This window comes from Melospiza georgiana, chromosome 3, assembly GCF_028018845.1.
Source record: "Melospiza georgiana isolate bMelGeo1 chromosome 3, bMelGeo1.pri, whole genome shotgun sequence".
In the NCBI taxonomy this organism is placed as follows: domain Eukaryota; kingdom Metazoa; phylum Chordata; class Aves; order Passeriformes; family Passerellidae; genus Melospiza; species Melospiza georgiana.
This window is the reverse complement of record NC_080432.1, coordinates 44,063,125-44,124,072: the sequence shown is the minus strand read 5'-3', so window position 1 is coordinate 44,124,072 and position 60,948 is coordinate 44,063,125. Positions and strand designations below refer to the sequence as shown.

The 60,948-nt window shown below is 45.2% G+C and overlaps 2 protein-coding genes across 4 annotated transcripts; one reads left to right on the top strand and one right to left on the bottom strand.

Annotated features, from left to right (window-relative positions):
* Positions 1-941: 941 nt before the first annotated feature.
* Positions 942-27,559, top strand: CMTR1 (cap methyltransferase 1). 3 transcript variants are annotated; one of them, XM_058020306.1, is made up of 24 exons: positions 942-1,046; positions 2,944-3,087; positions 6,334-6,476; positions 7,208-7,366; positions 7,805-7,897; positions 8,644-8,715; positions 9,997-10,091; positions 10,195-10,267; positions 10,465-10,663; positions 13,151-13,269; positions 13,526-13,622; positions 14,746-14,878; positions 15,815-15,994; positions 16,402-16,458; positions 17,417-17,474; positions 18,129-18,197; positions 18,358-18,489; positions 18,987-19,109; positions 19,812-19,903; positions 20,509-20,577; positions 22,002-22,049; positions 22,622-22,734; positions 23,272-23,380; positions 25,099-27,559. In XM_058020306.1, the coding sequence occupies exons 2-24, from the start codon at positions 2,958-2,960 to the stop codon at positions 25,229-25,231; spliced, it is 2,496 nt and encodes an 831-aa protein (XP_057876289.1). In that variant the 5' UTR covers positions 942-1,046; positions 2,944-2,957; the 3' UTR covers positions 25,232-27,559. The 3 variants fall into 3 exon arrangements, with proteins under 3 accessions (XP_057876289.1, XP_057876291.1, XP_057876290.1); XM_058020308.1 differs by lacking the exon at positions 942-1,046 and adding an exon at positions 1,082-1,100; XM_058020307.1 differs by lacking the exon at positions 942-1,046 and adding an exon at positions 1,201-1,264.
* A 96-nt stretch (positions 27,560-27,655) lies between these two features.
* Positions 27,656-40,869, bottom strand: CCDC167 (coiled-coil domain containing 167). Its single transcript, XM_058020309.1, is given in 5 exon segments — positions 27,656-28,809; positions 30,931-30,983; positions 33,369-33,463; positions 40,739-40,809; positions 40,812-40,869. Coding segments are annotated over 5 exon segments (381 nt in total). The 3' UTR covers positions 27,656-28,705.
* Positions 40,870-60,948: the final 20,079 nt, after the last annotated feature.

Below are 60,948 nucleotides of genomic sequence, written 5' to 3'. Positions count from 1 at the left end.
AGAGCCTTAGCAACAACTGTCAAATTTAACTGCAGAACATGTAACAGGTAATTCAATAATCCAGCTGTGCCCCCCTTCCCCCAAGTGAAGTGCAGGTTTTCTTTAACAAAGGCTCTGACTAGTCAATGTTTTACTTTCTCCTCTTCATCATCCCATCCTGCCATAACTCAACCTATTTAGACACACAGTTTACAGCAACTACATAACCATGAGCCACACTTCCCAAGTAGGATCCTCCTGTCTCTTGATTCTTCTGTGTTTGCTTTGGTTTTGTGAGACTAAGCATTCCAGCTTGTGTGCTGAGCTCTGTGTCCTCAGGGTTCGAGCTTAACGCAAACTACAAGACGGCTCCCAGGATCAGGTTGGAAAAGACCTGAGGTCATCGAGTCCAACCCATGACTTAACGCCACCATGGGAACTAGACAATGGCACTGAGTGCCACATCCAGTCTTTCCTTGAGCACCTCCAGGGATGGTGACTCCACCACCTCCCTGGGTAGCGCATTCCAGTGTTGAATCACCCTTTCTGTAGAGGAATTCCTCCAGCTGTCCAACCTGAACCTCCCCTGGGCAGCCTGAGGTTGTGTCCTCTTGGCCTGGCACTGGTGGCCGGGGAGAAGAGGCCGATCCGCACTTGGCTGTGACCTCCTGGGAGCTGTAGAGTGATGAAGTGCTCCCTGAGCCTTCTCTGCTCCAGCCTAAAACACTCCCACATTCCGCTACGCTACACGATCGATGAACATTTTTATATCCATACAGTCACAAATTATTCAGTCTCTGCAGCGTGTTCCACGGAATCCCGGGGTTCCAGCGGGGCCCGGGGCTGCCCGGGCCCGCCCGTGGTCGCGGCCCTTGGGGCGGTGCGTCACTGTCGCGCGCCGGCGGCCGCCGAGGCCCCGCGCCGGGGGCGGGCCGGGGGCGGGGACGGCGCCGCGTCAGAGCGGGGAAACGAAAGCGGCGGCAGCGGCCTCGCGTCCTGCCTCACCGCGCCTCGGGAGCCCGAGCCCTTCGCAGCCGGAGCCCTTCGGAGCCTGCCGCGCTTTCGCCGTGAGTGCCGCCCGCTCCAGCGCGGCGCTGTCCGCCGACCCCGGTCGTGTGCGGGTCAGCGCGGGGCGCGGCCGCGGCGGCTCCCGCGGTCTCCCCGCTGCCCGCGCTCCGCCGGCGGGGGGGTCTCGGCTCGGCCTGTGGGACCGGGGCTGCACGGCGGGCGGGGTGACGGCCCTGAGGGGCAGGGAAGGCAGTGGAGCTGGTGAAGGGTTCGGAGGGTAAGGACTGTGCGGATCGGCTGAGGGAGCTGGGGGTGTTTAGCCTGGAGAAAATGAGGCTCAGGAGAGACCTTATCGCTCTTTGCAACCCCCGGAAGGAGAGTGTGGCCGGGGGGGTTCGCCCCTTCTCCAGGCAACCAGGACAAGAGGACACAGCCTCAGGCTGCACCAGGGGAGGTTTAGGCTGGACATCAGGAGGGATTTCTCCACAGAAGATGTGATTAGACCTTGGAGTGGGCAGCCCAGGGAGGTGGTGGAGTCACCATCCCTCGAGATGTTCAAGGAAAAACTGGACGTGGCACTTACGGCCATTGTCTGGTTCCCACTCGTGGGTTGGGGTCCATGACCTCAGAGGTCTTTTCCAACCTAAACGATTCTGTGGAGGCCGGTGGGGCGGTGCAAGGGGGCTGTGGGGCATGGCTGGGGATGTGGAGGGGCTTTCTCTCGCACCTGCGGGGCTCCTGAGGGACCGGGTGTCCCTAACTTGTGCCTAATTTTGCATGGTTTGAAATTTGTCGGGAAGACAGGTGTGCTGAGGGACCCTTAGTGGGGTTTGGAGGGTGGGGGTCTCGATAGGGAGCTGGCAGAAGTGAGCTGAGAGTGTTGGCCTCTCATTTGGCTCTCTCAGAAGAAATATAAAATGGCTGGTTTGTTAGAGATAAACAAGGGTAAAAAACAAAACCTTCAATTGAGGCAAGAGCAGATAATGGTGAGCTGTCATTAAAAGAACTTCTGGTGGAAGGGAGAAGATTTCTTAGCCATAGTGCAGTGAGGTTGTGGGATCATTTTGTAGTCAGAGTTGTGGGGGTAAAAAAAGGATTTGGCCTTAAGCTGTTTGTGGAAATAAGTTTGATAACTAAAGGTTTGAATTGGTGACCTGGGGCATCTTTTATAGCCCAACAATCCTATGTACAATAATAAACACTAATCAAGGTACAGTTTAATTTTTTTTTCAGTTGCAAGGAGGTTTTAGCATTTTTGCCTTTACACTTTTCCCTTTTCTTGCTTGTTGTCTTCTGCAAACCTGCCAAGCTGGCTTCTATTAACCCCATCTTAAGCATTAGACCTTTCTCTGAGTTCACACAAAATTTATCAGCCACATCCAGAAGCTGGATATTTTGCCAGTGATTCCTGGTGAAAAACACAACTTCACACACAACTTGAGCATGCATATTTAATCAAGTTCTTTTATAAAAGTTGTGCAGAAAAGTTCCTTTATTAATTAAGATTTGCAGAGGTGAGGTCAGAGTTGTTTGGAGTCTTGTGAGAAATTGGTTCCACCTTGCATAATCTCTGTTAGATGGATCTGACATTTTTTCAGTGTGTTTGGATAAAATGACTCTTTGATTCAGTAATGAGCTGCCATATATTTAAGTTTATAACTTTAATAACTGTCTACATCTGGGTTGACTTCATCTACGTGCATTTGGGGATACGTAGGTTGTAGAAGTGATTTAAAATTCATCAGTTATAGGGGAATTTCCATATCAGTTTCCCATTTGATTAGTTAGACTAGATGTTTACAAAGGTGAGTTCAAAAGAAGCTAACACTTTTACCTGAAGACATTTAAGTTGAAAAGCCTAATACTGAAGAGCATAAAATGATCTATGCCACCATGCTGCTGTGCATTACAGAAAGTTATGCTTAATGTTTGCCAAGTGTGATCTTCTTCTTTTAGCATTTCAGGAAAACATGAAGAGAAGGACAGAACCCGAATTTAGCAGCCCCCAAAATAAGCAGAAGAAGAGGATAGAAGACTTGGGATTAACCCTCAGTTCTACTTCAGATGATGAAAATCAATTCAGTAATCATACCACTCAAGGTAAGGTTGGAGATCGGGAATGTGCTGCTTCAGGGGATGTAAATAATAACCAGGAATTGAACCTACATCTCCTCAATCCTAAATCCTGATTGATAGCCTGAACTTCAAGGGTATACTCTCTCTTTAGGAAAAAGGCTACATTATTTCTTTTCACAACCTTGGATTGGTGTGAATTCTCTTAGGCTTTTTAAAAATCTTATGTAAACCTTTTAATCTGGGAATTGTGTGAATTCAGACGTAGAAAACTGGATTTGGATCATGACGTGCATGATCCAAGGCTCTAAACATTCTTGTCATATTGATCTTTTCAGTCTCAGCAGTTATTTCTGGTTTGGAAACTCAGTACTCAGGCATTGTGGGTGTTACACCATAAAGAAGCATCATGATTTTGTTTAAAAAGGAAGAAAGAAACCAGTAGTCTTACCACATTTCTGCAGATGGGAGAAAGTGAGATGAATACAATGGAGCCAGTTGGTTGGGGCTTCTACTTTGTAGGACCATCTCTTATGCTGGCTCAGTGTGATTTTCCCAGGGGACAGAGTTGTGAGAGCTCACAGGTATTTCTTTTCAGAAAGATCTCTTGCAGAGTTAACTCATTGCCTACTTTTTCTTGGAGTGTGCTGTCTCACCTGGAGCTGGGATGTGACCCCCACAATTGGTGTCGCTGTTGTGGGACACTAAGCTCTCCCAAGGTGGTACTTCAGGTTGCCTCACTGTGTGCCTGCTATGTCAGAGCCTTGGGATTTCTCATGGTCATGAAGTGTTCAAGTGCCTGAACACATAAAGAAGCCTTCCCTTGTGAGAATGGAAGGGGTGTGTGTGGAAGATGAGGGGGTTGGTGTGGGAGTAGCTGTAGTTGCAGGATATATATAGTGTGTGCACCTGTCTGAGGAGGCCAGAGGTGCAGCATGTAAGAGCTGGGGTAGGGAATGTTCTGTGCACTCAGGCCTGAGCTAAAAAATTCAAACTGATGTTGTTTTCATTTTTTCCCCCCCTTTTGATTATTGAGTTCATACATGAATCAAAATAGGCTTTAAGCCTTAGTGTTTAAGAAACAAATTATACAGTTCAGCAACAATATTATGGGTTCAGTTAATTGTTTACTATTCTATTACACCCATTGTGGTTTCTAATGAAAGAAGGGAGCTTGGGGAAAGAAGTGATTTAAGATATGCTAAGCCATGCTCAGCTGAGCATGGCTTAGCATATCTTAAAAACAGAAAGAGTTGTAAAGTGACTCCATTGTAACTTATGCAGTAGGTAATTGTGTTTAAGGCACTTTGAGTGTCTAGCAAATAAGACAGGTAGCAGTTAGCAAAAAGTTAAAAAGCAGGTAGCAAAGTTAACTGAAGCTGTGTACTGAAGAAGCAGAAAGCAGTAACTGACCCTAAAGCAAAAATCCTTTGTGAGTGTGTTCTTAGGTAAAAGCTCTGTGAAAGAAACAGGAATATATCTTGTGATAGATATTTGAAAATTGAGATGGGTACAGAATGTTGCAAACACAGGTTGAATCAGAGCCTTCCTTTTTGGAGCTGGAAGCCTCAAATGTTCATACTGTAAAACTCTAATGTAGTAGTTATGTGGGGACACAAGTCCTGAATCTTAAAAACTGATTGCTCAGCAACAAGCACTGCGGACACATCGAAAGGGTTTTAACTACAGTTATATATTTTACAGTAGTGTCTTTCATTTTTGCTTCACTTTCTTGTAATGGCCTTTTTTTGCTCATTTTCAGTTGTGTCCTGTTACTTCACTGATGCTCAGTTTTCCAGAACAGGAAAATACAGAGATCTGTGAGTTGAGAGAGAAATAGCCTGTGCTTTGTCTTAAATTAGACAAATCTAAGAAAATTTCAATCCTTCTTTTTAAGTATTTTAATATCTTTTGGGGTTTTTCAACACTTCTGTGGAACTAAATTATTCCTTCTTAAGAGAAAAACAGAAAAAGATCAACTCTGCTAACAATCTTCTGTGTTTTATGTCAGGAGAACTTTTGTAGTTCAACTTCCCCTATTTGTACAAACCAGCACAAAATTATTTCTAGCACTTGGCAAACAAGGGAGCTCAAGAGGCTGAGGGCTAACACAGAGCAAGGCTTTGCCTGCTGTGAATTGCTGCTCCTGTAGTCTGTATGAATTAGCTGTAGTAAGAAACTTGTGCCACTGCTTCATCCTCATAGTGATATTACCCCAGGAAAACCAGAAGGACTCATTGGATTGTAGGGCCTCCCTGGGCACCCAGCTGGTACAGAGCAGGCTGAGACAAATGAGACTGCCGGGATTCCTGCCCAGATCCCATTTACATCCTGCCTGGAGCGAGTACATTTGGGCATTTCCCAGCTGGAGAGTAGCAGTCAGGACTTTACAGCTCATACAGGCCTAGGTTCTTGTCAGTAGATCCCAAGGTGGAACTGGGCACAGACAGAGCTTCTTTATTTGTGCCCATGAAGGTTCTGGTGCATCAGTTTCTGGTGAGGAAGGTTTATTTTGAGTGCTTGCTATGTGTGTTGATATTACCTTGACTGAACCATTGACTTAAGTTCTTCCTCAAACCTCTCTCATGGTATTTTAAAAAAGATTGGTGTCCTCTGACCTCATCTTTCTTTTAAGTTTGTATGTATCTGTAAAGTCTAGAGGTGAAAAACTCTCTCACTTGCTGTAGTGAACTTGGGAATCCTTACTAGTTAACTGAAGTATCATAAATGTAGCTTTCTCTTCTTTCTGCAGTATTGGCCATTTGGTAGATGCCTGTGTACTTGATATGAGTTTCTGGCTGAGTTAGGGATGAATTTGCACTTGTAGTTATGGATATGTAAGAAAATTCAAAATGTTTCATCAGGATGTCATTGTCACTATTCTCACGAGAGAATCCCTGTGGCCCTTCTCAGCTCCTCAGGATCATAGCAAAGGTCAGGCACACCACAGTACTATTGTGGTCGTGCTGTGGCTGCTCTGCTGTGTGATGGGGCTTGCCCAGCCCTCTGTGGGGCCTGGAATCCATGGGGTCAGAGAAGCTGTGTGCTTCCCTGAGGCAACAGGAAAGATAACCAAGTGTTGGTTGCACAGGGTGTGTTATATTGCACCTGTAATTCATTATATTAATTCCTGTAATACATTTGAGATACTGAAGTGTCCTCTGTATGTGTTCAGAGGATTTAATGAGTCTCACTATATTCTAATGTGATTACTGAGATATCTTTCTTCCATTTTATTTTTATTTTCATTCTCACTTTTTTGTTTGTTTTCAGAATCTTCCAGTAGCACCAGTGGCTCTGACAGTGAGGGTGATGAAAAAAGACCAGTCTTCAGCAATGAGTTCAAACAAGACTCTCTTGTGGAGGGTACTTCATCTCGCTACTCAATGTATAACAGTGTCTCCCAAAAGCTGATGGTAGGTCAAAATAGTTTTGGACCAAACTATTAAGAGCTGATGAGAGCAAAGTGAAAAGATCAGTTTGTTATAAAAAATACTTTGATTCTGATCCATTTTGTAGCAGGGTTCTCTGTCTTTTATTTCCTTACTGTTTTGTACATACATGAAATTGACTGCATCCCCATGTTTTGTTATTGTTCTCTTATTGCTAAAATTTACTGAGAGAAAACCTGAAAAACTAGCAGATAATGAACATAGTTCTTTTAACCTAAGAGATGTGTATGTGTTTCAGGTGCAATGTCTTGCACTCCTCCTCTGAGTTTTATGTGAAGTTTTAACTGGTATTTGAAATGCATCTGAATGCATGTTCACAACAAAGAATATCATCACAACATGAATTTCTTTCTATACCAATGTCTTTTTTTATGAACCATTCATGCTTACTGAAGCCTGTGATGAATGGCTCCAGGCTCCTCACTACTTTTCTCTCTGAGCAAGCTCTTCCCGCATTACTGAGCCTTTTGCTGTCATTTCAAACATCATTCTTCAGATCTAGTTTTTTTGTATCCTGCCTCAGTGAAGTGAACTCACTCAAAAGTCCTGAAAGCTGCAATTGAGATTAAAAATGCTCAGTGCCTTCGAGTCACTTCAGGGCGATGTGCCATTTTCTGCACTACTCTTTGACCTCAGCAGCAGCACAGAAACTCGAGTCCACTTTTCTCAGAGTGCTCCCTTTGCTCCCTTTTTAGGCCAAGATGGGCTTCCGGGAAGGAGAAGGTCTGGGAAAATATGGCCAAGGCAGGAAAGATATTGTTGAGGCCTCCAATCAGAAGGGAAGGAGAGGCTTTGGCCTGACCCTCAAAGGATTTGATGGGGAGCTCAATGTTGATTGGCAGGATGAGCCAGAGGTAAGTACTTTCTGTTTTAAGCCATTTCTCATGTTGTGTTCAGCAAAAACTGGGTGAAAGAATGTGTAAACTGTGGTTTTTCTTGGCAGCTGTCTCTTTTCCAGTGTCTCTAAACTGTACTTTGAGTACTAGACTTCTGTTCTGCCTTGAGTAACGGACTCTAATAAAGGGGAATGTGGTGAGGGGTTTGTTTTTTTTTTTTTTTTTTTTTTTTTTTGTGGTGGAGGTGTTTGAGGTTGTTTTTTATTTTAAAAATAAATAAGACATGTTTTAGTCCAGGAGGAAAAAACTCTACAGTTTTCTACACCATGACTTGGTGCTGAAGTCATGGCATAACCCCTTATGCTAGCATTGGGAGGCAAACTTTTGGGGAGCAATTAGTTTTTATATTTTTCTCGTAAAAACATCTTTGGCTCTTCCCATGACTTGTGTTTGCAGCCTAGTGCCTATGAGAAGGTGGACTGGTGCCCTGAATGTACCACAGAGATCCCAGATGCTCAGGAGCTGAAGGAGTGGATGACTGTGGGGAAGGTAATTTTGTATGTCTTGGTACTTACCAGCCTAAGATAAAGCAGGATACTCAGCCTGGGCCAGTTGCCCTGTCAAATAGCTGTAGAATAGCATGAACTCTGAACAACCTCTTGAGGTTGCTAGTTTAGCTTCCTACCTAAAGCAGATCCAGCTAGATCTGATCAGGTTGCTCAAGGCCTTGTTTAATGGAATTTTGAGTATTTTCAGGGATGGAAGCTTTACAGCCTGTTTGGGCATCTATTCAGTGTTTGACAACCCGATGGACAAAAGAAAATTTACATATGGCTAATTAGCATTTTTTTAATGTGGCTTTTGTCCATTGTTTCTTGTCTTGTCACTGTACATCTCTAGGAGCCTAGGTCAATCTTTTCTGCCTCCTGTTAGGGACTTGTCCCATTGTTGGGTACAGCAATAGGATCTCCCTTTCTGCGTTCTGAACAAACTGTTCTCAGCTTTTTCTCATATACCAGGTGTTTTTTGACCCTTGTCATTTTGCTGGCCCTTTTGCTGCTTTTGTTCCAGTGTGTCCATTCTTATACTGGGGAGTGCTTAAACTGGATATAGTATTTCATATGTGATCTCAAGATGCCTAACATGGGAGAAAATTCCTCAGCCTAATTGCCACACTGCTGCTGATACAGCCTAGTGTGTGATTGGCAGCCTTCATGCATTATTGGTACATGCTGCATTCTGAAATGACAATAGCATGCTTGCTAATTGCTCCCTGTGCTCTTGTCCTGTTGCAGAGGAAGTTGATGATTGAAGATGAAACAGAGTTCTGTAATGAAGAGCTTTTACATAGTGTCCTGCAGTGCAAGGTGAGCCCCCTTTTTAGAGAGGAACTGAAGTTTTGGGGAAGCAAGTGAAATAAATAATTAAAGAGGATTGAGTAGTTAGGTAATTGACAAGAGCTCAGAATGCCCTCTGTCACTTCGATGTCACTGGGATGACCTAGCATCCTTTTTTATTTTACTATCTGTTCAGCAGCCTGTTTTGAATCTCAGCCTTCTGAGAGATTTTCTTGCTATAACTCCAGCTGGCAGCTAAGTCCCCTGCAGCTGCTCACCCATTCTCCCACCAGCAGGACTGGGGAGAGCATGGGAAGGGTAAAAGTGAAGAAAAGTCATAGGTTTAGACAAAGGCAATTTAATAAGTAAAGCAAAAGCCACTCAATGGAAGGAAAGCAAAACAAGGAATTAATTCAAGGAATTAATTCACTGCTTGCCATGGGCAAGGTGATCAGCCGTCTATCTTCAGGAGAGCAGGGCTCCATCAGATGCAAGGCTTACTTGGGAAGACAAAACCCTAACTCTCAATGTCCTTGGCTTCCTCCTTCTTCCCCCAGCCTTATATAGTGAGCATTATAGGGTATGGTATGGAATATCTGTTTGGGCAGTTGGGGTCACCTGTTCCAGCTATGTCCCCTCCAAACTCCAGAAGAATGCATTCCCCACCTACTTGCTGGCAGGGTGGTATGAGGATCAGAAAAGGACTTAATGATGTTCAAACGCTGCTCAGAAGTAACAAAAACATCTCTATGTTATCAACACTGTTACCATCACAAATCCAAAATGTATCTCAATACTAGCTAATATGAAACTACTACTATGAAACAAATTAACTCTACCCCAGGCAAAACCAGCTCGGAGAGGACAGAAAGCAGTCACCCGCCCTTAGGCCGACGGAAGGGCTAAAGTCTTGACTAAACTAAGGAAATGAGTTCCCCTTCTTTTCTTGTCTGTTCAGTCTTTCCTCCTAGATTTTATCATGCCCTTGTATACAGCAATAGAGTGTGTGTTTATATATGTGGAAGAAATACTTGAGGCTGGGACTGCTTTTGAGGTGGCTAACCATGTTATCAGGCTCTGGAGCTATCAGTACAGAATTTGTCAGTGTTATTAAATTTGCTTAAGAGCTGAGGTGGCTTAGAAGAAGAGCAAATATCATCATGAGACAGAAAACCATTTTGTATTGGTGAACCAAATCCTACATGGAGTTTGCTGTCTAAGGAGAGAGAAGCAAGAAATAAGACATGCTGATGCCTACCTATCCCTCCAGCCAGTGCCAGGTCCAGATGAGCTTTGTTTCTGTTTGTGCAGAGTGTATTTGATGAGCTGGATGGAGAAGAAATGCGTCGAGCCCGAACAAGGTCTAACCCCTATGAGATGATCCGTGGAGCTTTCTTCCTGAACAGGTTTGTAGAATGTGTGGTACTGCAGTCCCTTCCCATGTAGGTCCATTTGCAGCTGAGGGAGCCAAGGATGAAACTTATCAAGGCCCTATTTATGTGTTCACAGGGCTGCGATGAAGATGGCAAATATGGACCATGTTTTTGACTACATGTTTACAAACCCTAAGGACAGCCAAGGGGTGAGTTCCTCTAACTTTCAAACAGCAGTGCTTTCTCAGAAAATGTGGAAGGTGGGAAGAAAGGAGAATCTTTAGGATACTAGCTGGGAAAACAGGTCCTTGAAAGATTCCTCTGAGCAGTGTAGTTTATGATGTATGTGGTTTGACTGATGGGAGCTGTTACAGGTCAGAAGAATTTCCTCAGTTTCCTTTTGCAGGTGCCTTTGATAAAGGAGTATGATGCAGAGCTGCTCTACTTTGCTGATGTGTGTGCTGGTCCCGGAGGCTTCTCTGAATATGTCTTGTGGAGGCGCAAGTGGCATGCGAAAGGATTTGGCATGACCTTGAAAGGACCAAATGATTTTAAACTGGAGGATTTCTATTCTGCTTCCAGTGAGCTCTTTGAGCCTTATTATGGTATGTAGTGCACCCATGAGTGTTACCTGATGTTTTTGCTCATGCTGCAGCCTCTGTATTAGTGGCAGGACTGGTATCGATACCAGCAGGGGGATCTAGGAGAAGCCTAGGGAACCATTTTGCAAGGTAGAAGGGGGCTGTCATGGGAGAAAAGGCTTGAGGTTGGTGAGCTTGCATGTCAAGAAATTTTTCTGAGAAGTAATTTTCATTTTTTCAAAATCATTTGCATTTCTTACCAGTCTGACCTGGGAATATGTTTCATTGTAGCAATTGATATTTGAGTTCTTTGCTTATCTGAACATTATAGAGTGCTTAAAGATTGCTTGACAATGTTCATCTCACATCACTGATCTCAGCCTGAAACAGTGAATGAGATGACTTGTCATAGAATCATAGAATTGTGTGGGTTGAAAGGGACCTAAAATCATCTAGCACCAACCCCCCTGCTGTGAACAGGGACACCTTCCAAGGGACCAGATTGCTCAAATCATGGTCCAAGCTGGCCATGAACAGAGACTGGGCATCCACAGCTTTTCTGGGCAATGTGTCCCAGTGACTCATCACTCTGAGTAAAGAATTTCTTGTTAATGTCTATTTTAAACGTGCCCTATTTCAGTTTGAAGCCATTATGCATTATTCTATCACTATATGCCCTGATAAAAAGTCCCTTCCCATCTTTACTGTAGCCCACTTTAGATACTGAAGGATGCTTGGACTTCCTAGAGCCTTCTTTTCTCTTCTCTAGGCTAAACTGCCTCAGTGTTCTCCATCTATCCTTATGGGAGAGGTGCTCCAGCCTCCTGATGTGCCCAAAGATCTATTAGCAGAGCCAGTTAGACACCTCATTTACCCAACTGTCAGCATGTTTCTGTATCAGACCTTCCTAGCTGTGCTCTCATAATTGATTGTGGGCTCTTAGTAAAGATAAATAAAACAGATTTGGGCTAGCGGCTGTATCTGAATCACTGTGACTAAATGAGCTGCTTAACCCAAGGAGGTTTGTTATTTTAACATGTTTTACCTAGCATTGAGAAAGACTGAACAGGTGTACACAGACAATTGCTGCATCTCATCTCATGCATTGTAACTAGTTAATATTGATGATGTGTTTGAGCCCTCTGTCTGCCTTGCCTTTAGGACTAGAAGGGGAAATCCAAGGATTGCTAGTATTTGTGCTTCTTATTTCAGACTATTAAAGAAACTGGAAGGTGACTGTCATGTAGAGCAGGGAGTTTGCTTTTCTGTTGTTGTGCCTTGTGTGGATTTTTTTTTCTCTCCACCACTTACTCATGTTGGCTGCCACTCTTACACCTGACTATGAGCTCTTAGTGAATGGTTAGTAGCACTTAAGGATTAGATCTTAGTTGAAGTGAAGGTTCATGGCAAGGGCAGCAAAGCAGATAAACACCTTGGCTGCAGTGTTTGGATCTTCATAGTTCACAGCAAACTGGTGTTATGGAGAGGAGGACATACCTGGAGAAATTAATAGCCCAATGATTTTGATTAATTTTCTTGATCCCTTTCTGTTATGCTATAAAGTCCAGTGAGGTGTGTACAGACTAATGGGAAGGAAGTAGCCTGGCATGCTATTTCTGTTGTGAAGAATGGTAAAAAAATTCCAGTGTCACTTCAGTTACTGACAGGATGGTTGTGAGGAGTTTGGTTATCAAAACCATATCATGCATCCTGATCTCTTCTCCTTTCTAGTCCTCCAGCTGAGGTAATAGAATCTGTAGTTGTAGAAGATTTACAGGGTCTAATACTAAATAGAAGTTCAGAGTTACTTGAGGCACAACTGGTAAGCTCTGGAATGCACCTTAGCTCAGCTTTCTAAAACAGCAGCTGGGGGACAATGTAGCTCTTTTAAAAGAGCCACAGAGGAAAACTGTATGAGTATTTGTGCACAAATCCTACGTCTCTTTCCCTACTCCCTTTGTAAACTTGTTCACAGTTTTTTGGGGGGCGTTTGCTTTTTTAAAGCTCAAATTACACTGTGCTTGAAAATAGGCTATTATGTTTCTTTGGAATGATTAGAATTCTTAGTAGAAGGTTGCAAATGCACAAATGCACAATATAAAGAATTTTGCCTTGTCTGTAATAACATGTTTTTAACAGGTGAACTGTGCAGTGCAGTTGGACCTTATCTTTTCATTAGGTTCAGCTATGTGCCACTCCTGCTTGGATGAGAATATTATGTTGTCATATAGTCTTCATTTGTCTTGTGCTGAGGCTAACGTACAACTCATCATTTGAGCATGGTTATTGTATGGTCTTGTTTCAGCCCCCCAGCCACTCAATCTGAATAATTTTTCTGAATTAAAAAGCATCTTTGGTGGTGAACAAGGGACTTTGTAATGTTTATTCCACCTATCAAGGTCTATTCAATTTCTGACTAAATGTTGATTGAATACAATAGATCATCTGCACATACTGATCTTTTATTTGTTCTTGCAAATGTATTATTGATTGTCTCCTTTTTTTCTTTAGGAGAGGGTGGGATTGATGGAGACGGAGACATCACTCGATCAGAGAACATTACTGCTTTCCAGAATTTTGTTTTGGACAATACTGATCACAAGGGAGTGCATTTCTTAATGGCTGATGGGGTTGGTTTATTTCTTTTTCTTCTTGCACTAAAAAAAGCCTGACAAAACCGACACCTTTGTCTGCATGCAATAGGGTGTTTGACATGTGTAGCTACAATTATGAAATTGTACAAGCCTTGCCATTAAAATTTCTAGTGCTGATTCTTCTACTTTAAACAAACAGAAATGATCATGATTCTATTATTTAGTTCCTCAGAATCCTTTGCTTGACCAACAGATTTGTGGAGATACTAATCATATGCCATGCACTTTGCAGGGTTTCTCAGTGGAGGGCCAGGAGAATCTGCAAGAAATCCTGAGCAAGCAGCTCATGCTTTGCCAGTTCCTCACAGCACTGTCCATTGTCCGGACAGGTATGTTCTGTCCATTAACCTTCCTCCTTCTCTGAGGTGTCTATGGCACTGGGGAACGTTGCTGTACAATTTTTATTAGTGCCTTGAAGTCTGCTCTGCCATGAGTTGCACAGAATTGAATGTGTATGCATAAGTCCTGAGATGGTTGTCACAAAGCTAAGAGATGTGGCGAGAAAAATAAGCTAATCTGTTGTGATAACTGGGCAGTCTACCTGAGATTTATGGCACTAGCTGGACCAACTTCCTCAATATCCCAGCTGATTGGAGCTGAGTGGTGTTTATCCAGTTCTTTCTTTCCTCTATCTTTTCTCCTTTAAATCTGTCATCTGTGGGATAAGAACTAATGATGCCTTACCCTGTCTTAGTGCACCTCATTGTTAGTAAATGATGGACTTTACACTGTGTCTCCTTCCGATGGGTCCTGTCTTCCACTGAGTTTAGTTAGCCTTTGGCACTGATATAGAAGACAATTTGTAACAAAATGATAATTTGTATCTTATGCCCTATGTTTTGAGGAACCCGAGGCAATGATCTACTAAGGAGTAGTCTCAAATGTGATGTGATAAAAGGGGCAGCTTTCTTTAAGTCTTTCCTACATGGGTAGATGATAGTTCTGTAAAAATGATTATAGTGCTGCCTGCTTTTTGCTTGGGGAAATTGGGAATCTTGTTTGAAGGAGAGGGGCAACACAGACTCTTTTCTCTCTAGATGGCAAGTTGTTCTGTTCAGGTAACATCTATTAGTCTTTTCCTCTAGTCAGAGGTTCCTTGTTGCATATATCAGGGCTCCTCTTCCCTGGAGGCTTTGGCATGGCATACTGCCAGGCTGTAGGGCACAGTCTGGGCCTGGAAGGGAAGGATGGGGGGCAGATAGGAGGTTTGCTTGTGAGACAGCCTGCGTACCAATTAGATTCTTGCCAAGGGAATGCTTTTCTCTCTTTGCTGCAGACACATAGGGAAGATGTTTCATGAAGTCTTGCTGGCCCACTTCATAACTGTGTTCTGGATGCTGTTTAATTGCACAAAAAATCTGTTTCTAGTTCTGCAGAAGGATTGAGGTGCTCAGTATCTCCTTATTTCCTTATTATCTCCTGGCATCAATGTACTTCCTCTTTTTTTTACAGGAGGACATTTTGTCTGCAAAACCTTTGACCTGTTTACTCCATTCAGTGTGGGTCTTGTTTATCTGCTGTATTGCTGCTTTGAGAGAATTTGCATCTTTAAACCTGTGACAAGCCGCCCTGCTAACTCGGAGAGGTGAGATGCTTGAGCATGAGGGCCTACTAAAGAGAGCAATCCTCTAAATACAGTGATAGATGGATTTGGGTAAGCTTAGTGGAGGCTTTGTGACCTGCCTCAATTAGCAGGTGTCTTGGAGGAGGAAACATTTTAGCTGTTTGGTAAATTATAGACAAGGTAGAGATGATGTTTGCCAAATTACTGTTATGGGAAGGAAGCTATGGAACTGGGTATGTAACAGATCTTGTTTTGCATGAAACAACTATGGTTTCATGAAGCCAGAGGATATATGAGAGGTTGGACATGAGCTGGCACTGCGTGCTCACAGCCCAGAAAGCCAGTTGTATCCTGGGTTGCTTCCAAAGCAGCATGGCCAGCAGGATTAGGAAAGGGACTGTGTCCTGCTACTCTGCTCTGGTGAGACCCATCCTGCAGTGCTGCATCCAGCTCTGGGGTCCCCAGCACAAGGAAGGGTATGGACCTGTTGGAGCAAGTCCAGAGGAGGAAAACCAACATGATTTCAACAATGGAGCGCATTTCCTATGAGGAAAGACTGAGAATTGGGATTGTTCAGCCTGGAAAAGAGAAGGCTTAGGGGTGGCCTAACTGGGGCCTTCCAGTACTTGAAGGTATTGGATGATCTTTAAGATCCCTTCCAACCCAAACCATTCTATGATTCTGTGATATTATCTGTGTTTTCATTGTATCTGTCAATTTTAGCAGAATTGATTTACTACTTGGGGGAGATATGTGGGGGGTTTTCATAGGGTTGCATTTCCTTGTCTTTCCAGAGCTTAGAAAATGTACGATGACTCAGTGATAGGTCAGTTTGCATCTTCCTAAGGATATTCAGGAGGAAAGAGTTCCTGGGGTTTGGGAAGCTCCCCTTTAAATGAGAGTGTGGCAGAAAAGTTGGCTGTGTGAAGGAACTGATGTCTGTGCCTTGCTGTGCAGGTACGTGGTGTGCAAAGGCCTGAAGTCAGGCATTGAGGATGTGCGGGATTACCTGTTCACAGTAAACATCAGACTCAACCAGCTGCGCAATTCCGACGTGGATGTGAATCTTATCGTCCCGCTGAACGTGATCAAAGACAACCAGGACTTCTACAATTACGTTGTCCAATCCAATGAAAAGTGAGTTACTGTGGGTGATGAAGGCTGCTGGCTGTAGGCAGATTAATTTAGCGTGGCTTTCCTGTGTAACTTCCTACACTCATGGAAGTACTTGTTGATGCTGCCACACTGCTCTGCTTTTGTTCCCTGAGAGGCTGAGCAGAGCAGGGGTCCCTGTGCAGACAGAAATTCTGTATTGCTGTTAGTGACTGTTTGGCCTCAGAGAACTGTGTAGAAAAGAAAATACTGCCTAATTTGTTCCACTGATCTTCCTGTCAGTTTGAATCATGTTGGCTAAGATCCCTCATTGCTCTGTGAATCAGACTGGCTTCCCCCTGTTGTCCCAGCACTCTTTCTTGTTTTGAACAGTAGAACAATGTTGGTGGTGATTAATTTGCTCCCTGACTAAAACTTTTATTCTCTTTTAGCCACTGCAAAGTTCAGATAAAGGCACTAGCCAAAATCCGTGCCTTTGTTCAAGACACGTGAGTATATTCCTCTGCCTTTTGGTGAAGATTGAATTAACCTACTATTAATGAATTGTTTTGCCCTTATTAAATAAGTTATTGATTTGAGTTGATACTTGTCTTGGCCTTTGGAGCCAGGAAAGTGAAAAGTGCTTTTAGGTAGCTCAGTTTGTGTCTCCACCTGAGTTATTTGCAGAGATGTGTGGGTGGCTGGAGGAGTCCTGAAAACTGATGGTCTATTATCACCCTTGTCGAGAAGGCTTCCATGCATTGGATGATTTCCAGTTACCATAAGTGAGCTTGCTTCTTACCAGGAATGTAAGCAGAAGAGTAACTTGCAGCTGGTATTTTCAATTCAACAGTGACCATCCAAGTTGAGTGTGGGTCATAGCTGTTCATCTTTCCAGGGGCAATTCAAAACATCTATGTTACAGACCTGGAATTACCTAAAGTTTGATGTTAATTGCTTGCATAAAAATAAAGCCATTGCAATGTTTCCCTGCTATGGCTTTTCTGCTCAGGTGTTTCCAGACATAATATGGGGTAGAAAGTTGAGAGAATATGGTAGTTAGAAATTGTCTTAGAGCTGATTCTACCTTGAAACTGTAATTTGTATGGCCTTCAGCAGGTTTGCACTGTTATTCTTAAGCAGGTCTGTGTACCCAGCTCTTGGAGATTAGCATAAGTTTGTACAAATACATAACTTAGTGAAAATATTTATACCCAGTGGTACTTTCATGGAATGAAGGGATGGCTGATAGTCAGTAGTGCAAACCATGAAACAAAGCTAAACACAGGAACTGGAGGGTGGGGAGGGAAGGCAGCAGCCTCTTTCATACAACCCTTTGTGGAGCAGTTCATGTTTGTTGTTGTCAAGCCAGATGCTGAAAGTTCCAGATTTTATAAGGCTGGGATATAAAATGCTGCAAGATGAAGGAGGCTTCACCATCTTTAACAGTTTGCTGTCTTTCTTTAGAACGCTGGTTGAGCCACGGCAGGCTGAAATCCGAAAGGAGTGTCTCCAGCTATGGGGGGTAAGTAAGGGGTCAAGCATGCAAATTATGAAGGTGTCCTTGCTACAGTGAAACAAGAGTGGAGCTGCAGTAAAGATAGGACTTTCTAGACAGAGGTTCAATATCTTGTCTTGTGGGAAAGTCAGAAAGCGTTTCAAGCTGTTGTGTAATCAAACAGGATGTCCCTGATTTATTGTGTATGGCTTAACTGAGCAGGCTTCTTTGCAGTTGAGAATATTTCATTGTACACAGGGTGAACTTAGCACCTAGATCCCAAGCAGCAGAGCTTTCTAAAAGGTCTCATTTTATGAGTCTGCAGTTTCTGTTTCCTAAGCTTTTGACTGCAGTGAGGCCATAGATATGGCAGTTAGTTTCACAGGCTGATGGTGTGTCTTTGATGAAAGGATATTTCATCAAAACATGCATGACATCAAAGGTTTAGACGAAATCTTTCTGGAGCTGCTGGTTGGTTTCTGTGAGATGTGGCATGCCTACATTAAATTTGCAAAACATGTGAGACATTTTATTTGCCACATGACATCTCTTCTTCATCTTGAATCCCAAGAGCAGGAGTTTCAGGGGCAGACTGTCCTGTCATATATTGAAACCAGAAATGTTCCTTTCAATGTGCCAGAGAATTAGCACCCAGTATCAATTGTTTGAATTTGTTTTCAGATTCCTGATCAGGCTCGTGTTGCTCCTTCATCTTCAGATCCCAAGTCCAAGTTCTTTGAGCTGATTCAGGTGAGAGCTTGCCTAGAATCCTTTCATACAAATATAACTTTTTTTTCATATTGGAATTAAGAGATGAAGAAGCTAGTCCTGGATTATTGCTTCATGTAGAAGTTATGTTTACCTGCGTGTTGATGTGTCTATCTTGCCTTTTCCATATTTTGCTCTTTAGGGCACAGACATTGATACCTTCAGTTACAAACCCACTCCTCTGAATTCCAGCACACTGGAAAAAATTCGCCAAGTGTTAGATTACCGGTGTATGGTGTCTGGAAGTGAGCAGAAGTTCCTCTTGGGGTTAGGGGTAAGTGCTAAGAACAGTCTGGGAGTCTTGCTGATTAATTTCAATGCTACTATTCTGCCTTGCAGTTTCATCCCATCTTTTTCTGCCCCTAAAGGCCTAAAAGAATCTCATCAGCAGTACCCGAGACTGCTAGTTATTTATGTTTCTTTCTCCTGATGTCACTGCCTTTCACACTAATTAACCCTTTTTCTATAATCTCAGCCTACACAGAGACCTGCACTCCTGCTAGTGTCTCTAATTATCTTCACTGTCCTTTTAAAGGTGTTCTATTTCTGGTTCTTTGTGTGGGTGTGAAAAGTCACTGGTAGATTAGAATTGGTGTTTTTGTTCCTTTGCTGTAGAGGTTAAGATTCTTCCTTAAAACTTATGACAAAGAAACTGCCTGTGACAGCTTAGGACAAAAAGATTCTCTGAGGGTTGCTCTGCAGTTAGAGGTCTCTTCTCCACCCCTGCCCTCGGGAAGCCTTGGCTGAATCTGACTCAGTCTTTATGTACAGAAATCACAGATCTACACCTGGGGTGGTCGCCAGTCAGACCGCTGGACAAAGCTGGATTTGAAAACTGAGCTGCCACGAGATACTCTTCTCTCTGTGGAGATTGTTCATGAGCTGAAAGGAGAGGTAGGAACCTACTCTCTCTTACCATTTTGCTACAAAGAGCAGTTTCACTTAATCTCTGTACGATGCTGCAGAATAAATGTTCCATCTGTGCCGGGTACAAGGTGGGCTTTTTTTGTATAAGATCTTTAGAGTAACTATTTTGGATTAAGTTCTTTCTGTCCAGTCCTAGAAATATGAGCCTTCAACATTGTTTTGAAAACACTCTGGACCTACCTGATGTGTTGCTGTTCTAAGTGGAGCTGCACATGACACTGCCACCATGACTTCATGTATCTGTGGGTCTGTGGGTACATAACCGCTCAGTAGTGACTGCAGGCTACGGGGAGAAGATCCTCGGGGTATATTTACAGTGTAAAGTGAAAAATCCCAGGTGCCTGGGAAGTTTCCCTGTCCTCTTGCACCTCAGGCAAGGATACTGTAGAGTACTGGGCTTTGTGATACCTGATAAGGCACAGATAGCTGGTGATGGCAGCTGTGGTCCTGCCCTCTCTCCCTCCCCTAAGACAGAACTGGGTATTTGAGATGCACCAGTTCTTGGAGGATGCCATGTTCCTGTATAACGGGCAGCAGGGAATTTGTGTGCTTCTAATACCTGGAAAGGTGCCTTCTTGCTAGAAGAGATGTCCTGTCAAAAAACAGGCTATAAATCAAAGCTGAAATATCAACAGTGTGAATAATCAATCTCTGTATTGCTGTCCTTAGGGGAAAGCCCAGAGAAAAATCAGTGCCATCCACATCCTTGATGTCTTGGTGCTGAATGGCAATGATGTTCGAACGCAGCATTTCAACCAGAGGTATGTAGGTTCTGGAGAAGCTTTTTTCTATACATGTGTAGGAGTGACTGGGAAACAGTGTTCAGACAAAAAGCAGAATGCTGAGCATGGGGAGACAAGTGCATTCAGCTGAAACACTGCTATAAAGATGAACTGGGAATGAAGCTGCTCTGAACTGAAGTACATACAGGCTTTTCCAACTGTATCTTCTCTGTGTATGAGGGCAGCTCTAGTTCTTTCTTAGCTTAGGGTAAGCCAGGCATGGCTAGGGTAAACTGACCATTCTGGGAATATGAATGACCCGAGAGAGAAGGAGCAAACCACTCTGTTTCCTTCCTCAGGGACATAATGTCTCTGCTAATCCTGCTAGCCTGATAAATATACCAGTGTTCAACAGCATGAGGACTAAGAGAGTAAGCTATGGAGACTCATTTGTAATGGATAATAGGCAGTATCACTGGGCACTGAATTGGGAGGGTGGAGTGAAAAGAAATCTTACCAGACCCATTTGCCTAGCAGTATGCATGTCCTGAGTTGTCAAATCACTTACTCTGTTGAAGCTGTTCCCTCCCTGCTGTGCCAAAGGCCCCATTAACTTGCTGGGTTCTGTTTCCATGTTCATTCAGGATTCGGCTGGCAGAGAAGTTTGTCAAAGCTGTTTCCAAACCCAGCCGGCCGGACATGAACCCCATCCGGTGAGTGACACCTCCTTCCCTCAGCCTCGCCTGCCTTGGTGTCAGTGTGTGGAGGACATGAAGGGGTGTTAAGTTTCAGGCTGAAATTCATAGTTCTGGTATGTTCTTTGGAGAGAGGCTAAAAGCTTTTAGTACATTTAAGGTAAATATTGTTAATGGAGAAGTTGTGCCCTTCTTTCACATGTCACCTTTCATCATAGGTGGATTGGCTGGTGTTGATTCCAAATGTGTGTGATGGTAGGTCTAGTACCCAGTGAGCTTAATCATTGCAAAGAATTCTCTCCTTGTCTGCCCTGAAGGGTCAGCAGCAGTACACTGATGCTGACTGTTAGTAAATGCAGGACTGACCAGCATCTCTGAGGGCAAGGCTTTTGTTACAACCCCCAGGAAAGTTCCTGACAAAGGGTTTCAGCTTTGGTTGTCTCCTGGCCTTCTATTTCATTAATTCTACTGCAGTGTAGCATAAGAGCACCACTGTGAAGGCATCAGTTACGTATTATGGACAAAACAGCTTCTCATTCACAAGCTGAAGTGCAGCAATATCAGGAAAAAATCTGCAGAAAGGGAAAGAGGATCTTCTCCTTAATGGCTTAATGAAAGGTAACAAGTGGAATCTCTGCCTAATAACAAATGGACAATTGTAATAATTGGAGGGACCCAAAATGCTGGGGAAGGCTGAAGGTGAAGTGAGGAAGAGAGCTGGGGAAATGGATTGTAGAGGGGTCATTTGCTGCTTTTGTGGAAAGGTGTTAAAGTGTTCCTGCTGTACTCTTTTGAAGCCTGATGCTTGTAGCAGTATGTGAGAAATGAGTGGTTGGGGTGTCCAATCAGAGGCAGTGCTTTTTTAACTTATTGTTTTTCTGTATCTCAAAACAACAAAATCAGTTTGATGTAATGACAGAATGAGGACTCAAAACAATCTTTACTGATTAAAAAAAAAAAGCTCTTTTTACCTCAGTCAGGGTAATTAACAAGTGTGTTGTACCTCTGAGGATAGTAATGGTGAAGATCAGATTGTTAATTTTACTGTGAGACCAACATGTTGAAGCCAGAACATGCCTGGGACTGAGCTTGGTCAATTTATCTGATGGGAAAACAAAAGCACCTGACTTTCACTGTTTTCACTTTTCTGTATAGTCAACCTGAGGTAAAAATGTACAGTTGCCTTAGCAGCAAGGACATTTATCTGCTGCTTACAGCAATCCAGCCATGGGCATGCAGGTGTCAGGTTTTCTCAAGCCAGGAAAAACTAGGCACTGAAGCATAAAGATAGAGGAGATAAAGAAGGGTAAAGCTCAGTTGAGCCTGACTACCTCATGCTATATAAAACCAACAATTTGTCTGCTACCTGTAGCTGGGCAGAAAAAAAAAAAAAAGCACAGTTTAAACTTTTTTGAAATAATGTTTTTGTCTTGTCTTCCCAGAGTGAAGGAAGTATACAGATTGGAAGAAATGGACAAGATTTTTGTGAGGTAAGCATTTGGTGCAAATAAAATGTCAGGGCCCACTGAGGTTATCAGTCATTGTGCAGAGCAATGGGAGAGAATGTTCTGATCTGTGCTAGTGGGGTCATGCAGAAAGAGCTGTTAGAGCTCGTGGTGGCTGCTGTTCCTGAGATGCTGCTCACTCAGAGCATCATTCTAATGCCATAGATGTGGCCAATGCACTTCATAACAGTTGGAGTAGCAACAGTGCCTGAGTTTGGGTGCAGAAGTATCAATGACTTCTCAGTGGCCTGAAAGGTCAAGAATTCACACTTGAAATAGGAACCCTATTTGGATTAATTATGGTAGCTTATCACAGATTTTTCACCACAGCACTCAATTGGCAGCCTGATATAGACAGGTCTGACTGGTTTCTCTTGTCCTGGATGGAAAGGCAAAAACTCCAATTTTTCAGCGTGTGATGATTTTGATCCTGTCCTGTGCAGTGCTGTCAGTTCTCACTGTGACACTCTGGGGAAGGGGATGCAGGTGGTACCAGGTGTGTAGAAGCACAGTAAAGGAAGGAACACTCTCTATCACTGCCTTCTCTCAACGTTTAGGTTAGAGATGAAAGTCATCAAGAGTTCAGGAGGAATGCCCCGGCTGTCCTACACCGGCCGAGATGATCGGCATTTTGTGCCCACAGGACTCTACATCGTACGGACTATGAACGGTAGGAAAGAGAGTCCCCACTCCCTCTCAGCTTTTCTTTGTCTCTCCAAGTAAAAAGTACTGACCAGGCTTGCTCATCTTGTAACTTGGTAAAAAATGAATGGCAATATTCGAATGGCTAGAGATTAAGTGTTTGCATGTAATGGGGGTAGCTTGGATTTGGGTGAGGTTTAGGGTATTATATGTAAGTTTTTGTGTTGTGGGTTGATTAGCTATCATGGGGGTAATTCCATTTTTTTTACATGACTGACTACTTTCTTTTTTAATGAGATCACAATTTTTCATCAAGATGTTTTCCAGAGTAATAGGAAGTGGAAATACCCTGTTTCAAATGTCAGCTTCTAAATGGAGGGAGATGGGGTTTTTTTTTGTGAATAGAGAACAGCTTGGGAAGCAGGTTGTCTTGGGAGAAGGAAGGAAAAAGGAGTAATGGAAGGATCACAGTTACTCTTATAGATTCCTCCTCCCTGCTTTTACTGTATGTCTATTTCTTCTGTGATTTTTTTTTTCCCTCTGATCCCTGTAACCCCTCTGCTAGATCCCTGGACAATGGCATACAGCAAAAACTTCAAGAAGAAATTCTTCTTCAACAAAATGACCAATGTAGCAACATACAACCTCCTTCCTGAAGCCATTGCACCCTTTCAGTGAGTATGAGCCAGAGCTGAGGCTATGGATGAGTATGTGTCTGCCAGTGTGTGTGTGTGCCTGGGTGTTTGGGAGGGAGCACTGCAGGGCTGTGTCCTTGCAGTCGTTTGCAGTGCAAGTGTAGCTGATCACCAGAAGGGTGTGCTGCAGGAGCTGGCACCTTGTCAGGCTGTCAGGAAACTGCTGATGTGGAATCATGGATTTTGCAATTAATGGCTATGAATAGCGAACATGTCACAACTTCGTTCCTCTGTCTGCATCAGACTACAAGTTACTGAACCTCCTGCATGCAGGGAAGTAGAAATTGAGCCCAGCAACTGTAGTTTGCTGCATCTCTGTATTTAACATGTTTGGTTGGAAGTTGCTAATTTAAAAGCAAATCCCAGCTCATTTAGCCCAGGCTCTGAATAACCTGTGGGAAGCTGGGAGCTTTTTTAAAGAGAGTGAGAGAGTAAAACAGTAGCTCCTTGGGAAAGGATGGAGTGGCCTGCCATTGGATAGTTATTAACATTGTGGCTGCTGAAAACCATCCCTATCTACTGAGTACTAGGCTGAGGGCATTACCCAAGTACAGCAAATGCTGAGTCTGGTGCCTCAGGGCTCCTGGGTAGAGATGTTCTGCACTACTACCATTACTCAAGACTGTGCCTCTGAGTAAGAACTTGATATGAAATAGCACTCCTGATTTTCTCACTTTGAACCTCCTTACTGTCTTAGAGCAGTGCTTTCAAGAATCCTTAAGCCTTTCTTCATGTGGTGAATGGCAGAACAGGCTTAAAAGGAGAGGCACATGATGCTTTTTCCCTCAGTGTGTCGGGGTGGGGTTAGTTCTGCCTATGTACTCTGAAATAGGCTAGCATGAATCTACAGGAATGGCGGAGGAGGTGGAGGGAGTGCTTGTGTGGGACTCCAGAAGGGATGTGTTGTGGTTAGTGAGTACTAATATGTCTATAATTAGCCACTGACATGTGCTCTTGTCGCTGTGCTGGTACTGCTTTGTTAGAACAGAAGCATTAAATAAGCTATGAATATTAAGTGTCAGTAATTGTACAAAACTAAAGGCTGCTGTGTTGGCAGTAATTAGCAGCTCTGATTTCATTATGGCTGGGACTGTGTTGATGCAGTGAGGGAGGGCTGTGCTTGATGGATGGAGTGGGAGATGGCATTGTAGGACCAGAACTCTCAGCAGCAAAGCAGGGCTCAGTTATTTCACATGAGGGGAAGGAGGGAATGATCCTAGCTGCTTTTGTGCCATGGGAAGTGCTGTTTGTTTGCAAAGCTACATAGGACAGCTGTTACTGATTATGGTAGGTATGTGGTGAGGGATTAGGTTGCTGCTCCTGGCAGACTTTCTAAATTCTTCATTAAGGTCTTTCCATTGCCTGCAATGACAGTTTCATCCTCTGAGAAACTTTAGGGGGAGGTAGGGTTTTCCCCTAGTGACCTGACTCCTTCCAGCAAATACTGAACTGAATTTGAGTGAAGCTAGAATTAACAAGTTTGTTTCCATGGAAATCTCTTAGGCTTGGCTGTTGCTGTACTTTGAGGGCTGTAGAGTTTGTAAGGTGAATGAATAAATGCACTGGTCTTTTCTAAGGCACCTGCTCTGAGTATTCCTGTGTGGCTCTCATAGCAAGGGCAGCTGTCTCTCACTGGGATGGAAGTGTTCCCTTTCCCTTCCCTGCCAAACTAACCTTGCTCTCCTCTCTGCCCACAGTGTCTGCCATTACAGCCGCCTCTTCTGGGAATGGGGGGAAGGTGTCAAAGTGCACGACTCTCAGAAAAGACAAGATCCAGAGAAGCTATCAAAGGAGACTGTTCTGTCTTTCATCCAAGCACACTACCCCTAACCCTGCTCTCCTGAGGGTGCAGGGAGGGGCTGAGCCCAGCTTGGATTCTTCAGGGACTGATGGGACTGGGAAGGCTCCACAACTTCTATCCTGATATTCTCCAGAGCTGATTTCCTGGAGATGGTGGAACCAGGGGATGGTATGCAGAAGGCACAGGATGAGGCTTTGCCCTGGTAGTGTATATAAGAGTATAGCCCAGGTAGCACCTGCTGCCAGAGTACCCAAGGTAACTCCTGGAGCCGAGGCCTAATGTCCTTTTGTCCTGACCTACTGCATGCATGAGGCCAAGGGGCTGGCAGCTTTCTGTGCTCCTATTGAAATATTCAGCAAGGTTTGTGGAGCTCTGTGTGTGCCAGAACTCCCCAGGCTTCTGCTTCTCTTGCAGTGTGGGAAGGAGCAGAGATGTTTTGATGGCAGAGCTGGGCAACAGCACATTGAAGAGGCCCTGCATTGCTCCTGGCAGCTCTCTCCTTGGCCTTGTCAAAGGCTACACTATCCAGTGGAAGGTGTTAAGTCTTTGGTGAGCTGTGAGCAAAAGTTATATATTCTTGTCAGTGTCTCCAATGCTTCTGTTTATCAAGGCACTCAGCTAGCCACTGGCAATTCTTATGTGATGGTTCCCTGTTGGAAAAAGGCCAATGCAGGTGATGAGTACAGTTCCTGGCATAGATCTGATGTGCTCACACTTCTGCAAGCTGCTGTGACAAGGATTTCCCGTCTCCAGGTTAGTGACTGATGCCAAGCCAGCAGCCTGGGGCTAATTTGTGAAAATGTACCATGGTTGGTGTATGTGCTTCATGGTACTTCTGAGACCAAGGTGCTTTGGTTCTTGGTACTTAACATTATTACCTAAACCTTCAGCGAGGAAAGTGGATGTGGGAGGGAAGACATAGAAAAGCTAGGATGCTGAAGTCCCTGGAAGAAATGATGGGAATGTCCAACTCAGTTAAAAAGACCCAGGGCTTCAGTAGAAAGATATTTCAACTTTAACCATGTAGGTTAATAAGAAGCAATTCCTGTCCCGACTGTACCCACTGGAAAGGTAACCAGACTTTCCTTTTAAAATACCAGACTGGCTTTGAAATCCTCTGTATCCTATTTGACTCTGGAACTGCATCTGAGATGAAGGCACAGAGCCAGGAAACTCCTCTCAGTATGGCATTTGTGTCAAGACTTCTCCATGCACTTCTGTGCCAGGCTCAAAATTGGCTTCTGTTGCATGTTTTACCTTCATTTCTGGTTTCTGTGGCACTTTGCCAAGTCTTCCACATAAATCAGAAGATAACACATAGTTGAATGCTTTGGGATAAACAGCAAGATAGTCCAATTTTTGTTTTGTTTTGTTTGTTCTTGGCTTGTTTTTAAACACTGATTGGCAGTAGGGAGAAAAGTGATTTAGGGGTTTATCTGAACTGTGCCTTAAGGAAAGCTATAGTTCTATAGCATCTATAGTGTTGTTTAGACTGTCTTTTTCTCCACATCCATATGAATGATTTGAACAAACCTGTGCAGCAAGACATAGAAACCTTGACTTAGACACAGGTCTGTCAAAGCAGTTGAAGGACTGCAGGCTGTTGGTGCATCCTCTTGGCTGATCTGTAGACCCTCTCTGCTCTCAAACATTGGTAAAACATGTATGAAAGAAATGGTGGCTCTTCCCCCTAAACAAGAGGTGTGTCATTAGTAGCTTTGTCTTGGCAAAGGCACTTCCATGAGGGATGGGGAGGAATCTCTCCCAGTGGGCAATAAAGTACCTCAACCTCTGGTGTCCCGCCCTGTGTACAGTTGGCTTTTTAAACCAACCAGCAATTTGAGTTCCAAGGACCTCTGGGGACTGCCTTGAGGCTGTTCCAGTGCCAGCAATGCATGCTGCTCCCTCTGCCAGGCTCCTTTGCAGTGTTGTGTCAGCTCAGAGCTTTGACTCCTGGGGGCTGGCAGACAGAAGAGTGACTAGGAAGTAAACCAGGATCAGTGTAGGCCTTGGAGGGTACAAAAAAACTTGCTCAGTCTGCAGGCTAGCTTTTATGAATAGATGCTTTGTTTATTCAGTCGTCGCTAGTTGCTTATTTTAATTTGCTTTTATTTTTATTTTTGATGCACTGAACCTTGATTCTGAATCTCCCTTCAAGAAGGCAGGCATGAGCCACCAAGCTACTTGCTTCCCTGCTGAGGGATTGTGTTGGGAAGGGCGGGTGAGGAAGGTCTTGCTGAAGGGAGTGTTTATGTATGTTAATTGCACAATGTATTGTTATTAGGCTTTGTATCATTTTGTGTTGACTTCTGTGCTTTCATGTTCTATTACCAATACAGCTCCTTTAGTTCTCAGCAGTCCTTCTTTCCTTTGCTTCCCACACAATTTGGGCCAGCAGTGCCTGTCAGTGTGGCAGCTGAGAAATGTCAGCAGAGTTAAATATTCAAGGCAGTCTATTTTAAAAGTTTTTGTGGCAAGTTTAGAGCATTGAAATGAGAGGGCATTACAGGGGACAGTCTCTGGAACTCTTGCAGCATGGGTAGGCTCCTGTTCCAGTCAAAGGAAGTACATTCCAGGCCACAACAAAGCAGTAACCCACTGCTGAGAGCTCACTGACCAGGGGCTTAAGTGCCTAACTTAGTCTAGGCTTACCATAGTGCAATATGTGCCAGTAAGGAAATAGTAGGATGAGAATAAAGCAGTGACTGAGAAACAGGACAGAACAGGGAGAAAAAAGCCACCAAATAAACAAAATGGGAAATTAAAAGGTCAAATTATTTTATTTAAAGCTTTACAGAAGCACTTTCATCTCTGGGGGTTGATGGTAAATTGTCTTCTGCAAACACTGATTCTCAAAGGCACAAAATGGCTACCAAGCTCTGATGCACTGGAGAGGTAGGCAGATCATCTCACAGTCCAAGCACCCATATCTCAATGTGGATGCTCCCTGCTTGCAGAGATACCTACATGCCATCTGCTTTTGTGGATATAGCATTCCTTTGGTCCTGGAAGTCGGGGTGGAGGAGGAAGCATCTTTAGCTCAGCTCTGGGAATATACAGAATTGCAACACCTACAGATTACCCTTAGCATCAAGAGCTTGGTCTCTTCAGTTTGTGACTGTGTCACAGGAGCCAGGGTGTGTATTCCACCTGGGCTGGGCAGAAAGCACCTGTTTGTAATCACAAAGGTCCTCTTCAAAAGGGAGAATGTATTGCCTTCCTGGATCAGGCTGCATGGTCCTGACTGTGTTTTGGCTAAGATGGCACCACCTTGAGCTCTGCTTGACCTGATTTCCAAGTGCAAGCGTGCTGTGATTTCTGGTTTGTCTCCTGTCCTCCTCAATTTGCAGAGAAAAATCTTCCCTACAACAAGGCTTGGAGACAATAAACAAGAACAGTAATTTGAAATGCTGATCCTCACCCTTGGGGGAGGCACAATGGTGAGAGGAGGAAGAGCTCCTTGCAGGAGTCATTTGTTCAGCGGGGAGAATTCTTGAGTGCAATCACATTGTCCAGCAGGCGTAAATAAGAGCAATCAGCAATGCCATGGCCACAGCAAGGGCAGCATTCTTGCGATTTTCCTTACGAAGCACACTCAGTTCTTTCTCTGGGAAGCAAACAAAAGACTTGTCTGTGAAGGTTCTTCATGTTGCAGCTGCATCTCCTTTCAAAACTCTCTTAAGAAGCACAAAGCTACCTTGGCCACAGGCAAAAAATTTGGGAGCAGTATGCAAAGCTGCCAACAGGGTATGGTGCTGAATGGGAGGTAACTACCCAAACTAGTAGGAGCCCTTTCATTTGCTCTCATCCTGACACTTGTGGTAGCTGTGTTTGGGAATACTTCTGTGCCAGACCAGTTCCTGTTGGGAAATGACACTGCTGTAGGCCTCCACTAAGGACAGACTGTCATTAGAATAACTGTGTGTTCCCTAGGAGAATGAAGGAGCCAGGAGGGCAGAGAGCTATTTCTACTATCTTCTAGATGTAACAGCCTGGTAGCTCTTTCTAGTGCTAAAATTTAAATACAACTGTAGCCACCTTTGAATGCTGCAGAATCTGTGTCTCCTTACACCTCAGAATGATCAGTGTGGAGAAGGCCTGAACCTGGGCACTTATTCTGTTCGGGTCTGAAGCTTTTAGCTTTTTAGAGACAGGTAAACCAGGGAGAAGGAAAGCAACCTTAGAACAACAGATGCAGAGAGAGGAAGACAGTGGCTATTTCAATCATGGAGTCTTACCAATCTCCATTTCTGTTTGGTTCCCTTTACCAAAGATGAGAATCCCACTCTTACTAGTTCTCTTCCAGAAAACTTTGCTGGCTGGTACAGGCAAGCAGTGAGGCTTCCAGCCTTACAGACTGCAAGGCCAAACAGCACTAAGTGTGTGTCAGGCAAGGCTGGGGTGTGCACTGTCCAGAGACAGACTGCTTCTGTTGCTGAGTTCATCTGCACAGACTGCACACCTTACTGTCTCTACAGTTTGCACAAGCAGCCTCCAGCAGTTCCCAAGTGGTGCTGGTAATCAAAAGAGACTTTTAGCTGTTCTTTCTGCCCCATTCTTCACCTAATACAAGCACTCTCATGCAGCCACAGAGCAACCTGCTTGAATGTGCAAGGCCACAAAGGAGGTGACAGGGTCACATAACCTCACGCACAGCAATGCCAGCTTAAACGGATGCTGACAATGCCACTGTCAGCAGCTGCTGTTCATGGCCTCAAGTGCATCAGCTGGAATAAGGAAAGATTTAGTCAGAGGCCATAGCAGTGATGTCACCATTAGGTGAGGCTGTTGCTGCTGTCTGAGCTGCTGTCACACAGCTCTGCTGATGCCACCAGGGATGCCTGACTGCTGGCTGGTGAAAGGGTGGCAGCAAATTTCAATCTCTGCTGTCTCTAGTGGTAGGCCCTTAGGGAACAGCTTTCAGACTGTTTAAAATAACTGTTACTCTTCTGGAAACAGTCCTCTAGCATGAGTTATAATTACAAATTTGCCGGCCATACCCCAGCTTTCAACCCTCTAGACCCAAAAGAATACTTGTGCCTCTTTCCCTTGTGTGAGCTCTGCTGCTTGCACAGCTGCAGAGTACTGCCAAGCAGGTTAACACACTGATCAGTTCCTGAAGATGTACAAAGCAGCACCTCTAGTGGAATGGAAGTCCTGTCAAGTATGGTATCTCAGAGAGGCTTTCATTCTAAGTGTCTACAGCAGGACTTGCACCAAGGAAGGACCCTGGCTCTCTAGCAGTGCAGGCAGCACGTCAGTGTGAATCGCTATGCTCTTGTGCTGAGTGGCCTCATAAATTGATGCAGTAAGAACCTTCCCCAAGGAAGGTATATTTTGCTACACTCCTGATAGCACTTACCTTCTTGCCTAGCAAGCCTCTACTAGGAAAAAAAAAAAAAGGTTGGGGAGAGGGATGTTAAAAGCTACTCAAGCCAATCTGTTAGCTATGATTATCTAAAGACTGGTAATCTGGGGTGTGTGGAGGGGGACATTTTCTCCCCTTCATTAGCTGATGCTTATTTTTTTCCCTATGGAAGTACAGCTCAAGTAGGAGGATGCAGACTCCTATTATAATATGCTGACTACATTTCCATTAGTTTAGCTCCCTTTGGTTGAAGCTAAATTCAAAGGCAGAAGTCAGAGGTGGCAGGAGCTTGAAGACAAAGCTAAGCTGCAGCACTGATCCCATCCTGCCCAGAGGGACCATTTTTAATGAAGCTCTTACCATAGTTGTCAGCTTTGGTCATTAGTAAGTTTCGCTCTCTCTCCAGTGACTTTCTGTAATGAGAAGAGGAGTTCATTACCTGCGAGGCAGAACACAGCCTATTTCTTTGCTTACATGATGGAAGAGAGACTGTCCCCACTGCGGGGGATATCTGCTCAGAGGATGAGCCCCTCACCCCTCCCTGCTGGAAGGGTGACAGTTTAGAAGTACCCAGTTGTGCAACAGAAGAGATGCAGCATTTTAGATTATTTTTTCCTTCCCCCAAATTGCTTCCTGTCTCTCCTTTCAGGAGAGCATTGTAGAAAGGGTTCTTGGGTCATTTCCCTGCTCCAGTTCCCCCTAGGTGAGGCAGGAAGTTCTGAAACAGCTATGGGATGGGGGAGGGTGCTTATATGCTCTCTGGAGGATCCTTCCCCCCATGACATTGGGCTTAGTGCTTGAATAGCAATTCTTCTCACCATTTGAAGCTGGGATCCCTTTGTCAGAGGTATCCAATTTGCAGAAATTGGTGAACTCAAGGAAACAAGCTGAATCCAAGCCCAGTACTAATAGAGTTAAACAACCTGTCATTAGACTGAAGACTCATAATAACAAAAAAGACTAAGTTAGGCCAACCCAGCCCTTGTCTTAAATTGCACAAGATTAATTAATATGCAGATTAAAATATAAACCCAAAGTGAAATTCCTGAGAGCAGCAGTGTTTCCATTACGGCAGTGAGGACACGGTCAGTCCTCTCAGACTCTGCGCATAAATAAACATGCACTAACAAATTATCTCCTGGTTCAGAGAAGGCAGAAAGTGTAACAGAGTTTGTTGTTCCCCTTGGGGCACAGTAAGAACAACCTGTAGGAGGAAAGAGATCCAAATCTATGTGTACAGCTAGTTAAGTGTAAGGGAGGGCAAGAAAGCAAGCTACATCAGGAGCAGCAGGAGAGGAAAGGGCTCTAGAAGAAAACTGGGTGGAGGGCAGCCAGTAGGAAGTGAGAAGACAGATTTACCAACATGACTGAGCTGCTACTTAGAAATCTGCCTTGTGAAGGGAGTCAAGGGAAGAAGCTTTGAGAAAGAGACATGGAGAAACCATGACAACTGAACTTCAAAGTGGAAAAGCAGAGCTCCTCTTTGTGTGCTATACACTGAATTGATAATTTTGATCACGGTACCTTCCCCCCAGGGTTTTTCAAAGGGTCTGGAATAGGACAATGGAAGTTCTATTTCCCTACAAGCTGTAAAACTCATAGAAGGCCCCAAGAATCTTAATTCGTAATTCTTTGCTCTAGGCCCTGTATTTCAGTCAGAAACTATCATATATCACATCCTGTCAAGTTCCCACAGCTGTAGGTTTGGTTGTTGGCCACCTAAGCCCCAGATAAAGAATACAGACAGTAACAAGGAGAATTTAGGCCAGGAAAGGATTGTTGAAACAAGGAGCTACAGACAAGAGGGACAGGAAGAGACAGGACCCTGTCTAAATATTGATGGGGATATAGAACTCCAGTAAAGGAAGAGGGGGAAGTGCAAAGGAGAGTTTTAAGTTTAACAAAGAAGTTAAAGTAAGCCTGATAAATATCAGGGGATGGAGACATCACTATTTTTATGATCATTTCTAATGGGGTTCTACAGGACCGTAGTGTAGAGCAAACACGAGGATCATCAGGACCACTCCCTGGGCTGATGACTGAGCTTCCCAGCCTTTTTGCTAGGAGCAGACCAGTAGGATGCTAGTGACTGAAAAAAATGTCCTCAAACAGAAAGATTTGAGAATCAGCTGGGACATCTAATTCTCTTGCTTCACACTCAAGAGAAACAGCAGGTTCTGCCTATGTCTACTACAAAATCCAGGTCAAAATCCTTGCCTGACTCCCAGTTCTAGAAGCCAACAACTGCTGCCTCTCTGGCAGCCACAGATTTCAGGGGAATTGTCCCTCTTAGCATTCCCAAGAAAAGCCAGTGTGTTAATTCATCCCTACATTAGCAACACAGGCACAGATATTTTCCCTCAGCTGCTTTTGCAGCTCGATCCCAGCCTGGTTTGGCCCTCAGCAGTAGTTGCTGCACATCTCCCTGATTGAACCCAGGTGGCTTCAGCAAGGCTTGAGCAGCAGTGTGCAGAAAACCTTTGCCAGATTCACAGAGCAGGTTCCTAACAGGCCAGGAGCCAGGCCTGCAAATGAACTGGCAAGTTTCAGGCACTACTTGTCTGCTTGTGGCACAGGCTGGAGTCAGGCTGTTAATAAGATACAGCTCTCTCTCTATATCACTGCACTTCTCACAGAGGCAAATTCCCCAAGAAAGCTCCAAGGTGTGGGAAGAGAGTTGTGTCATGGGAATGTCACACATTCCCACCCCTTCAAGAGCCCTTGCTTGGTGCTACAGCAGGATGACAGCTGAGCTGAAGTGCACACACTCAGCTGTGTAAGGAGCTGGTCAGCAATACCTTCCTTCGGGGCTGAGCTTCTCCCTGCGCAGCTTCAGGTCCACCTCTTCCATGCTCTGTCTGCAGCGTGCCAGCTTCTCCTCCAGTCCATCAATCTGAAAAACACCACTCCAGTCACCATCATTTCTTCTCCCAGCTTACAAGGACTCATCCCCATGCAGATGGTGGCAGTTCAACTACTATTCCTCCCCAGATCAAGGGAAGAATCCCAGATCTGTGTAGAGATCACAGCACAGAGAACTCATCATGTCCCAGCTCAGCCTGTATTCTAGCCCAGACAACTGCAACATCTTCACCCCAGACAAAACCAAGCCAGCCCTGACACTGCCTATTGTGTGGCTGGCCAGCACCCTTTTGCTAGATCTGATCCTGTTCCAGCCTGCTCTAGTTTCTTTGCATGTGGGTCTACAAGGAAAGGTGTGATCTTAGGTATCTTTATGCAATTAGAGGATAAAAGGAGAGACACTGGCCTAAACCAAAGCCTGAGGGACAGGGTCTTATGTTAGCACTGTGAATGGATGCAGAAATCTACAAAGCACCCCCAGCTGTCTGGTTGGGTGAAGAGGGAACAAAGGGATACTTCCAGTCTCTTTTACCCAGTAAAATCTACAACAGCAACAGGAGTCTGCACAGTATGGTCAAGAGAGCATTTACCTCTTCAACCTGTACCAAGTGTTGGCAGCAATAAGTTTCTGTGCAGAAAAACACTGGTTATCTCCTTGTGTCTCTTCATCAAGTATCCCAACAGCCACCCCTGTGTCTTCCTGTGGAGGGCAGTAACCACAGCTAGGCACAGGAGGGTTAATTTCCTTGAATGCAAACAGACTGCCCAAGAGGGGATCCTACCATAGGCAACAGTTCTGGGAATCACTCCTCTCTTCTGCCTGGCAACCACAGCATAGACATCTCAAGGAAAACTTTGTCTTTCAGGCTTGCTTCCAGCAGGGAAACAATCGGCTAATCAGACAACATGAACACAATAACCTAGCCTGAAAGAAAACGGCCTCAGTGCACTAAGGTGGCAGTGACCTCTCTGTGCAACACTGCTGCTGTGCCTGGTTCTCCAGGGAAGGCCAAGGCTGGCAGCACGGCCTCCCTGTGGTGGGAGCTTTCACACACCAGACACTAAGAGGCAGCACAGTGCCAGGTAAAGGTGGAATGAGCTGCCTGGACACCAGTCTCAGAAGCAGCCCAGAGCACACACATACTCATAAACAGTAATAAGGGAAACAAAATCAAAGGTAGTGATCCCTAATTATTGCTGCTTTGGGATCAGCTCTGTTCTGATCAGCTCCTGTTAATGAGCTCATTAACAATCTCACACCTTCTGCTCAGGAAAAGCAGGCAAGCATTATAACTAAGCAGGACTGGAGAGAAGAGGCTTGACATAAAGCAGACCATGAAAAGAAGTTTAACCAGTCAGTTAAATAGTGTGGAAGAGGCACAGCAGAGCTGGGGAGAGGGACATATAAGAAGGCTCAAATAAATCTTTGATTTATCAGATAGCAATCTCAAAGTCCTGGGCTATTAGGCAACTCTGCCAGTGCTCAAGATGCCAAACTCCCCAGAGGCACATGCCCAGCTTCCTGAGCTCAAGGGGAGCACCAAGGCATGTCACTGATCCCAAAGCTCAGGGAAGAGCACTTCTGTTGTTGGCAATGCTTGGTTTTGCCTGGATGAGGATAATTGTCCTCCTCCATTTCCAGCTGTGCCACTTAAGGATGTTAACTGCAGCTGCTCATCGCCATGTCATGCACTACAACTCAGCATGATGCATTGCCCCAGTCTGCTTCAGGGCCAAGAAAGGGCTTCACCCAGGCCAGCTCTGACCACACTTATCAGCAAGTTACTTTAAGTACCAGTGTGGTACGGCACAGGTGGAGTGTTGGTCCAGTGAAATTTAAGGATTACCATCTCCCTCACCAGTTCCTACCATTTGCAAATGGCAGTTTCTGCTCCCTTAGCTGTTGGAAACCCTTACATGCACACACAGGAAAAGATTCTTCAGCATGTGTTACCTGGCTCCTCCTTAGCCTGTTAAATTATTACAGTGCACCGTGGCTTCTCTGGAAATATATTTTAAAAAAATGCTAAATAATACATTAAAGAATTAATGAGAGCTTTACTCAGTCAGCTGCCAACCCCACCACTAAATTATCCATGCTACTGCACTCCAATCCTCTCCTCCATGCCTGCTCCTCCTAGCTGGCAGTTGCTCTCACTAGTACATTCTCTGCCCATACTTCCCTCATTTCATGAGACTTAACAAGAGTATATTCTGCCCAACTTTGTCAGTGCGTTCACTTTCTGCTGACTAAAAATCTCCAGATTCCACATAATACTTTAAAGTTTCAACTGGTTTTACTGCTCTTAAATCAAACCCCAAGTTTGGGTCCCCTGCTGGAGAGCAATAATTTGCTAATAAACCACATGCCCCAGAACTGCACCATCAGCTGTGCTAAGCTGGGGGCACAAGGGATAAAAAATAACCAGAAAAAAAAGAAAAAGCAAGCAAGGAAGATTGCTGAATGAACAAAATACTCTTCTTTCAGAATCTCACTACTTCTTTTCTTCTGGCTAGCCTGGGTTATTGGGGTTATAAGGAAGGACAAGAGTGGGGATTCACAGATGTTATCCATTCACTGTGCCTCAGTTTCCCCACTTATAAATTAAGACAATAAATTCTGCCTCCTGAAGGCAGCTCATTTGAATAAGAAGCCTCAGACACCAACCCAAACTATGGGCAGAGCATATCTTGATATGTCAATGCCATAGCCTTGCTTGGCATTTAGGAGCTGCTCCTGCAAGCCAGGAGTCTCTCAGCAACTCAGCCATCCAAGTAACTCTTCACTGCAGAACAAAAGCAATACAGAAAAGAAACTAAGCACAAGGAAAAAAAATCAGAGTAATATCTGGGAACTACTGCTTACTCTCTGGGCTGCTCAGGAAACTCCTGGCGGGGGGTAGAGTCTGTAAAATTGTAGCACAACAAAATCTGTAGGGCTTTGCCATAATTCCCTGCTACAGCTAGCCCTCCAGGAGAGCAATCCTAGAAGCAGATGCTCACCTGAGCGTGCTGTGGATGGAAAGCTTTCCCTCCTACTAAATAATATGTGAGGTTAGTTTGGGTACATACCTGGGCACAATGGAAGCCCAGAGGAAAATAAGGAGCCGAGCTCGCTTAGCTGAACCACCCTTGCACTTCACACTTGCATTATTTCTTTAGTGGCAATCTCAGCACAGTGCCTCCTAAGTTGCAAAGATGAACCTTTCCTCCTTTTAGCTCTCCTTTCCTTGAAGGGGATCCTCTGGGACAGAGCTGAAATGCAGCAAGCATTTCAGAAAGCTCACATGACAGCTCCTCAGGTTCACACAGATGGTAACAGGGACACAGGACTTCATTCACAGCAACATCTTTAAGTAGTCTCAGTTAAAAAGGGGGAAGGAAACATGTGATTCACATCCAGGCAGCAGATCTGGGCACACAGAGCTGCCCTTCTGAAGCTCCAGAAAGTCAAGTCCCAGCAGCTTTGGATCCACGCAGGGATCTAAGACCAGATGCCTCCTTTGCTCCACAGGTATGACAAGACATTCAGCTACTTTTGCTGAATTCTGGCAACATCTGCTCATGATCTGGAAACCTTTTTAAACTAGAGAGACCTGGAATGGATTTCAATCCAAACTGACTTACATGCTTATTACAAATTCCATTTGTTGGGACCATCTTGGGCAGAGAGCCCAAAATGGCTCACATAAAGGCAGAGAGAAAGAGAGAAGTGAAAAAGAAGCAGGTTTGCTTATAGAATTGAGCTGGATCCCATTTAATACATTTTGTAGCAAATTAATGAAGGCTTTCTTTCCAGCAGAAAGGCTAAAAGCGCTTTTCAAGAACTGGCATCCACCCTCCGCTTTCATGAATTCCCTAATTAAGATACTGGCAAAGAGCCATATCACACATACGTCGACATCCAACAGCATTAGGTAATGAGGTTTTCATCTTCTGACCCTCATAAAACAGATCAAAGCCAACTGAAGAGGTGGGGGCAAAGAAAAAACCCCTTCCCTGAGCAGTCTTTACATGCCTTGTCACCTGCCAGCACACTTGAGCTGTTCTTTCACAGAAGAATTAATGGTTCCTGCATCCACAAATTTGGCTGGATTATTAAAATCAGTCCAGCAGAGGCAAATTTTGTTTAAATTCAAGTGCTAACTTGCTGTTCATGGACACACTTCCATTTTCTCCATGCTCGTGGAATCATTTTGTACGCTGGAAAATCATTTCACAGACATGCTGCCCACAGCATGCTTGGAAATATTTACCAGACAAGCTATTCACAGCAGAGGATGATCCACCAGCAAAGATGGCTCCTACAGAACAACCCTGTGTGCTGCTAAAGGAGGAAAGGCTGGATCCTACCTCCACCTCCTCCTTCAGCTTTGCAGGCACCATCTCGTTAGTCAGCCCATCCTGCCTCAGCGCAGAGCAGCGGCTTTGCAGGACCGCACACAGGCGTGACCACAGAGCAGTGAGCCACATTTTCAAACTTCTGCCTGAACAGCTTCACTGAGCAGGAACTGTGTCGGCTTTCCCCTACTCTTTATGCTCCTCCACAGACACTGATCAGCCATTGCCCTGCCAGAAGCAGCAACACATGTAACAATACTTTACAGAAGCACACACGTGACATTTTGCTGCCCAGGCACTGCCTTTAATTTAATGCACTTTTCTGCTTCTCTGATATCTTTTTTCAGTTCTTGCCTGAGCCACAAGTATATTTACAATATTCTTTGGTGAGAAGTTTCACAGCAGGTTATGGGGAGAACCAACCCCTCCTGTTTGTTCTGAGCTTGTCAGCTGCTGGTTTCATTTGATAGCCCTAACTTTGTATTGACAATGTATGTTCATTCTTTGTTTAAAGCTACAAATAGCATGCAGAGGATATAGGCCTATATTGGGTCCCTTGCAGTCATATTTTCCAGCTTAAAAGGACCTGAAATGCTTGATAGTTTCTTGCATAAAGCTCTCCACACCTTTGGTCATCCTTGTCACTCTCTTGAGTTAATTTCATTTTCACTATTTTGGTACAAAATGGACCAGTCTTGCCAGTTTCATTTTCCTGATGAATTTCCTCAAGCAAGTCCTATGCAGCTCAGCATTGTCACTAGGGCTGCCTGTCAAAAGACTAGAGCTATATGAAAGAAGTGGCACGAATTTAAACCAACACAACATTATGGAGACCCATTTATATCCATTTAAACCAGATCATATCAATTACACCTGCAATTTGTAAGTGCAAGGTAATCTGATAAGTGTCCATATAGAAAATTGCATTCATTTAGCATCATGACTTCAGTTAAACAACCATGACTCTGCCTAGATGAGGCCTTTCAAAGCTAGTCATGCATCACACCACATTAAGACTCGTTTGAAAAGTTTTCTTTACAATCATAACAGTTCAGAAGGTAATACTGAACAGAGTAATTTTAACTTATGAATCAAGTATCTTGGTTGTCATGCAAACTAAAACACAGCCCTCTCTTCCTCTGGCTTAAAGGCATTTTTTCCTTCCTCCCTAACCTCTCTTCAGTAGTGTTCTCATCACTGCAAGTGGAAAGAATTTTATCTAGTAGTAGTGTCTTTGCACTGTGCTCCTTCCAGACAGGAGATTTTTACCTGTAACGCACAAAAAGAAGTAGTTCAACAATCCCTTCAAAACTAGTATGTTCCATCCTGAAAACTTCTAAAAATCACCCCAAAACTTAATCTAAAGCTACTACAAGTCCTCAAACACTTTGCAGGAATTTTCTGTGGCAGCTAAAATTGGTCCCTTTTCATTCTGTGAACAGCAGGTCCCTAACAGGCTGAGCCATTTTGCCACCACTCTTTTTGTAAGGTAGACCCTAGACCCTACCATCTCAACACTTCTTGTCTACCAATTCTCAAACCACAACCACAAAAAAAAAAAAAAAAAAAAAAAAAAATAAAATAAAAAAAAAAAATAAAAAAAAAATTGTCACTGTTCAATTCTCTCTGGTAGGGTCACCAAAGGCAGCCTGGACAGTCAGCAAAGCCCTCTGGACTCCCTTTGGTGGTTATATTTGGGTTAGAGTGCTCAGAACTGTGTTTCTCTAATGCAAGCCTAACCAATGAAACACACCAGATAATCATAAACCAAACTCCCATTCCACACAGCAGGATGAGAGGGGGATCTCATCAATACATATAAATATCTTAAAGGTGGGTGTGAAGAGGTTGGTGCCAAACTCTTTTCAGTGGTACCCAGTGAAGCAATGATGAGGAGCAATGCCTGCAAACTAAAACACAAGTTCCAGCTCAATGTGAGGAAAAAACCTTTTTACACAGAAACAGACCATTGGAACAGGCTGCTCCAGCAGGCTGTGGGGTTTCCCTCTCTGGAGACATTCAAAATCTACCTAGTCACATTGCTGTGTGATCTGCTCTAGGTGACCCTGCCCTGGCACAGGGGTTGGATGCAATGATATCCAGAGGTCCTTTCCAGCCCTAAGGAGTCTGTGACACTCACCTTAATGTTACTAGCTGGTGACATATGGCATGCCCTGCCATCTCCCTGGCCTTTCCATTCTGGTTACATTGGTCTGTTGTGCATGTGCTCACCTGAAAACACTTCAGGGCAGAGAGGTGACCAGTGAGACTCACTGAATGAATTGTGCCCCATTGCAGCCATTTGTGAGGAACATTCAGGGTTTACTGTCCCCACAGACCTGAACTCAAACAGACTTGAGTCCAGACAGCACTGTTCAGTGCAGGAGCCAGAAAGGCATGTGCTTCAGGGAGATCTTAACTAACACAACTCAGGTTGTTTACAGAAAGACAAAGCTTCAGCAGCAGCCCTCCTGCCACCCAGGAGATCACAGTTCCACAGAATGGGTAAGATTTGAAGGCACCACAGTGCTCCATCTGCTCCAACCTCCCTGCTCAAGAAGAGCCATCCTCAAGCACATGGCACAGGTGCAATCTCCAGTGAGGGAGACACAGACAAAACACCCAAGCACAATGAAAAGGCAGCCTTAGAAGGAAGACATACTCCTGAAACCCAGCCTTTCCCCTTTCTCCTCGCTGTGATTACAGGCCCCTCACATGGCGGTTTATCACTGGGCTCCCCTCAAGCAGCAGCAGCACACAGCTGACTTCCAGCGCCGCACGCACACAACGGGCTGGTGGTCACGGCCCGCCGCAGCATCCCCACGGGCACACACACACCCACGGCCCCTCACGGCACTGGCTCAAGGGCTCGGCAGGAGCAAGGACACCACACGCCATCGCTCAAGGCGGGAGCAAGGCTGTGGCTCCAAGCCCCTCGCCAGCCCGGCCGCGGCACCCCCCTCACCTCCCGGGCCACGCTGGGCCCCGCTCGCCGCCTGCCCATGGTCCGGCCCCGCCCGCCGCGCATGCGCAGGGCGCCCCGTGCGCCGCCGCCCTGGAGCGGGGCCGCGCTGGGCTGGGCTGGGCGGGTGCCATGTTGGGAAGGGCACTGCTGCCTGCCCGCGCCCTCAGAGCCGCTGCCCCGGGACCGGGTCTGGCCCTGCGAGTCCGCTCGGGTGGCTCCGACACAGCCGAGGGCGAGCGGCAGCCAGGGCACTGCCTCCCGCGTTGTGCCGCTGCTGGCCCATTCTGCTCTGTCCTCTCTAGTGGTAGCGGGTGAGGGATTGCTGCGGGAGGACCTGCAGGCTGGGAAGCTGAGGTGGAACTTCTTGGTCATGCCTGGTCCTGCCTCTCCGCCCCTCAGGGACCCCTCGGGTGCTGTCTGGGCAGACCTGAAGTGGTCACTTGGTTTTCCCGCAGGTGGAGCCAGCGCATTCCTGGCCGCTCCAGACCAGGGCTTGTAGTGCCGGGGGTTACTCAGGAAAAAGGCAACCTCGGAAACCCAGGCAAACCCAGAACGGCTGCTTTGTGGCATGTTGGGATAAATGAGAATTTTTGGGGGCATCAGGAGGGATTTATTCACTGAAAGGGTTGCCAAACATTGGAACAGGCTGCCCAGGGAGGTGGTGAAGTCACCATCCCTGGAGGTGTTAGGGAAAAGACGGTGTGGAGCACAGTGTCGTGGTCTAGTTTACAGGGTGGTATTTCATTACAGGTTGGACTCAGAGGCCTTTTCCAACCTAATTGTTTCTGTGATTTTCTTATTGAGATTGTCCTTGTGGCTTCCTATTCAAATGCTAGAATTGTGCTAAAGCAGCTGAGGAAAAACTGGCTGTGTGATCCCCCTGGAAATAGCACTTTGTGCATGCCAGCCAGTTCAGTGCAAGATACTAATCATGATGTTACATATGCATGACAACACTTATTCTGACCAAGAAAGCTTTTTATGAAACACTGCAATCTTGTATTAAAAAAAAAAAAAAACCAACACCACCGAAGTGCATCTGTCTTCAGGGCAAGACATGGCTGCTACATGACAGAGAGCAGCAGTGCTATTTTCTGGCAAAAATGAAGGCTGGGCAGCAGCACCATTTATTAGACATACAGACTGAATTTTCATTTTGACTAAATACCCTCTGCTGACTGAAATTTTGCTAGAATGGCAGGAGTGCAGATGTGTGCCACACAAGCAGTGATAATACTGATACCTAATTAGTGTGTTTCATTTTTCTTTCAAACACCCCCCCTTTCTTAATTTTTACTGTGGGAGGTAGCATGTGTTGGTAACAGCATCACTCTCATTTTATGTCTGGAGAAAAATGAGGGACAGCTGGACTCTTTTCTGCTTCCCAATGTGGTACTTGACTCTATGCAACAGAGTCTCTACTTCTGAACCCAAAGGAGCCAGAACTCCCATCTCCAAGCTGAGACACTGTGAGATAACTGCTTTCCAAGCCAGAAGGCAGTAAAGAAGCTGAGTAGGACCCAGCCAGCAGCCCTGGGGAAGCACAACATCAGGGGGAGGGAGAAAATGAAAAAGTGGGAGAATGTTATTTTTTCCCATCTTAGACAGAAGACTTGATTAGTGAGTGTAAATACAATCTAAAAATGCATAGAGGTTTGAAGAAACCCATCTGTTATGGTTTACAATGGGCTGAAATAGCCATTAGTTCTACAGAAAGCATTTTCTCCTTCACAAAGGTGAGTATTGATTCAGGGGAGGACTGTCAATTCTCACATACACTTCTCTACAGAGAGACAAACATGCAGCATTTTGTGGGCAGATGACTGTGACCTTTGTTGTCACATCTTTTGGGAAGACAGAAAAGGGGAACTGGCTCCTCCCTCACAAGCAAACCCCCATTCCCACCATTGCAAGCAGCAGTTTTCAATTCATGCGTTACTCCTCCTGGCACCCCTAAATCCAGCAAGCTGATAACCACATTATGCCTGTTACCTGGTTTTGAGTCACCTGGTTCTGCCCTCAGCTGGCACCTTTTCTTCATCCATCCCTGTTATGTCTTCATTTCCTATGTAATGTCATTCATGTCATCTACATGCTAATGCAAGAAAGAAAAACTTCCTTTTCCTCTGCAAATTTATGGTATTTTTCTTCTTGAAACATGAAGGACAGATCTGGGGGTTTTTCACATGCAATGACATCAGCTTCCATGGTTTAGAATATTCACAGACAAGAGTACGAGTTTGAACTTCTCCATATCAAGCAGCTGCTACTGTCAACATGCATATCTAAGCTGGAAATCAAAAGTTTTTAGCTTTGAGAGCATATTATGGAACACACCTCCTGCAAGAAAGGTGGGAGGAAAAGAATGAAATGATTTTTAGTAGGCTCTGGAATGGGATGGTCTAACAGAAAGCCTATGAGAGAAAGGTGCAGGATGTGATGACATACAGGTGGGCATCAAATAACATATCCAGTAATGAGTCTGGATATGGTCCTGGTGAGACCCTGCTCAGTGTCCCCGATTATGCTGTCCCTACTGCATCCTTGCAGCCAAAATGAGTGACAAGGTGGTGTTAGAAACTAAAAATACTCAAGTGTCAGCCTTAAAGGAACATTCATTCAGGAGACACTGCACTATGTGTCCAGAGGCAGGATCAGGTACACTGATGCCACTCCAGCAGGTGTTTTCCTTACCCGTGCATAACATAGCAGGAATGCTGGCACCTCCTCAGCACCTGTTACACTGCTCATGACTGGCACCAGGGAAGGTTTGTCTCCTCTCTGTAACCTAATTGAGTTTGTTGCATCTTGGCCTATTCTCAGCACACATGGGGAGCAATTGATCAGCATCTTCTAACAACCTTATGTATTTGAGGTTCATTATCATATGCCCTCTTCAGTTTTCTTCCTGTTAGTCCTCTTCTTTCAATCCTGTGCATTTTGCACCTCCTATACTGTTTGTTACCATTCTCCCATCCAAACCTAGACTAATCCTATCTAACTTGGGTGTATTGAGAAAGCAAAAAATTTTCCCCTTTGTCTTATAGGCAGTATGCCCTACTGATGCAGAAGGAAATTTGTCTTTTAATTCAATACTTTCACAATGGCAATTCATATTTGGTTCACAGCCCTGTAACTTCTCAATGTTTCCTCAGTGCTGAAGTCTAGGTAGGTGTTACCCTATACGCTATTACCCAATTTCTTTATTGGTGCATTTAATTTCTTCCCCTTCTCAGTTCAGTATTTTGCACCAGTTTTATGAAATTTTAGCTGGCTGAATGTGAGCTATTTCTCCATTTTGCTAAAATATTTTTCCCCTATTGTGCCTTCTTGCATGATCTTCCAGAAGCCAACTATGCATTTTATAAATATACTTTATTTGATTATCCAAGTCACTGGAGAAACCAGTTGATAGATCTGTTCTTTGTAAGTCCCCCTGATCTGATGACAAACTGCTGATAACTAGTTTCAGAGTGGATACCTATGACAAATATTGTTTCAAAAAGCCTTACTACACATCAGGATAGTCTGCATTGCTGGGCTTGCTCTCTCTACTATTTCAGTTACTGTGACAAAGAAAGCTAAGCAGTTTGCATTATTTGTTCTTGGTTTTTCTGTGCTGGCTTTTTTGAATTACCTGATTATCTTTAAGTGATAACAAATTGATTATTTAATAATTTTTTCCACATTTATTGAGGAGATGGGAAAGTAATGACTGAGGAATCAAAGTTTTCAGGAAGGTTTAGGAGCACTTGCTGATTTTTATCGGGGCAGTGCTGACTTTGAGGGTAATTTAATAGAACAGACATTAAGTCTTCACTACTAATTAAGTCTTTACTAGTAAATTAAGCAACATCAGGAAACGTTCCTAGAATACAAACTGAGATTACAATACAAAATCAGATTTAAGTGTCAGCATACCCCCAAATGATTTTATTTGGTCCCACTAGGACTGTTCCAGACAATTTCCAGGCATGATTTGGGAGTTATAGGCAGAAGACCATTCCCAATGGGCTGCTCAATGAGGTCATGGTTTCAGAGGTGAAGAGGGTTTAATAATATGGATGTGAGCCATTTGGTGCTAGTTTACAGGATGTATCTAGGACAGTGTTCCTGTGCACTCCTGATTTACTACCTTCCTACCTCTTTTTGCATTCTCCATCTGCAAGATTCACTGTGCTTTGTAAGGACAAATGAATCAGTCCTCTGACAAGTCTGAGAGGAAGCTGAGGCCAGATGTCTCACTTTATTGATGTGAGGCAGTATCTGACCCAATCTTCACAGCAATGAAGTAGCTGGGCTAGCACTGAATCAGGGGCCTGACCTCTTATGCTTGGCTATACCATGGGGAGCAGCCCTTTGTGTCCCAAGCACATCCTTCCCCTGCTTGTTCGGCCATGTCTCAATGGGCCGTGAGACAGGAGGGGACCTTCCAGGAACCTTCTGAGAACAGGTGTCCCCCAGCATTGTGAGTGTTCAGCTCTAGCCCAGTGTTACGTCTTCTCTCCCTGGCCACTGGGGGCACAGAAGGAATGAGGTCCCTGTGCTGTGTCGATGGAGACCCGTCTCTGCAGGGAAAAGCAGAGGTGAGAGCAGGCAGGGTGAGCTGGCCTCTGTCTGTATGCTTGCACCTGTGAAGAGATGGAGGGAAGCATCTTGATGCTGAAGGCAGCCAGGAATGGAGAATCCCTGGGACATGATGACTCCCAACACATTGGAATAAGTAGAAGATTTCTCTGCGGCAGAGGTTGTGTGTTGACCTCCTGGGGAAAACAAAAACTAAGTGCAAACAAGGCAGACAACAAGCTGAGACGTGCTGTGAGCTAGAACTCAGCTATGGAGCTTAATTATTCCCCCACTTCCCTCTTGTAGGACCAACATATAAATTCCCTGCCTTCTCCCCAAGCTCTATAAGCAGGGATGAAATTGCCTCTTTGCAGTGATGACCAGGGGACAAAAATTCCAGTGCAGACATGTCTGCCCCTACCAGCAAAGACAGTAGAATTAAATACCATCAGGGAGCAGAAGAGCAACAAAAAGCACTGTCAGATTTCAGATGTTTGAAAGATGCTTCTGTAGTGTGGGATGTTTTTTTCCTCTGGGAAGATAAATATTGAGAATCCAATGGACTGCATCTTCAGTTTGTGTGCATCATGTTCTCTGCTTCCACCTTGATGGGCTTCACACACATTCTGGGAACAGCTTGAGATGATAGAATTAATTAAATGAAATTAATCAAAACAACCTACCGGAGACAAAACTGGCATCGGTGAAATGCAGAGTTGGACCAAGAAGGGATTCTGTAGTTCAGGCTGATGCCTGCCCTCATCAATAGGTTCTGTTTGGATGAAAGCCCGTGTCACATTCAGCTCGGTCAAACATGAGGGGCTCTCAGGAGCTGTGTGCCTCATGCGAGATCACGTCTGTCCATGCAGTGCAGTAATTGTGCTGGGAACAGATGGAGTCCTGCTTTGCACAGAGTGGAATCACAGATCTTGCTTTGATGCTGAATGAAGCTGAACTCCAAATCGTGGTGTGTTAATGCAGAGGATGCAGGAGAACTGGAGCAATGGCTTTTAGAGACGTGATCTAAAAGGGTTCCATGGGTCCAGTGGATGTGTCCCCTGTGCAGACCTAGAAACAGAGGTACAGATTTGCCCAAATGGATTAGAGAAATTGGAGATTCCCTTCTGATTTAGTCTCTGCCCATTACCCCAGCACATGTCAGCCCAGCTGTTCTTATGCCAGGTACCAGTTTGGAGGCATTCTTTTGGGTCTGTCCCAGTAATTTTTGTTCTATGATTTATGAAAGTATTTCTGTCCTCCCCAAATCACACTGCATCATATTGAGGACCTAAGAAATTGTGTAGGCAGGGTTTCTATCTATTGAGCAAGGATAACAGCACAGTTACAAGATAGAGAAAAAAAAATCTATTTGAGTGTGAAGTGGTCAGATATATTGTGGGGATGGGTCCCTTATAAATATCTGAGACTAGAGAGAGAAACCCAAGCAGCTTTATGAAGTGCTGTGTTATTGGGGCCACAACCCTGTGCCTGAGTTTATTCTGCAGCCAGCAGAGGTGCATCCATCACAGGGACAGGCAGCGTGATGCAGAGGCAGTGCAGGTCCTGTGAGTCGGGAGTCACGGGGAGGGAGCTGTGTATTTCTGAATCAGGGCATGGCTGAGAAGAACAGCGTGCCCTGCTTCTAACACTTGCCAAGTATCAGGGCAGGGAAAATGTGGCCATCACAGTTACCCCAGACAAGTTTGCTTCTGATGTGCTTGAGGGATCTTGAAGTGTCTCTTGAGGAGAACCCCCTGAGCTCCCCTGCCAGTTCAAAATTGGGTGACTTGGCTTTATACAATATTTTTAACTTGTGGTCCCTCAGCTATGTTCAGAACCTGAGCCCTTTCTTGGAGATTTATACCCTTGAATAGGCTTCAGGGAACCAGAAAATACTTACTTGGCAAGTAGGCTGCAGAGATTTAGGGTGGCAAGATGGGCCTGGCGATGCAGAGCTCACACACTGCATTTGTAGTCCTGTGCTGGGGGTCTGGTTTCTAGCTCAGTCACCTGGTGCACAGCGTCTCTATTACTGCCCTTGTCACCCCATTCTCACCTGCTCTACTTCCTTGCCTGTCTCTTAGGAGATAATGGGCGGATGGCAAATCCTCCTCTGTTCCCATCTTGACTTTTCTACTCAATTTATGTGTGGCATTCCCTCATCTCCTTGTCCCAGGGGCATTAAGATCTCCGGTTTCAGATGACAGTGCTGTAAAAGGCATGAGGAAGCTGAATCACATCTGCTGTTTGTCAAAAGCACCATATTCTCTATTCAGATCCCATGGGGAACTTGTCCTACAAGGTTCCAGGTGCTGTTAGAGTAGTGAAGTGTTCAAGGATTTTGTAGTCTTGCTGACAGAGGCAGGAAAAACCAAATCTGTACCTCTCCCCACATTCTGCAGGCCTGTCATGTGGCAGAGAGGCTGCTGAGTACTGTGGCAAATCCTCACAGAGCTGTCAGTTGTTATGAGAGAGGAGAGCCATGTAAATGTATTCCCTGGCTCATGCACCTTGCTGTGCAGTCAGACTGAGTCCATCCTCGTCTGCAGGGACAGTGAGGGACTTGTCCTCTAGTGTGCCCTGTGGTTTTCTGGACAGTGAGATGTTTTTTGAAAAGAAAGTGCCTAATATTTATGCTAAGCACTGTCCTTCCCAGTCACACTCCTGCTTCAAAGCCCCTTTTGTTCATCCTGGTGGTCATCAGGCCCCTGTACTCCAGGGAGAACACGGGTTGACCCCTTGCTTCTCTTTTTCCCTGGGGTAATGGGAGAGAGGCTTGTAAGGACAGGGGGTGCTTTGGGCTCCCTGAGGAAGGAGAATAGAGAAGTTTGCTCCTACACAAAGATGTCTGCAAATGGGAGATGACAGCCTTGTGCATCCCTGCATGCTCTTGTCTTGTTTAGGTAGAAAGAGAGTGATTAGATCCTTCCAGGTCTTTGCTGAGCTCCAAGGGAACGTGCGGCTCACTGCCTCTGATCAGGAGGTTAGTAGGGAGTCTGAAAATAGCATTATTTCTCCTGCTATCATTTCTGCTTTCTCAAATGACTTACTGGGTGATTGGTGGAGACAAATGCTCCAGAAATGGCAACCTGGCAAGAAATCTGAATGCCCCCAAGTCTGAGATGACCAGAGAGCTGAAATCAGACAGACAGACACGCGCACACATCATTAGCTGCTAGCCTGCATGTGAAATCAATTGAGATTTCCTGAGCTGAGATCCAGCTGGCACCCTAATGAAGACTTCCTTTCATTCTTGCAAGCAGACAATAAAAAACAACCCTGATACACCCCCAGCTTCCCCAGCCATTTCTGTTATATAAGTAGTCTGGGTCTTGATCAGTGGTTCTTTAATTATCTCTGTGCACCCACATAAATATACTGTGTGTGTGTTCACACAAAATCCATCTATTTATCCACCCCACAAACCATTTTGCTGGAAGACAGCATGGTCTCCTGAATTTTTTATGGCTCTGCTTAGGTTGGAAACAATCCAAAGGTCAAACACTGTGCTGTATCTCCAGTCACCTTGTCAGTCAGCACTGAGCATGGGTCTCTGATACTTTCTGAATCTCCAGATCGCCCACAGGGCACTAAATTACAGCTATTACACTGCAATTCACTGTACAATTTTATTCTTTGATACACTACCTGCCTTTGTCTATCTGCATAGCAGCGAGAGCAGTATGCATTATTTACCAGGCTAAGTACACTGCTGCTGCTACTGAGGGGAAAAAAATAAGAGAACAGGAACAGGCTTGAAATATAAAAAGATGGCACAAATACAGCTTCCTGGGAAATGGTTTCACAGTTATGTAAAACTTTCTGAAATTTTGCAGTGCCTTTTGCTCCCTTCACAGAGATGTCAGTGGCCTCCCAAAGTCCTTTAGGAAGAACAGGTTCTATGGCAGATGGGAAGTCCAGTCTGTCCAGTGCCCTGGCTTCAGAAGGACCCATGGCAAATGCTGTGCCTGGTAGGGAAGAATACTGAAAAGCACACAGTGAGGAGAGCAAGATGCTGCTCCTCTCCTCATGGGATACTCCAAGCCCTTAAAGTTGCCCTGTGTTTCTTCTGTTTTGTTCAGAAATCCTTCTGGGCACTAAGAAGCCATTCCTATGTTACTTCAGTTAGTATGTTCCAGCCTTTCTTCAACCTAGCTATGGTTTGCATTCCCTCCAGCTTGTCCCTTTGCACCTTGAACCTACTGGGGTAGGGATCTGGGGAATAAAATCAGTTTCAGAAGATTTCCATTTAGTGCAGAGATCATCAAAAAAGTACTTCCTCTACTTTGACAGCCTGAGAAAATCAGGTTTTGCTGCCCTGCATTGGCTGCTGTGTCCTTCGGGCTTCATTCCAGGGCAGGAGTCTGTCTGCCAGGCAGCTTTTGGAACGTGCCTGGGTGGAGCTGGCTGGGTGATGCTGCCCCTGGCTGACCTGCTGGGAGGCAGCTCCAGGCTTCCCTGTAGTGTAAACAGCTGGTGGAGGTGACAAGGCAGAGCTGGCCAAATCCTGGCAGGAAGGCAGGAGTGAGTGGCAGAGCCAAGGCCAGCCCAGAAAGGGTGAGCCTGGGGATATGGAGGTTTGCTGTTTCCACCTGGTGAGAAGAGGTGGGATGTGCACGGTTACCCACTTGTTTCTCTTCTTCCCTGCAGATGTTCCCTTCATTTCCCCCTCATCAACTGGCAGCAACAGCCTGACCAGCTTGCTGTGTGTGGTTTAGGCACTGCACAGAGCAATGGTCAGATATCACCTTATCCATCAGATTGTGAGTACACTGGGTGCTAATCCTGCAGGGAGAGTGAAAGCAGCTCTGCACAAGCCATCTGAAGGAAGAATTGAGTGAAGTCATGCACTCAGGCCAGCTCCTGGTCTTTTATTTGATAAGCTGCAGACAGAGAGGTTTTAAATCTAGTCTGTGGTCAGGAGTTTGCTTACTGTTTGAATGTCTTGAGGTAGATTTGGAGGGGAGAGATAGCTGGGGCTCTGATTAGTGCAGAGCTGGTTGAAACAGCATCATCCTGTATTGTGGCAGTCACTGTTCTGATTGTTTCCACTCTCCCCAGTGACTGGAGCCTTATTCACTTTCTTTCTATCTGCTTTTCATCTCACCTGGTCCCATTATTGCTCAGCAATATGAAGTAGATTGCAGGTTGCTTTCTGTCTTTGGCCCCCAAAGCAGTCCTTACAGGAGATGTATTTCTGATTGAAATTCTCCCTGTCAATTGCTGCAGGGGTGGTTCCTACACAGCATGAAGACAATTCTTGTGAAATTGCTAGGAAGGGACGGCTGTGTTTCCATGAGGCTCAGGCTCCCACTTCCTTCCTTTTCCTGGCAATGCAATAGTGTCCCCATGAGATGTTTTGCACCCCTTTCAGCTTTCGGAGGCTCCTGAAGTGGGAGCATCAAAGCAACCCATGGAGGAATGTCCCCAACCCTCTCCATTCAACAAGCAAGACTGCAGGCTGGGACACCCCAGATAGGCATCATCCTGAAATCACTGCTGAGAGCTGCGTTTTCCCTTTCCCTGACGAGATAAACTAGTCCTGGGTGAACCCCAAAGCCTGTGTTTCTGAAACAAAAACCTTGAATTGTCTTCATGTCCCTTGTGGGGAGCTGGGCTCAGGCCACCAGCTTTGGGCTGTGCTGGACAATGTTGCTCTTACCTGGGCCTGAACAGTTCTGACTATGGGAACAGGAATAAAATCCACACCTGGATGACCTATAGCTCCATTCCTGAGAGCCCATTCCACCCTCTCAGCATTTGTTCCCATTGACACTGTATTTTTTAGCCCAGTCAAAGTGTGTTCAATTATGGGAATACTGACCAGGTGAACCTGTGCATACAGGTTAAACACAGTCTGAAGTTGGGATGGGGTCCTGTGTGCAAGCTGTGCTGGAGGAATGCACGAGCTTCCTTTTTGTTGCTGGCTCTGGAGACTGCTCTGGCAGAGCAATGTGGATATAGTCCAAGAGATTCTTTAGTTCAGCTGGGAGGTGGTGCAGGAACAGTTTTATGTGTTCCTGCCTTGTTTCAAGGGTGATATTTCAACCATGAGGATGCTGGTGTGAAAAGGGACTTCCCTGGGCTGTGACGTTTTCCTTCTGGGCACAGCAGAGGCTGTAGCTGTGTGAAGCAGACTAATAACCTTATTACCTTCTCCTCTCAGACTGTCTGTCTGATGAATGTAAAGAGGTGAAACATCAGCATCATTTTCTCCATCCCATCCTTCATCTGACATTATCTGCGTGTGTCTCAGACCTGAGAAAAGCTTTAAGTGTCCAAAAGCTCATCTGTCTTTTCCAGTTAGAGCAGCTGGAAAACTGATTCTCCAGCCTCACTTATTAGGGATAAAGCAGCTGTCCTGGTTGGGCTGATTCCTCTCCCAGGAAAAATATGGCACCTCCATGCTCTTCTGATGGCTCTGAACGTGAACCGAGCTTGCACATTGAGATGAGGCCAGATACAGCTGCATGTGCTGCTCCAGGTTGTGTCTCACAGCCATTGCCTTGGCTGGGGATGTGGCATTGGCAGGCAGAAGGGACACCAGGGTGTGGGGGAAAGAGGCCACAGCACAAGGTTTGCATTTTCTTTTCTAATTTTCTTTTCTAATTTGGAATTTGAGCTGTGTGTGGCACGTGCAGGTGGAATTTAAATGCTTTTGATAACTTTACAAAAGGGCTCCACTGTTCCTAGATTTCACTACCAGGAAAGAGGAAGCAAGTAGACAGGAAAAAGCTGTTTTGTGTACCAGCTGCTGCTAAGACTGACAAACATGGCTTAGCCACATTTTGCTCCCAGGTAGAGAGGACTCAGGTGTTTTCCACACATATTCATCCCTGCAGTTTAACTCAAGAAGAGAGTTCTTTCTCTTGGCTGACATGCAGCCCAGCAAACACCATGCCTCACTGACCTCACTTGCATTCCAGATGCTCTTTTGAAGGCTTTATGGATAAACTGACCTGTATCTTACTGGAACATGTTGAGATCTTGGCCTGGAACACCAGTCTCTGATGTTTTGAGATTGATGTAAATTCCTCTAAAGAAGGACCCATGCTGGGGCTGAAGATGTTGAAGTACCATGAAAATGTGAGGCCCCAGAACACTCCTGTCACTTTGCTTCTGTGATGTTTCTTCCCATGCAGGGCAATTTGAAGATGGAGGTCATGTGGTTCCCTCACTGAAAAAACATGCTCTTCCCCTGCTTCACATTTTGGACTCTGAAGGTCTCTGCCAGCATCAGAGCTTTTAGAAGACTAGAGACAAGGAGCCTGAGGAGAGATCCCACTTCTGGAATTTCCCACGTGCATTTCCTACACTTCCCATGGGAGTGTGCTGAAGGCAGCACTTTATGTGCAGGCTGTCCTGATTTTGGGCAGCCCTGGCAGCTGACAGCTTTGTTCACTCTGTTTCATGACACTTCTTCACCCTCTTCCAAGAGCTCTGTGCCCACTGGTAACCCAGTGTGTGGGCAAGAAAGAGAGTGTGATAGCAAATCCAGCTTTTGTCAGCCCTAACTCTGTGTGGAGCCTGGCTGCTTTTCCCTGGCTGTCCTGAGGGACTGTGGGTGGTAGTGGAGCATGCAGTTGACCTGATGGCAGGGTGAGAGATGGACAGGGACATCAGTGGCCGTGAACCCCTTGGCTCTGTGTTTCCCCACCACAGGGGCAGAGGATCCCTGTGGAACACAGAGTGCTGCAGAGCCTGGCTGCAGGAGTCCCTAACACCCAGTGCCACGTGCCTGGAGGAGCCTAGAGTTTGGTTGGGACCTTCTGTGTCCTTGTCTCTGCTGATAGAACTGCTTTTTTCCCCAGCAGACATATGTTTGGCATATGAAGGAAGCAGGTACACCAGCAAAGACCCATTCCATGAACTGCATTGAGGCAATGCTCCTTCCAACTTCAAAAATGCTCATCAGGAGACCTGACTTTTAAATTAGCAAGAACAGTGGTTTTGTGACTTCTTTCACAGTCCCTGAGTGGCTGTGAGCCCTGAAATCAGCAGGGACCCCAGGCTGTCATTTGAAAGCCCTGACAGTGGCAAAGTGGTAACAGAAGCACTCTGGATAATCTTATTGGAGAAACCCTCAGAACAATTCAGTTCAGAGACTGGTATTAGCTAATTTCTGCTTTCCTGTGCCCTTTTTAGGAGCCTGGAAGCAGACACCTCATCCCTTTGAAATGTCTCCTGACTCTCCCCCTCTGCTCTCCATCTCCTGTCACCAGCAGCCCAGGTACCTCCAGGGAAGTGAACAGAAAAGCTGTGCATGGCAGATCAGCAGGCTTGGTAAGAGAGCAGACACCAGGAGCTGGTAGCAGTTCAGTTCAGAGGTTAATATTCCATATGGGAGCGCTCCAGGAACACAATGTGCACAATGCCTGCCATGAAAGAAAAATTTACTCAGCAGGATGGTAGTTGCAGTTCAGGAGGAGCCAACCCCTCATTAATTTTGTGCTGTGTGTAAAATAAAGCTGTTAATGATATTTAGTCCTTCTTTTGCACTTTCCTTTTGAGGAGCTTGAAAGCATTTTGCAGGCACTAATTAGTAATGGGTTGCAACTCCTTGGGAAAACACAGAAAAACTTAATCTTTTATAGCTGGGGAAACTGAGGAAGAAGGACAAGACATTTCCTATGTGAGCCCAGGAGAGCATAAAGCAGCAAGTAACTAGGCTGGAGACACAGTGGGGGTGTCTGTGTCTGTGTGTGTGTAAAACAGCCAGCCCTGTTCACTCAGAGCGGGCCAATGTGGGAACACAGGACAGACAGCACAGGGCAATCTGCAGCCATTGCAGGCTTTGCAGAAGCAGCTTGCAGGACTGTAGGAAATCCTGACCCTTGCTGTCTGCCTCTCAGCTTGAACTGCAGTAGCTCTGTCTGCCTGGCTCTGGCAGAAAGATGGAAGCAGAAATAGGTAAAACTGTTTTGTCTGTTGAAAGGCAAGCTGAACTGAGTACCTACCAGAATGCTTTGGAAGGTTCTCTGCTGAGGGTCAAAGAAGAAAAGAGGAGTGAGGAACTGAAGATGCCCCCATGTCACCGGGTGGCTGATGCCTCTCCAGAGTTTGTTTGTGCAAGCTTTTCAGATCAGAAGATCATGACTTGCCAGCATGTTTCTATTTGCTGGGCTGCAAACCCAGCACATTCAACAGCAGACAGTAGACAAGCAACAGTCAAATTTCCCTTGTTCTACCCAGCAAAGACACCAAAAGGAGTGCTTTTAATTGGAAGAGGTCTGGGAGAAGGACTTTATCCTCCAGGTGACCAGGCACTGCTCTTTAGTAGGGTTGGGTCTACTTGAGTTTGACTCGGTCTGTGCTTCAGCCTGAGTGTGAGAGGGATGTGTGGATGGGTCACAGGCAATGACTCTTTTGTGGCCACACTGGAGATTGTTCTTTCAGAGCTTTACAGGCACAGACAGTAATTTTTAGGCCTGACAAGCCAGTAGCTCATCCCATCTGCATAAAACAGGCTGTAGAACTTCCTGCTGGTCCCTTCTCTTTTGTCCAGCTGTGGAAACAGTCGCACACATTAGGCATTGAAGTCCACTCCCCTGCTCCTCTCCACTAAGCTCTGTTCCTCACTGCCAGTTGGGATGATTTATGTCTCCTGCAGAAATATTCCCAGCATTTTATTCTTGGTTTTCTTGCCTCTGCAGTGACAGGCTTGGTGTTTCCCTCCTGCCCTTTTAACGAGCACTGCTTCTGCCGGAGTTGTTCTCCAGGGGTTCTGCTCCAGTTTGCTCAAGATGCAGCATAAACCCTGCTATGAAGGACAGTGGGATTTTGAACACAGAAGGAAGATGGGAAGTTATTTAATTTACTTTTTTTGCAGTCTTATTTAAGTTCAGTAAAGGTGACTTTTAATCCAGGGAAAAGGCTAGCTGTCCTCTACTTTATTCAAGTGAGAAGAGATTCTCTTGGAACAGTGTATTTCTACTTAGAAAAATATTTGTCAATTATTGTTATTAAGGCCTGGTGAATGCATGGCAGCTACTGTGTGAAATGAGTTTGGCAAGCTTATTTCACGTCCTAGACTGTAAAGTATAGGTGTCAGAATCCAGGAGCTGTCTCTTTCCTGGCTGTGACCACTAAAGAATTCAACAGCCTTTGAGATCTGGGACCTTAAGAACTGCCAAATCAATTGCAAGGCAAGGCAGAGGGAGAGGAGCAGGCAGTGTTCTTTCTCAGCATCTCTGCAGAAAAATTACAGGCTTTCTGGAGGTTTCAGCTGGCTGCCTTTGTCTGGGACTACACAAGAAAGTGAGGAAGAGGCATTTCAAGGTCTGACAGGCACAATCTGTAAGCAGTTCCCTGACACCATGCCTTTGCTACCATTTCAAAAAGGTTGACTGACTATGGGTTAATTGCTGCTGAAAAGCCTCCCCCAGGCAGCTCTTACCCTAATGTAGCAACAGCATGGCTGCAGTATCCTCTGATCCATTAGAGCCTTATCTGGAGTTCTTTATTCATCTTCTAAAATCCCTCTAATTCATGTCTTCCCAGAAGACGATCAGCCATCTTCTGACTTCATCCTACTTAGCCATGTGTATAATCACCTAAAGTAATTCACAAAAACAGTCCTGATACCTTGCTGCATGGGTAATAAAAATCCACTTTATCCTCCGCAGGAAGAAGTTTTTTATCTCTTTCTTCCTTTTTCTTCAGACAGATTAATAATTTCCTGGGTTTATCACAACCCCCATGGGTGCCAGACTATTCCTCATGCCTGGTATAGACTGTACTGCTCTTTGATGCTAAGTTCAGCATCACTTTCACTATTTTAGTAGCACTCCATCACAAACAGTTGCTTACTCTTTGCTGTGCATTCTGCTCTCAGTTCTTTCCTATTTTTCCCCTCTAGTATCACATGGATTTGATTTAATTTCTGGGGATATGACTTGGTGCATCCCTCAAAAATACCTGGGAGCAAGGGCTACTGAGTGCAGTTGTGCATGGTGCATGAGAGTGAGCAAGCATCTGCCACTCACCTGGACCTGCAAGGACAAGTTGACTGGTACCTCCCTCACCTGGACTCACAGAGCCCTGGATTAGGCATCTTGGCTTTCTGATAGGGGGGAAGTCTCAGCCAACACAGCCTTCTTTTAGGGCTAGTGCATCCACTTCAGCCTCTGCAATCCTCCCTTGAGGGCAGGAAACACTGCCTGAAACACAGCTTCTCCTCTCACCAGCTTTTCATTTATTGCTTGTCCAATGCAAGATCCAGGAGCTCATCAAGCTGTGCTGATGTTCAAAAAAGAAGCCACGTGTTCTTCACACATTGTGTAGTTAAGCAGTAGAAGTCCTTGCCACAGGGTGTTGTGTATGATTAAACTATACTTATGTTCAGGAGAGAATTGGATAAGCTCCTGGTGGCTAGATGGGCTTTGGTGGCACTGAGCCAGTTTCAGGGTGTTTCTTAGAGTTCTTGACCCAAAAGGGAAATGGGTTCAGCTCCTTGTGGTGTGCTTGGGATGATCAAGCCCAAATCCCAACAGGAGACGCGTGGCTGAACACCAGGGCTGGTGGCATTCCCCAGCCTTCTCTGGGGAGGGAAGAAGAAGCCAGATGTGGGTTTGCCGTGTCTTGGCTGTGCCTGTACCTGCTGAGCTGAGCTAAGCATTGCAGGCAGAGCAGCAGCAGAGTTTCCCCCAGCTGTGCCTGCACGGTGGCTGGCTCTGGCAGCATGCTCAGAGCAGGCCTAGCAAGGGAAGCAGGCAGCTGGAGAGTTGCCTGGTTGATGTATTGCAATGCACTTAGCTACTCAGGGAGCAATAATTGTGCCTTATAGGCCCTGCGGGGATGTTTTAAGCGTTTGCATTTTGTGCTCACACAGGCTGCTTAATTCACATGTTAATTTTTCAGGCCCAAATGGAGATGGTTTTCACCTACCTGCTTCCTTGTTGTGTTGGGCTGCCTCTCAGGCAATCTTAATGAAATCTTTTGTATTCTTGGGATGAAGATGGTCCACAGAGAGAAGAGTTAACATGATCACTCCTAGGCAGGGGAAGGTGGCCGCAGAATGAAGGCCTGTGAGATTGGTTACAGGTTTTCCCCTTGGGACAGATGGCAAGCCACATTCCTCTGCCACACTTGCTTCTGCTGGGAAGAAGGGATAATGCAACATGCCTCATGGGGAACCATCAGTGCTGATCTCAGTGACCAGCAGTAAGTGAAGCTGAGCTCTTCTGAGGGAGAGGTAAATACTGAATGTAAAATGGCACTGAGACAAGGCCAGTCTCCTCTGTAAATCCCTTAAAGAATCACTAGCACCTAAGTATTTACTCTCCAGCTTCAGGTTGGCGTAATTATTTTTTAACTGGTTTTTCTATGAAAATACTGAAGTTATGGGTGATGTCAAGATGATTAACTGAAAACCAGCCAACTCTTCTGCCAAGGAGGCATACTTTGGTCAGATTTGCAAGAGCTAAAACAATAGCCTCATCTGGCAGAATGCAGAAAGCAGGCTGAATTCTCCTTTCCTGCAGAGAGATATTAAGCTGCTGCTTTGGCCTTGGGAGCCGGCAGATGGTTGAACAATGCAGGGATGGAAATGGAAAGCAACTAAAATCCCCTCTACCAGACTGCTGGAATTATCATACAAGACCATCTCTGGTGTCCCTCTGACTAGTTTCTGTCCTCTCTCTCTTCCCAGCTCTGGGAGTTATAGAGAAGGTGGCAGCCACTGTGGTGGACATCTGCAATTTAGAACAGAAAGCAGGCCCAGGAAACATCTCCCCTTTCCCCTCCTAGTCAAGCAGCAGAGGTTCTCACTGGGCCTGGAGGAGTTAAAATTCTTTCCACAGAGATTTTATTCTGTCAAGTGTAACGGTGAATATTTTCATTATTCATATCAATGGCTTTTTCTCTTCTGAACGCTGCTAAGCCTCCGTCCTCAGTAAAATCACATGGCAGTGAACTTTACAGGTTAAGTATTCATTGTCTAAAAATAGTTTTTCCTTTTATCAGTTCAAAATTCATTGCCTTTCATTCTAATTGCATGTCCTCTCTTCTGGTATTATTGGGCAGCCTATATGAAGGAACAATTTACTTCTGCCTGTCCAGGGGTTATTTTCTACCTATTTTTCCCATCCCTTGCATTCATCTTCTTTCTATATTGCACCACCTCAATCTCCCTATCTGTCCCCATCAGAAGGCTCTACTGTCTTCTAATCGTTGTTGCTATACTCATTGTTTCCTGCTGTGTCATTTGGCAGAGCTGTCATAGACAAAGCCAGAAGATAGGACTCACCCTCGTGTGTCACATGCTTCAGTCCCAGAGCCAAATAGGGCTGCTCTTGGGTGACACAGTGGCAGAGCAGGCACAGGCCATTATCACAGAATCACAGAATCTTCTGAGTTGGAACTAATCCCAAATTCCATGAGGATCATCAAGGTCGACTTTTAAGTGAATAGCCCATATGGGGATTGAACCAACAGCCTTGGTATTTTTAGTACCAGGCTCCACTAACAGAGCTAGTCTGGGTCTATCAGGTTTTTGTTGTTTGTATCTCATTCTCTATGCACCCAAATGCTGTCTTGGCCTTGACAGCACACAGCCCAGAGGGCATTTGCCTTGTGAACTCCCTTTGGGGTGCCACATCTGGCAAGGAAAGATGATTCCTGTCAGCATTACTTGTGTCGGTCATTAAGAGCCCTGCATCATCCCAACTGTGGTCCCCCTAACACATCACAAGGCAAGAGGCAGCTACAAAATGAGCTGGCTTCAAAGTTATGATGCTATAACTACTTTGTTGTTGTTGAATTTCCTTTTATCTGGGCTTTTAAAATGCTTAGCAAATGCAACTTCCAGCTTCTGTTTCTGTAATCGTGTGGTTTGAAAATCCATAGAGAGGTGAGACAAGCTGAGATACTCAGGAAATGGTATGCCAGCAGGAAGTGAGGATTTGAGACTCCCCCTTTCCCTGTCCTTTGAGTAATATAACATTTATGGGAGAAATGTAGATTGATAGCACAGGCTCAACTGGCTTTCCATGGCTTCCTCCAGGACAGGTGAACACAGACACTTTTGTGTAATCTTGAAGAGGTGGCAGAGGTGCTCTTGTAATAGAGCTACACAAAGGGAGGAGGAGAATGCTGAAGACTCCTTGGACTGTGATCATTTGTTAATTCTATTGCCCATACAGCTGCTGCTACCTGTGAAATCGTTCACCAGATTGACCACTGATTGTGTTTCAGCAGTTCTTTGAACCTGTTTTTGATCTTCAATAGCTGCTTACATCTTGCTTTTGACTGCTTTGCTTTCAAATAGTTCCAGTCAGCTTGAGGAGTGTAGATGGAGGGGTTTTGACAGTCCAAATAAACCATCTCACTTTTCCTTTATCTGCTGTTTTGCTGACATGCACAAAGCATTCTAGAAGTCGTGTGAGGCATGAATACTTTTGCTGAAGCAGTGTTGGTTTGTTCCTGTTATATCACCACTGTCATCTAGATGTTTTATTCTTTGAGTTTTAATTATCTTTTCAGCTAATTTGCCTAGTTCAGAGTAAGGCTCATTGGTCTGTAATTCCCAGGATCATCACTAATGCCAGTTTTAAAGATAGGTATGCTTTTACTGCCCTCTAATCCTCCTTCTATACAGTAGCTTATTTTAATAAAACATCGTAAGCATTAGAAGACCTGGATAAAGCACTGGGGCTCTGTGCCTTCCTGGATGTCTGGATACATTAGGTTGTTCTGACATCTGCTTTCTGAGCTTCTCAATCCTTTGCAATCCCTTTTCCATTTTGCTCAAAAAGAGTGATCCTGGGCTAGCCTCATCCTCTTATTCCCCTGTCCTCCAAGAGTGTGCTGCGAGGGATGCTGAGGAGAGACCACCTTCTTTCCCTGCAGTGTCTTTCCTTGCTCTAGCAATCTCTCTCAGACTTTTGCAGCTGACTCCTGGTGGTGCTCCCTGCTCCTGGCAGTGCCTTGAACAGAGATTTCCCAGCCATTTTGATCCATGGACTGACAGCTGTGGTCCCTCAGTGGTGGTGCGGTGCCCAGCAGATGTAAGGTCTCAGGTGGCCAGTGTGCACTCTTCAACCCTCTTTACTTCCCCAAAGAGAGCACAAAGGCTCTGGGGGGAAACTGCCTTGTTGCAAATCTCATTTCTCCAAGGCTGAGTTTCTGCTGTCACTTCATGGTTCTCTGCAACCTTTTGGGGCTAGCATTTCCTTGTCTCAACTCCCCCATGGCAGCAGAACTGCTGTGGGCTGGTCACAAGGCAGGATCTGCATTTCAGACAATGGAAGCAAAGAGAGGATAATGTGCTTTCATCACTTTCTGGGTCTTCAGGCTGCTGCTGTTTTGTTTCTTGCTTCCTTCAGAAGTGCTGAGTTCTCATGAGTTGAGGTGAAGAGCCCCACACAAGAAAAGGCTTCATGATTTGAAGCCTGCAGGGTTTGGTGCCTGACTCATGTGAAGGGCTGAGGGGCTTGCTGGGGGTTCTAAGCCAGGACAAAGGCTGTGCTGTGAGTGCTTGTGGGGTAAGACAGAAGTCTTTCCTTCTGGGGACTCAAGGTGATCCACGGTGCCTCCAAGCCCAGGTGCAGGAGGCTAAAGAAGCTTTGCATGGTTCACATCAGGGTTTAGCAGAGACTGTTGTTGCCCAGCTTCCCTCAGCACACAAAGGAATGATACACATGCTG

Bases quoted from the DNA above. Each gene is read 5' to 3' on its own strand.
- CMTR1 (XM_058020306.1), top strand. From the start codon at position 2,958: ATGAAGAGAAGGACAGAACCCGAATTTAGCAGCCCCCAAAATAAGCAG. The intron at 7,367-7,804 runs GTAAGTACTTTC...TTGTGTTTGCAG, and splicing joins ATTGGCAGGATGAGCCAGAG to CCTAGTGCCTATGAGAAGGT. The intron at 20,578-22,001 runs GTGAGTGACACC...TTGTCTTCCCAG, and splicing joins CCGGACATGAACCCCATCCG to AGTGAAGGAAGTATACAGAT.